Source organism: Capsicum annuum, chromosome 9 (genome assembly GCF_002878395.1).
Source record: "Capsicum annuum cultivar UCD-10X-F1 chromosome 9, UCD10Xv1.1, whole genome shotgun sequence".
NCBI lineage: Eukaryota > Viridiplantae > Streptophyta > Magnoliopsida > Solanales > Solanaceae > Capsicum > Capsicum annuum.
The window spans coordinates 1,602,321-1,674,409 of NC_061119.1; the positions used below are offsets into that span (position 1 = coordinate 1,602,321).

Consider the following 72,089-nt stretch of genomic DNA (forward strand, 5'->3'; position numbering starts at 1 on the left):
TCTCCCTTGTCCATCATTTTTTCCTTCACAAACTTTCATTGTTGAAGAATTCATTTTCTTCACCATTAATTTCAATTTTTGATATTAATGCATTCTCTCTTCAATAAAACCACCAAAACTACCATTAGCAACTTTTTCTTTATAAAACCACCGGAAGATTACTCTTTTTTCCATACTTTACCTTGCCTTTTTAAGCTTAACCTCCATTAATGGAGGTTGAATTTTCCAAAAAAGTAAATCCGCATTAAAAGTTTCACGAATTCCAATCATTTAATGATCGAGGAGGCCAATGTTCAGTTAATAGCTTTCCGAATTTCAGATATAAAATAAAAAAAATATGAAAGAGACTTAAAAAAAAATAGAGGAGAAGGAGGAGAATAAAAGGACAACTTTTAAACACTAGCTGATTATGAAAGTTTATTGGTGATAGAAAGCATGAAATTGAGGGGTGAGAGAGCGGGCAGATGGTGAAGGGGGGGGGGGGGTTGAAGAAGACGATGAGGATGGGTGGGGTGGGGAAAATTAAATTTTATAATTTTTTTATAATTATTTAAGTTAAAAATTGCCAAATGGCAATATTTGATTGTTTTTTTTTATTTTAATTAAAAATAGATATTTAACATTTAATTTGGAGAATAATGACAAATGTCATGATAGTATTGGTCAATTTAAACGTCATCGGCGCGTGTAATACACACACTGTATAATATTGCTGATTCAGCAGAAAGTGTCAAAATAACATCCGCGTATGCTACTTGAGGTGTCGAAAGTGAACAATGTCCACTTGGGGTGCCTAAGCGAAAGATCGTGCCGAGTTTAGGGAGTCACCGATGGGTTTGACCTATTTATTTTATTATCTAACGGTGTGTTATGCCATTTTGTTCTTTATTTTATGTTTTTCGTGGTTATATTGTCATCTGTCATTAGCCGGGGATTTATCGAAAATCGGCTCTCTTCTTTATCTGAGGTAGTGATATGGACCTCATACACTTTACCCTATCCAAATCTCACTTCGTGAGAATACACTAAATATGTTGTTGTAAATTATACTCTAGATCCGCATCTGTAATTCATCAAATTTATTTCAATGTTTTATATGTTATAGGAGACGGGGCAATTCGGATGATATTCAATATAGATCCAACTTTCGATTAACTCGTGAAATTCAGACGATCCACGGAACCACCGTGACTTTCAGAGGCAAAGTCAGTCTAGTAACAGAGGGTTCATCAGAATTTCATTCGATGAAAAATTATATTATTAATAAATGATTAAAATGATTTTTACGTATATGTTATAGATATTGAATCCTGTCCGTTGAGTTTTTCTTCAGATTTAAACCTTCTCAATAGAAATTCTGATTTCGCCTCTAACGACTCCTCTCTATGATTGCCACGTGTATAAATGACAGCCGTCCTAACTTATTATACAGCTTTGACATATAGCATTGAAATATAGAAACAGCCTATGAAGTTAGAAGTTTTTCCATACCAAAAGTTTGATTCATAAATACGTTCACATTGATGGATATAGTTATTTGATATTTATATTATTTAAATAAATAAATATTCAATCAAAATTGATAGAAGATGAATAAAGTTACGAGATATTTATTTAATTAAAAGATATATAATAAAAATATTTAATAGCATAATTGAGAAATATCATGTAAAATCATGAATTAACGGAATAATCATAGGCTTGATTAATTCAAATTCGAAATATTTATAACTCAGCAAGGAAAAAACGCCTTTTAATAATAAAATTTTCATATTTCAAGTGTTGAAAATTAAAATTAAAGAGAAAAGTAGCTAGAATTTTAATTATAGATTCAACAAAATCAAATAATGTTGAGTGTTGACAGTAACTTTGAATTTACATTAAGAGATTCATTTAATACATATAAATATTTAATCCTAATTCAATAAATTACCTTTTATGAAATTCAGAATCTATAAATAAAATTTGAATCTGATTTCATAGTCTAAATTTCTTCTTAAGGATCCAAAAGTTTCATCCATTCTATCACATTCCTAACATCCTTAATAACTATTCTTTTCATTTCAAAATAGTTTGACATGTATCATCAATTTGCACAGTTATTAAGAAAAAATTAATTAGGTATGATTTGACTAATATATCCCTTATTAATTCTTTAATTTTCATCTATTCACGCGCCTCTCAATTCTAGAATAATTATTACTAAAAGTAGAGTTGGAAAATAAAGGTTAATTGCCTCTTGATCTTTTAAATATATCAAATATTTTGAGACAAATTTTTTTATTACTCCCTCCATTTTTTTTGAGTTGGCACACCTATTAAAAAATATTATTTTATCATAGTATACCTATTAAATGATGCTTACATTGTATTTTGAAATTAATTTGAAAAATAAGTAATCAATATTAAGGGTAAAATAGAAAAAATGAAGTCGTTTTCTCCTGCTATGTCAAAAATAACAAGTAAAAATAGAAATTTAATTAGAAAATTAGCGATAAGTAAAAGCAAACGAAGAAAATAACAAATATATATGTCAGCTATTTTGAGAGGGAGAAACGACACAACATGTCAACATAAATTTTTTTCTAATCTTAAAAATCATAAAATCCTCCTTCCCTCCCCCACCCCACCCCCACCCCAAACAATATAAATTACACCATGCCTTGTTCAAATTAATTATATATCATCAAATAGATTTCCATATATAACTCTTCACCATCTTCCTCTTTATTTCTATCACCATGGCTACTATTAAACTTCATGCTTTTCTATTTTTATCATCAATAATTTTATCCATTGATTTATCATTTTCATATGAAAGACCACCACCAAGAAAATCAATTTTTTTATCTTTATCTCAGCATCTTCATTCCTCTTCTCCTCAACAGGTAATTATAATTTAATTTATATTGTCTGTTCATGTATATAAGTTAAACTCGACATATCTTTCAAATTAATTTCATTAAGAATTGCTATTTTTGATCCTTCTTATATGTTGTTTAAGGTTTTGTTATACTCATTATGAGAAACATTTGATAGCATTTATCATAAGCATGGGAAGAATTAGGATATAACGAGCGGGTTCATCTGAACTCCCTTCATATATAAATGTTTAAATTTTTTTTTAATGTATAGATAGAGGCATTGAATTATATTTCCGTAGCTTTTTCATATGTTTACTTCTTTATTTATAAATAATAATTAACGTAGATTATGCAGATTTCTTCCTTAAATGAGTGATTAATTACGAGAGAATGTAGTATAATGATAAACATTTGGAAATAATTTATTTTACTTAACGAATAAAAAGGACCAAATTTGTACCCTTCTTAAAAGAAGAAAAACTTATGAAAATTTTGATACGAGTGTTTTTGTTTGTATCTACGCCTATGGTTGTTTGCTCGTGGTGTTTCGAAGATATTTTTTATTTCAAATAGATGATTTATAATATTATCGTATGGGTGTCTTGTTTTTCTTTATTATCTAATGGCGTGTCTCTCATTTTTGTTGTATACTTTGATGTTTCTCGATTGTTTGTTTGATATATTGTTATCTGTTCTGAGCCAAGAGTCTATCGAAAACAGCCTCTCTACTTCATCTGAAATAGTGGATGAACTACGTACATTTTATTCTTCCTAAATCCCGCTTTATAAAAATACACTGAATATATTATTGTTATTATTATAAATATATTATTTTAAATAAATATTATCACATAAATCGAGACGAAACTCGAAAAGGTTGTTGTATGTACATACATGAACATTGTATGAAAATAATAAAGTGTCTCGTGTGAGCTACTTAATAAAACAAGAAATAACAGAAAGTGTTGCAATAGTTGTCAGACTTTATACATAGAAATCATCGAAAATTACAAGAATTTGTTGTGACTATACTTTTAATAATTTATCAAAAATAAATAAATAAATGACTATACTTTTAATAATTAATATAACTAATTGTGTTCACAACTTTCAAGTCATCAACGTGGGCGGTGTGACTTCAAGATGTTGATCTAACATGTTGACAATTTGATACGATACTTGTTTTGAAATTTGATTAAATAAAATTTGCTTCAAAAAAATGTATTTTCGAAGATAAAACATGCATATATCAAAAAAAGATTGCATGATAATATTTGAATCGAGATCTCAGATGAAGATGATAAGTTCATTTTAGGATTTTTCTTGTCCTTCGAGTTCATAATCGAGGATTCCTTCAAGTTCATAGTTGAGGATTTTTTGAAAATAATTTTTTTACCTCCTCAAAGTAGTGGTTAAGTTGTGTAACTTGTGAGATTTAACTGGGTATGTTATTGTTGTTGCTGCTTATCCTAGGAGTTCACGATTTTAATATGTTGTTTTAATTTCAACTTGATGTTTGATATTTATTTTCGAATCTTATCAATTTAGATTTGCAGAATAATATTTGAATCGAGGTCTCAGATTAAGCTGATAACTCCATTTTAGGATTCGTCTTGTCCTTGAAGTTCTTAGTCGAGGGTTTTTTGAAAACAACTTTCTATCTTCCTGAGGTAGTAGTTAAGCTGCGGAATTTGTGAGATTTAACTGAATATGTTATTGTTGTTGATGCCTATCCTTGGAGTTCACTGCTTTGATACGTTGTTTTAGTTTCCACTTGATATTTGATATTTATTTTCGAATCTTATCAATTTAAATTTGCATACACAAAATTTCATTTTGAGCTTATCAAAGACACTTTTATTCTCGAAGCTTAAACTCAAAATCTTTAATTGAAAATTTCAATGACTTCACTCTACACATGATGTGGGATTCTATTCACATTCATATCATCACTTGGAGATGAATTTATACAAGTAATATTTAAGTTTGGTCAACTAGATAGTAGGCCACCACTATGTATATTTTAAAATGAACAAAATCAAAACAAATTAGAAAAGTTAAATTCAATATAGACATGAGTTGCGCGTATCTTAAACCTAATATAACTGAAATAAAGTCATCTGATACGTTATCTAATAGTTTAAATTTTTATATCCGACGTCTTTTTCAGGTACACATTTCGATGGTGGGTAGTGACAAGATGAGGATTTCGTGGATAACGGAAGATTCCGGTACACCGGCTACGGTGAAATACGGTACATCTCCGGGGATATACCCATTTTCAGCAAATGGAGATACAACAAAATACAAGTATATTTTGTTTAAGTCTGGTGATATACATAATGTTGTTATTGGGCCATTAAAGCCCAATACTGTTTATTACTATATTTGTGGCCCATTTTCAAGCCCAGAATTCAGTTTCAAAACTCCTCCAGCTGGATTTCCTATCAAATTTGCAGTTGTAGGTAAGAGCCCTATCTGAATTAAATAATTATTTGTTCAAATATATACTTATTTTACACTATTAGTATAATTTGACTCGTCGAAGGGAGACTTGGAGCAATGGTAAAATATTTTCGTGTGACCGATAGATTACGGGTTCAATTAGTGGAATCGGTCACTGATGTTTGTGTTAGGATAGACTGTCTATGTATATCATACCACCTTATGTTGCGACTCTTCCCCTAACGTTGCATAAATATGCGGAATACTTTGTGTACCAAGCTGCTCTTAGTATAATTTGACTTGTCGAAGGAGACTTGGAGCAAGGGTAAAATGTTTTTGTGTGACCGATAGATCGCGGGTTCAATCCGTGGAAGCAGTCGCCGATGCTTGTGTTAGGATACGCTGCCTATGTATATCATACCACCTTATGGTGCGACTCTTCCCCTAACGCTGCATAAATGTGGAATACTTTGTGTACCAAGCTGCTCTTAGTATAATATGACTTATCGTAACAAGTACCATATTATCCAAATTACTTGAATTAGCGACAATATTTTTTTGTTTAGCTACATAATTTGTCTGTCGCTAATTTCTATTTTTTCAGTAGTGGCATGACCGCGTTTTAATGCATTCAAACATTGAGTGTATTGAGTTTTTAAGACTACCCTAACAAGTATACATGAATTATACAGGTGATTTAGGGCAAACGGATTGGACAAAATCAACCCTCGATCACATCTCAAAATCAAATTACGATGTCATGTTGTTGCCCGGGGACTTGTCGTACGCAGACACTCTACAAACCCTGTGGGACTCGTTCGGGCGATTGGTGGAGCCACTGGCGAGCCGACGCCCGTGGATGGTGACTCAGGGCAACCATGAGATTGAGAAAATACCAATTCTTCATAGACAATCCTTTACATCATACAATGCTAGATGGCTCATGCCATTTGAACAAAGTGGATCCACTTCAAATTTGTACTATTCCTTTGAAGTTAGTGGGCTTCATATCATTATGTTGGGCTCATACGCTGATTTTGGGCCTAGTTCAGCCCAATACAAATGGCTTAATAATGATTTGAAGAAAGTTGATAGAAAAAAAACACCATGGGTTATTGTTCTTGTACATGCACCATGGTACAATTCTAATAATGCTCATCAAGGTGAATATGAATCTTATGGTATGAAATCATCTATGGAGGATTTACTCTTCAAGGCTCGGGTCGATATAGTCTTCGCGGGACATGTTCATGCCTACGAGAGATTCGTAAGCTTCCTTTTTTCTGATAATTCGTCATTTATCTGTCTTTTCTCGATCATTGATAATCTGTCGTTGAGTAGGATTAACGATGAATTTTAATGTGCGATGATTTCTTGACAAATTAATTATTTTTTGTGTTTTAATTTTTGATATTAGACTAGAGTATACAAAGACAAAGCTAACAATTGTGGTCCAATATACATCACAATTGGAGATGGTGGTAATAAAGAAGGCCTAGCCACTAAGTAAGTTTGTTTCAACTTATTTATTTACTTTTTTTTTTTTTATATCGAAATAGCCTCTTGCAGAAATGTAAAGTAAAGTGCGTACGACAAACCCTTCTGGTACGGCTTTTACTCGGACCCCACACATGGCGAAAGCTTCAGTGGATCAGTCTGTCCTCTTTTCTTTTTAGAAATATGTATATCGATTTTCTGATTGATCGAATATTACAGGTATATAGATCCAAAACCCGAAATTTCGATTTTTCGAGAGGCAAGTTTTGGACATGGAGAATTAGATGTGGTAAACGCAACTCATGCACAATGGTCATGGCATAGAAATGATGATGATGAAGCTGTTATTGCTGATTCTATTTGGATAACAAATCCTTCATGTAAATAATAATAATAAAGAATATATTATACGATTTTAAAAAAGAGTTACAAATTAAATAGTTAATAATGTTCAACTTATAATATTCTACCATGTTTAATTTCTACATTGTAATGTACAAGTTGGTTTATTAAATGGTAGCTTAATTTTCATTTTATTGCATTATAGTTATTAAAATATTTTTGTAACATAAAGTCACTCGATTTAAAAGACAAGTTGGATATAATAGAGTTACAAGTCAGGTCAATTCGCAGCTTTGGGTGTGGTTGAGTTGGTTTGAGGGGTGACTTCCAAAGCAGAGGTTGCGGTACCCTAATGCCTCCTCAATCTAGCTCGTCGCACTAAGTTTACCTAGTGCAGTTTACATCTCCTGTGTGGTTTACGAGCGATTGCACAGTTGCACAGTGAGGGGTTTACCCAATGCTCACCACTAAGTGCTCACCCGAAGGGCAGAGGTTGCAGCGGTTGCGAGGTTTACGAGCGATTATATAGTGAGGGGTTACCCAGTGCGCACAAAGTGCCCACCCAAAGGGCAGAGGCTGTGGCAGAGATTGTAGCGGCTGCAAGTTTTCCTGGAGTTTCAAAAAAAAAAATTAAAAAAATCAGGTCAATTCAATGGCCAAATAAAGGCTCGTATCACAAGTAAATGTGCTTTATGCAGCCTATTCTAACGCAAACGTCAATAATTAATTCTATGCTTTGAATTCGCGCTACTTGAAAATAACTTTATCGACGCTCCGAAAATCTCCTCCCCCTCTTTTAAATTATTTGAGAAAGCTCTTTCCCTTTTAGATGAATTAATTTTCAATTCATCATTGTAATTTGTGGGTCAAAATTTGGTGCAAAATATTATCGACACATCTTACCTCCAATTCCAAAAACAATAAAAACAAAAATAGTAACTTAAATTGAAAAAAAAAAATTAATTGTTTATTGAACTAAATACATATCCTACACTTTTACTAGTGATACCAATAATGTATTTTTTTTGTTCCAATCGAATGTTCGGTATATTTACATTGAAATCTGATTAATCAACATGTACATATTGCAATACATTTTTTAAGAACAATACTCTCAATAAAAAAATAATTAAAGAGGAATCAATTCGATTCAACGATCCCACCACGATCCATATTAATTCCAATAATATAATCTAGCAATGCTGTAAAAATAATTAAACATGATGAGAAATGTTGGAGAAAAGGTTGACATAAGACAGACAAAAAGTTCATTAAAATAAATATTTAATTAGGGTTTGACACCAATAGCATCTCTATCTAATTAATTTCCCTTCTAATCAAGCATTGTCAATCGAGATTAAGTGGACCAAACTTTAATTTATTTTTATTTGAAAAAAAAAAATTGTAACTACCTCAATAGATTTGTGGTCCATCAATTGTTAAATTATTATTTTTCTTTTTTTAATATGTAACTACCTAATAGATTTGTGGTCCATCAATTTTCTAAAAAGAAATTCTCAATAATTTTAGTTTAATATATATATATGGAAAATTAATTGGTATCATCACTAATCATGAATCCTTTAAACCCTGAGTATGAAAAAAATCTTTAGCGCTTCCCTCGAATGGACCCTACGCGGCACGAATCTAAATTAGTCGAGTTCCAATGTGGATATCGAACACCGAATGGAAAACAAAACAACTTATAACATTAACTTGTTTTCATGTTGATAATCTCTTTATTCATTACTTAATATATTTGTTGAAATAGTCTTTAAACTTATTGAAAATGCAATCAAGAGGGTTTAAAATACGAAAAATATAAACACACGAAGAAATAGCATGGAATCAATATCTATTATATATACACACAATTTTTTTTTTTATTATTATTACATATATGAGTATAGTGTCCCAATATGATAGGTCGAAAATAACTTGTTATAGGAAACTATTCATGATAATAACATAGGTAATTATTAATTATGTGGAGCTGTTAAACAAATCAATTACTTAGTAGTATAATTAATATATTTAACATAATTACCAATGTTTTATTTTGTCTTCCATACCCAAATTTCAACTTTTGCAGTCTTCGAGATTCTCTTCTCATCATTATCACTCTCTTGGGGACCAAATTTAATTAAAAAAATGAAAAGGCAACTCGGTGCACCAAAGTTTTTGTATGTATAGGGTTCGAGAAAGAGTCAGATTACAAGAATATATTATTCGCGTCTCACTTTGTGTATTTTTCAGAGGCTGTTTTCATGACTTGAACTCAGGGGCAGAACCATCTTATGGCTAGGGTTCCTCCGAATTTTCTTCGATAAAAAATTATATTATTTATACATCGTTAAAATTATTTTGTATGAATATATAGTTGATGTTGAACCCCCTTCGACTAGTGCGTATGCTTACTCCTTTCAATTGTAAATCCCCTTGGTGAAAATTTTGACTTCATCACTACCTGAATTTGTGACCTTCTGCTCATGTTATAATAACTTTATCAGTTATCAAATTTAATTAATTCCCATAAATATTTGGAAAAGGGAAATGAAAAAACAAAAAAGCAATTTTATGATCTTTCCATGTTGCAATCTAAGCCATCAGATCAAAGATCTAGTTTTGAATTTGATGGCTTATGTGTGTACCACTCGTCCAAAAAATACAACTTCTAAATTTTTCGATTTAACTTATATGCACTGATAGTATAATAAAAATTTCGTATTATTAATCAATTTAACTTGCTATACATATCATGTATTTTTGGAGACACCTTTTTATTCAGATTGTTTTCGGAGATTGCTATGCTTTTTTTTTTAAGTAGGCCGAAGCTTATTCAAAAACGAATTTCATTATATCTCAAAACTGTTATAATAATTACAGTCACCACTTACTGAGACTCGATGGGTTTCTATTATTAGGTCATTAACTTTCTTGGTCTTTTGATATTGAGTCGATCTCAATCTTATACACAATCTTACAACTTTGTAATATCACTCTATTATTATCAATATATAAATATACTACAAACCTCATACGTGATCTTACTACTCTGCAATGTCACTCAACTACTATTGACATGTAAAACTGTAAACCTCATACGTGATCTTACGACTTTACAATATTACTCGATTATTATTGATATGCATAATTATAAACCTTATACATATGCAATCTTACGACTTTACAATGTCACTCGATTATAAACCTCATACGCGATCTTACGACTTTGCAATATCACTCGATTATTATTGATATGCATAATTAAAATCCTTATATATATGTAGTCTTACGACTTTACAATGTCACTCAATTATAAACCTCATACGTAATGTTAAGATTTTGCAATATCACTCGATTATTTTTGGTGTATGGAATTAAAACTCTAGATTTTAATAATGATAGGTCCACAAAAATGAGTAGCAAATATAAACACTCACGTGTAGGGTTCAATGCATCACACCAAATAAACAAATAATGGCAAAAAAGAATTCATCATTAGAGTTGCAGGGTAATGGTATTATGTGAAATCATTAGGAATTACCTCAGAAAAATATTGAAAAGTAAAACTTTATAGTAAAATTTATTAGGTGCAATATAATGTTGATGAGGTCATTGCAATGGGGTTGAAGTTTTTCAATTGACATTAAAAGTGTTCACATGTATTTGTACCCCAAAATATGAGAACTCTTCACATGTATCAATAATGTCCCAATAGGATTACACACGAGTTAGCCCCCACCTCTACCCACCCACCCCTACTCAATCTGATTCGACTAATTTAAATTTGTGTTATGTGAAGTCTATTGAAAAAGAAAGAACGCTCCTTATAAGGATTATCTAAATTCTTAAGATTCAAAATCGGGATTTCTAATATATTACTTTTAGGAGGAGGAGATTTCGACTTATACCGGATGAAGCATCTAAACAATGGGTTTCGTCGAAGGTTCTAACATTTCGATAAGATATACATAAAAATACTAAAATTGTAATTTTATAATAAATTGCTAACGAATATTTAAATATTGAACTCGCCGAATTAAAATTCGTTATTTGTCCTAGATGAGGGTGGAGGGGGTGTAGGAGGGGTGCTTGCATTTTTGCTTTTCTATCTGTGTTGATATTCGTTTTGTGGATTTGATTAATCTGAATTCTCGATTGGAGGTCTCATTTTGAAGGGTAAAACTCCTTATTATCGATATCAACTTCATTCTCAAGACTTGAATTACCTCAAATCTCTAATTATCGATAGAAGTTTACTTATCGACTACCCGATGGTGCGGGAGGGTGCTTTCATTTGGATTTCCTATTGGTGTTTGATATTTATTTTGAATTTCGATTAATATGCATTCTCACTGAAAACTCCATTTCAAGAGTTTAGAGATTCAACAACAACATATCCAGTGTAATCTCACAGAGTGAAATTTGGAGAGGATAGAATGCAACAGACCGTGCCACTACCTCAGAGGCAGAGAGACCATTTCCTATAGAGCCTCAGCTCAAGAATAAACAATCTAAAGCGCAATAACTCAAATTTCAAGATTCAAACTCGAAATATCAGATGAAAAATGAGCATATACTTATCACCCGATTACAACTTTTGCTGAGGAGAGATGGGTGGGTGGGGGGTTACCCCTTTTGTGTGTTGGTGTTGAATGAGTAAAGTTAACTTAATTTTCAAGATTCAGCAACAACATATCCAGTGTAACCTCACAAAGTGAAATTTGGAGAAAGTAGAATGCAACATACCGTACCACTACCTCAAAGGTAAACCATCTAAAGCACAATAACTCAAATTTCAAGATTCAAACTCGAAACATCAGATGAAAAATAAGCATATACTTATCACTCGATCACAACTTTTAACGACAAGGGGTGGGTGGGGTGGGGGGTTACCCCTTTTGTATGTGTTGGTGTTGAATGGGTAAAAAGAAGGGGCTAAGTGAATAATTGTAGTTAATAGGCAAATGTAGGAAAGTGATGATGAATATGGATGGGGGAGTACTCAATTGTATTAGAATGAATGCCCTTTGACATCTAAGGCCATGCAAATCTTTTTTTCATGAATGCTACCATTACCATTCATTTATGAAACCAAAATCATTATTATAAAGAAAAAAAATAATATATGAGTGTAAAATTAATTTCAATGGCTGCAAAAAGCAGAAGGGTTTATTTATTATCTTAATTAAGAAAGAATAAACAGTAAGTCTAGATGCCATTATTATTTATTTTTAGCTATATAGGTTTTGCCATCATTAGTATTTTCAGAACAAATACACTTTGCCATAAATAAGGGCAGAAGCCCAAAAAAAAAAAAAAATTAAAAAAAATACATAATTATTTATGGTTAACTTCAAAATCCTATATGGTGATGAAGTTTTTATTTCAATGGATATTTCACTTATCTCTTGGTTTTGAAATAATATCATTTTGTGATATATCATTCAACTTATTTAGTTTTTAATTAACTGATATATATATATATGGTCTAATCTCCTAAATGAGATTTGGAGAGGGTAAAATGTATGTAGATATTATTTCTACCTTTATGCAGTAAAAGTAAAATGTTGTTTTCGATAGACTCTTGACTCAAAAAGAGAGGTTATTCTGAGAAAAAAAACGACAACAAAATTTTAAGATAAATCAAAATGAAGTAACAGATAGCAAAAACATAATAAAAAATAAGAAACTATGCGATTACTAAATACTACTATTAATCTTTTGCCTCTTCTAGCTATCGAGCGACCATACTCGATTATCTGACTACTAACCTTCTACCTTAATTCTGAACTTTCAATACCTTCATTTTTTTATCTCTTTACATAGAAAATAAATTATATTTCACTATTTATAAAATTACATTACCCTCAAATATGAAAAGATGGTCTAGACTTATAACATAAAATTAGAGTAATTAAGTAGATGAATATTTAGTAATAATGATAAGTTTGTAAATATTCAGAGGTGATAAGGAATGTGATTAAATAATATCATAGATCATAAATAAATTAAATCCATGATTAATCTTCATCAAAATACACGAGAAAAAAAACATATGATAATTACAAAATATTCTACTAAAACATTATTAACATGAATATAAGAAAAAAAATTAAAAAAATTATGATGCTTCCATCCAAAAAACAAAAAAACATTAATTGACTAGGCCAATTTATGGTTATCATTTTTTCACGTTAAATGCACTCATAACCCATGAGGTTAGTCCATCTGTCAAAAAAAAATCTCATAATTGTTTCAAATTAATCACACTTAATATGGCTAAAAGAATGCTTTATCTTATGATACTTTGCAGAAATAATAATTATGATTATTAATTATTAGCATTTACCTAACTAAAAAACAAAATACTATCATGCTTAATATTAATTCATTCACGAAACTTAGCTTAATTATTCGTCTAATTTGATTTCTAAAGTTTAAAAGATGTGAACACACATGAATACATATTTCCTATTTTATTTTATTTTATTTTGCATTTTTCTGAATATAATATGTGAAATTCACTGATCGGTCTTATTCAAATTTGCACTTGGTATATAAGAGATATAAAAAGGTAATAAGGTAAAATTATTCATTGTCAAATGTGAAGGAGTCTCAACTATCTCACTACAACGTTTCTATATTTGCATTATTTAATCTAAATTTATTACAATTAGTTTCAAGATTTATCCTATTTTATTGTCTTTTTTTTATTTGCTATCTGAAATTCACCAATCGATTAGATTTGCACTAAATATAATATGTATAAAGGGATACAGAAGTAAAACATTCTCTATTAAACGTGAAGAGATCTCAACTATCTTACTACGTTCTTTTATATTTGCGTTATTTTTTCCAAATCGAGTATAATCAGCTCCAAAATGTTCCAATACATGAAATAAAAGAATAGACAAACAACCTCTTTTTAGCTCCAATAATAAGGTTCGAAATTCCAAATTTGCCCCTTAATACCACTATTTTTAATCTAGAATCCAAAAGAGTTTCAACCAACGAAGATCGTAGTAGAGTGATAAATACTTTATCATATTTAATAAAAGGTTTTAAGTTTAAATCTTGAATATAAAATTGTCTTAGATGACATCGTTTTACCCAAATATAATACTTGTCAATACAAATTCAGACGTACTCAAGACTCCTTTGCGAGTATCAAATACCAAAACAACACTCAAATGGGCAAATGAGTCAAGTTAATACAATAGATGTTAAGATAAGACACTATTACCCCTTAACTATAGTCAAAATTACTGTGACACACCTAACCTCACGGGGGTCCTATTATCCCCCAAAACTCAAATTTTCTGTATTATTGTCCATCTTTCGTGCTTATGTGACATGTTTTGCGGAGATTAACATACAATATTCCTGAACTATGGATAAAGTTGCTACGACATACTCCTACTTCACAGGAGGTTCTATTACCCCGTGAACTTAATTTTAGCATATTTTTGTCATCCTTTTATGCTGATATGACACCTTTATTACATAAAAATGAGGTCCACGCCAAAGGTGTCACGTCAGCTAAAAAGATTGACAAAATAATGCTAAAATTTAGTTCAGAGGGGGTAATAAAACCCTCGTAAAATTAGAATATGTCGTAGCAAATTTGGTCATCTAAGGAGACTGCCGTAACAAATTTGGTCATTCAAAGGGGTATATGCTTTACTTTATTTTGTGTTTACGTGATACCTTTTATGACACACCTTAATTGCAAAATTTTTTTAATCATGTAAGTATAAAAGGTGGATAATAATACAGTAAAATATAATTTAATGGGATAATAGAACCTCCATAAAGTTAAAATGTCTCGTAACAACTTTGATTATAATTCGAGAGGATAATAGTCCATTATCTCATTCTAAGAAGTTTTTTTTTTTTTTTCATAGAGAGGACAAAAGATTTATTATGCAAAATGGATAAACATAAAAAGAAATTAATTATGGTAAGGGGTGGGGGGTGGGAGTGGGGGTGGGGTGGGATGTGATGATGGGCCTGCCTTGGTTCAAACCAATCCAAAACATCATTGCGAATCTTTGGAAGGCCAAACCCCTATCATCATTGGACACACTTTTGAATTGCCCAAAATGCCCATCTTAAGGCCCAAATCTCTATAGTAAATGACAATATTACCCTTGGGTCTCTTTATTAAAATAACTTCAATACCCTTTTATTATAATCATTCACATGACCTCATTACATTGGTCTAAAAAAAAAACACTATAATCATTATATTAAAATGAAAAAATGAGGTTAAATCCTTTCCCTTGAATAAAGAATACTGAATTTTAAGTTTTATATGCTGACAGTCTAATTGAACTTTAAAGTTCGATAATAAGTTAGTGATTATTTCTATTTAATTACTAATTAACATTATATAACTATTCTTTCTTTTGTACATTCAATTTAAACTGAAAAATGATGATTAATACGGAATTTTAAATTTTACAAATAAAATTACAAAAACGTCATTGAATTTTACGGTCGGACTTTGAAACTCTATGATAATAGTTAATTTTTGACGACATATGTTAAGAAATATTTATTAGTAAATCTACGAAATTGAATAAGTTTTAATCAGATTCATAAATTTCAAATTCTGAATCTGTGTGCGAGCCTATAGATACAACAACTATACACAATTATACACAAGCCGCCTTCCATGCTTACACATGCATGATTGTTGTGCAGATAGAAAGGAAGATACAAAAAGCCTTGTCCCCCCTTACTACCTACCCCACTACCCCACCACCACGCACCCCCTACTCCCTACTTTTTTCCACTATATATATCTCTTTTTTTACTGCCCAAGAAGTATTAGTTGTTGTTTGTTGTATGAGAAAAACTCACCAAACAAAATCTTCTTTCTTCTTCTACTATTACTTCTTGTTCTATAACTAACCAAAAGGTAATCTTTTTTGAAAAGATCAAGAACCCCGCCACCCACCCCTCCCCTCCACCCCCAAACACACACACACACACAACATACTGTGTTTGTCTCTCTTGTTTCTTTATTTTTCATTAGACAAAAAGATTTTTGCATTGCTACATTCTTTTTTATTGTTTACAACTTTGCAACTTTCTTATTCCTTTTGTCTCCTCACATAAAACTAAAATTGTCAAAAAGGTTATGTTTTTATGTCACTTCTTTTCTTCTACAACATTATAATGTTTCTTGAAAATCTTCAAACTTAATTTTTTTTGCACAATTTTCATGCATGTTCATCTTGGAATATTACAAATTTCTCCCTTTTCTTGATTTCCATTTTTTTTTTTTTTTTTTGGTATGTGTGTAAATAAGAAGTTTGTCTCTTGCTATGTACTTTATTCTTGTCTTCCAAGTGAGGAAAACATTAAACTAAAAAAGAACCATTTCTTGAAAGTGTGAAGATTTAAAGATTTTGGAGATTTTGCTTTCTATCTTTACCTAAGAAAAATTCAACATTTATATCCCACTTTTTTTTTTTTCCAATTCTTGATCATTTGTTTTCTCTGAATTGTAATGATTTCTACCTATTACTTTTCCTTACACCTAACACAAAGTTAGGCAAAATTCTCGTTAATTTCCCTCTCATATCATCATTTCATTTTCTCCCTTTTCCATTTTTCTCAAAAATCAAAAATCTTCTCTTCACATTTTTATCATCTTAATATCTTCTTCTATCTATCTATCTATGTGAAATTCAATAGGTACATGGTGTAGTTTAATATGTTACAATAACACTTACTTCAAAGTTAGTTATCATATTCTTACATTACTCAGACTCTTCAGATATGCTGTCACACTCGTGTCATGTCGAATCCTTCAGAAATACACACAGCGTTTTAGAGGATTTGACCCACTCGCCAACATATTTAAAGAGTCCGAGCAATGTAGCTTGATTTTGTATATATTTTGTATATCTTCAGTGTATATAACTTAAATTTCATCATTTTTATTGATTATTATTTTTTTGTTTTTTTTTGCAGGAAATGGAAAGAATCAACTCAAAGCTCTACTTACAAAACTGCTACATAATGGCTGAAAATGAAAGGCTAAGGAAGAAAGCAGAACTATTGAATCAAGAAAATCAACAACTTTTAAGTGAACTCAAACATAGGTTATCGCAAGCTGGTCCTAGTAACATCAACAACAACAACAATGGAGGTGGAAAAAACAATACAATTCTTGATCTCAATCTCTCCAACACATCCAAGAATGTGTCATCAAAATCCAAGAAGAAATGAAGTCAAAAAAAAAGAAAAAAAAAATCAAGAAAATTGTGGGTCCCACCTAAGTCATTTGAACTAGTAGTATGTTTTTTTTTTTTTTAAATGTTATTTTTGGGGGTTGTTAAATATTATTGTTAGTATTATATTAAGTGGTTAAATAGTATAGGAAGTTATGGTTGTTATGGTCAATAGTTATATTGTAGGAGAATAGGTAGGAGGAAGAATATATGTTTTTCTAAGGGTGGGGTGGTGGGGTTAGTTATGTTTTGGAGCTAAAAAAGGTTGTAATCAAATCTATATTATCTACAAGGAAATATAACATGCATCCCTTATTAAATTTATCTCCTTTTTTATTTTCTTTTTTTGATCATTTTCCCGCTTTTTTTATGCTTGAATTAGTCTAGAATGTTTCATCAAAATTCAAGCGAAGCAAAAAAAAAAAAGAATGAATAAAGAATAAATTGTGGGTCTCACCTAAGTTATTTAACTAATACTATGGTTTTTATATTTTATAATATTTATTTTGGGGGTGTTGAATATTATTAGTATATTAGTATAGGAAGTTATAGCTGTTATAGTTAAATAGTTATATGGTAGGAGAATAGGTAGGAGGAATTAAGGAATATATATGTTTTTTCAATTTTAAATCTTTTGTTTTTCTGTTTTTAGTATGGGAAGGAAGTATAAAATGCATTCTTTATTAAATTTCTCAAAGTTTTATATTTTCTTTGTTGATCATTTTTTTTCTTTTATTGGTGGTTGAATTAATGGAGAATATATACTGCCGATATAAAAAATATTTATTTTATTGGTTATGTAGAATAAAAATGGCATAAGTCTATATATTTCATTTAACTCATTATCATGCAATTTCTTTATTGTTTTTGGAAAGTTCAATAAGATTAAACTCAATAATGTAGAATGAGTTGATAGAACAATTATTGATGCAAATATTTGGTATCATAGTAAACTATTTTGGCATAATTTACTTGAAAACAGAACAAACACAAGTTGTGGTGGATGGTTGACACTTCTTTATTCTTAATTAAATATCTCGAATTTAAATTGTGGGATAAAAATAATTTTATTAAAAGTGTCGCTCTTAAAATTAAACCTTGCATTGTGCGAGTCCAAATTTAATCAAACACCAAATTTGATTACCATACTATAAGAGAACTTCGTGCGAAGGGTCGCTCGTAGGGTAAACACCCTTCACTTTTAATTTTGAAATTATAAATTCGAGTCATCAAGAAAGCGAAAAAGTAAAGTTCTGGGAAGAGGTTAAAAAAAGCTTCGGAATTTAATCCCTGAAATATCAATAAATGATGATTCTAGTCCCTATATGGTTAGTTAGGCACACATTTAATCTTGAATTATTTAAAATATTCTCTTTGATCCCTCTTCTTGTGAAGTATCACAAATATTTAAAATTTATTTTCTTTGGATTCTATTTGTAGAGTTTCACTGTGTATATTTAATGAAGACAACAAGATTAAAGAGTATTTTGATAGTATATTCTATACATTTTCAAGTTTAAAATCATAAGATTCAAAAATCTCCTCTCTTTTCTTTAATTTCGTATCAAATGAATACCACTACAACAACTATAGCATACCTAGTATAATCACATAAAATAGGGTATATAGAGAATAAAGTTAACTCAAACCTTATCCTCCGTCGGAGGTAGAGTTATTTTTGGTAGACCTTTGCAACTAACGAAAAAATAGTTAAATCAATACCAAACAAATAAATTGATATGGAGCGAGTACTTTTTAAAAAATGAAAAAATAAAGAGCAATTCGATCCACTAAAGCTTCCTCTATGCATGAGTCCCGAGAAGGACCAAACTACAAGAGTTTATTGTACTAAATTTCACCTTATATTCTATCATGGGTTGTTTCTACGACTTAAATCCATGATTTCCTAGTCACAAAATACCTAAGTTGAGGATCTATCGGAAACAATCTCTATACTTCATCTGAGATTGTGATATAGGCGGCGTGCACTTTATTCTTTTCAAATCCCACTTTGTGAGATTATACTGAGTATGTCATTGTTATTGTTCTTCTTGTCCGAGTTACATGATAATAATTTACCAGTTACTTTAAAGCTCCGAAATAAAACATAAATATAAGAAAAAAGAATGTTGGCAAATCAAAGAGATTCTGTGAGTTGAAATAGGATATAATCAGAGGAAACGTCATACAAAAGATTTATTTTGTATACCATTTGTTATAAAACTATACAAGTCAATGAGGATTTTAGTACCTTCTTACTATTAGTAACTAGGACAGAGAGGACCCCACCATATCACTTTTGTATATGACATGGCGTCTTGTCATTTGTTGATGATACCCACGTCATATTGACCTTTATTCACTAGTACATATCTTAGGAGACATTGGAATATTAATAATAATACATTGTCACATATATTGAAACGGAGAAAGTATATACTAAATTGGGATCCCTTAATAAAAATGTTATCGCAACTTTAGTTGATCATAGTTAGTATGATCTAAAGGCAACCCGATGTACTAAAACTCCCGTTATGTGCAGGGTTCGAAAAATGGTCTCACCACAGGGGTGTATTGTATGCAAACTTATCTTGTATTTCTGCTGGAGACTATTTTCGAGGCTTGAATCCGTGACTTTTTGGTCACATGACAATAATGCTCCCCTTCCAAAAACTAGTTGAGATCTAATTATTTGATTTTTGCACTTGATGTCTAGTAAGTAAAACTTATCATAATGTGTACTAAATTAGTCAAGATTCAATTATTTGATTTTTACACTCAGCAGTATTCTATTAAACATTACCGAGGTAATTGTAAGATATGCGTACACTCCACCCTCCTCATATCGTACTTGTGGGATTTTACTAGGTATGTTGTTATTGTTGTTGTTGCCGGTGGAATACTATTTTACATCGAGAGAGTTTTTCAACGCGAATTAAGATAAGTCTAACTTTTTTCTTTTTATTTTTTACTTAGTGTTTTATATCAATTTTACTTTCAAATGTAAAACTTCTCGATGCGAATATGGATTATAATCGATATCAAGTAAATATTGAATACAAGATGTGAAAAAGGAAGAAGAACAGAGTATTTATTAAACAATTATAATTAGTGCACATTGATAACCTAAGTTGAACATAAGGGATTATATTAACAAATAATTAGTTTCAAATATTTATTTATAATTTTTTTTTGAAGATATATGATTATTTTAATTTTCTTTTTAATTTAACAACACCATTTCCCCATACAAATAATTACAATATGAAATCACAGGAAATGATTTCTTTTGGAAATACATAATATTACATATCTTTGACCTTTTATCCCCAAGTCAATTTTCTTCATTTCCTATCCAAGAGATTTTCAAATTATGTTGATACTGTTCATCATTATCATCTTTTTCTGAATATATCTAGGGTGCACACAAAATAAATATCGCTTCAGTATAATAGCCCGCAAATTATATGAGAAATAAATCGTATCATGTGAAGGATTAATCGCACTAGCAAGTATTGTGCATCGAGCTCGATCGAGAATCGAAAATGATTTTTTGGAAGTATTTAATATGCACGTGCTTGACCTTTTGATCTCCCCTAGTCAATGGAACGTGTGTATATATCGACTAATTTCACGAGATATTTATCACTTCTCACCAATAACAGGTATCAAAAAACTCTGTCTACCAAAGCTAGAAAAAATAATTTGGTGCACTAAAGCTTCTGTTATGCACGTGATTTGAGAAAAGGCTGAAGCACAAATACCAGATGACTCTTGTCTACCAAAGCTAGCTAGGATCGATGAAAAAACCGCAGTTAATCTTTTTTTTAATAACCATAGAGTCCCTTCAACTCGCTTGCACCTCAGCTAATGTCTTGGGATACATATCACTTTCCATCAATAACTTATATCAATAGATATCAGATAATTCTGTTCACCAAGACTAGAAATTTAGAGCAGGTGGAAAGAAATGGCTAGTTAGCAGAGGCGGAGCCGCCAGCCTTCGTTACATATGAAAATGATTTTTATGTATATATTACAGATGTTGAACCACATCGGTGAGTTTTTCTTCAAATTTTGAACCCCTCAGCTGAAATCCTAGCTTTGGCTCTGCCTCTCTGCTGGTCAATTTTCTTCATTTCTTATCCAAGAGATTTCAAATAATGTTGATTTTATTCATCATCATTTTCTGAATATATATCAAATGGTTTTGCAGGTCACTTCATTGAAATATATCACAATTTTTTTTTCCCACAACACAAGTCAAACTAGAAGCTATAATAAATACAGAAGAAGCACATAGGCTATGATGACTGAAAAAAATTGTCCTTATTAATTATATATACAGACATACAATTGGCCAAAATCTTTCAATAAATAATTAATTATCCATTCCCATCACTCAGAATTCAGAAATGATGACAATTTTCAATTTCTTCTAGTACTATATATTTTTTTTCATATTCAATATATTTTAATTTATATATATATATGTATATTTTTTTACAAAAATAAGTTGTGAAGACTTAGGTCATCTTTTGGTGGAGAAGATCTTGGTCATCAGAAAGTATATCTAAAAGGCATCATTTCTTTCTTCTAAAACCATCTTTTCAAACAATCAAGAAAATGAAACAATTACAGTAATATTATATAATATATAGTACATTTATACAAAGAGTTTTACACGCAATACACATATATTCTTTCCGATTTAATTTGTTTGACGGAGTACGAAAGTTAAATTAACGAATGTTCGATGTGAATTTACTTTGAAAAAAAGAGAGAGAGATTGAGTCAGTAAGCGGAGAATTACATTCGAGAGCGAAAGATATAATGAAAGTTCTCGTATGAGGCATGTGATCGAATCAATATATTATTCGAACCCTCAGAGACTCACATCTTAATAGTTAACTATGACAAGTAAATTGAAACGGAGGAAGTAATAATTAATCAGATGAAAACATTTTTGTTTCTTTGAATGTATGAGTAGTCATTGATTATTTTGTTGAATGGATTCTACATTGGTATGGGACGATCTAGTTAAAAAAAGTCAAGCTTGGAATTAAGTACGTATTTCTCCATCACTTCAACATCTCCTCTTACTCATTCTCTTCCAAAAATTGCCAATATAATAATTGTTTTTCTTATAATTATGATATCCGAATTAGCTTTGCATGCACCTCAATTAATCTCAGATGATATCTAGTCCTTTCTATAAGCGGTATTGAATAACTCTATTCAACCAAGCTAGAACAATCACTATGCACAAGGTCTGGAGTAGGACCAGACGTTAAGGGTCTATTTTATAGAGCTTTATTCTGTATCTTTGCAAGAGATTGTTTCTCTTATAATTATGATATCTGAATTAGCTTTGCACGCACCTCAATTAATTTCACATGATACTTGGTCCCTTCTATTAGCGGTATTGAATAATTCTATCCAACCGAGCTAAAACAAATGAGACGAGCTAAAGGATAGCTCGATGTACTAAGCTCTCACTACGCACAATGTTTGGAGTAGTACCGGACATTAATGGTCTATTTTATACAACCTTACCCTGTATCTCTGTAAGAGGTTGTCACCACATCTCAAGCCTGTGTCTTCGCAGGCAACTTCACCAATTACGCCAAAACATTATATATATAGTCAGTAAGATCAGGGTTAATTAGATTTTATTTCCTATTATCATATCATTAAGCCAAATCTCTATTCGAATGATAACCAAAACAAAGATATCACTTGGTTTTTTGTAAACGCAAATTTCCCCTAGTCTTTCATGTATTTGTGTAATTGTATTATCTTCATTTAGGTGCCATTGGCACACATAATAAATAGTGTTTGTGGAGAGAAAACCCCCATTAAATTTGAATTCGTGTCAAAAAATTCCATGGAGCTACAATACTCTTTAGAAGTGGCAACTACGTATTCAGTAAGGCTTGGCCCTATATGGCGACTAGGTATTAAGGCTTGGCCCAAGACGGTGACTAGGTATTCAGTAAGGCTTGACCCGAGACCTGTAATTAAAAATGAAATACTTACCACTTTTGAGATCGCATTGGGCCAGTCTTTTTCTACTAATATTTGAAAAGTCTTGAACTAAAATTTGATGGCACCGGGGGTGGGGGTGGGGGGGTTTCATCTTGGAGCAACAATAAAGCTGTTGTTGTTTGACCTAAAAGTCACAGGTTTGAGCTAGGAAACCTGCCGTCAATGCTTGAATTAGGATAAGTTATCTATATCATACTCCTCGGAATGTGACCCTTCCCTCGACCTTGCACCAGACATACCTTTTTTACGGCGCATACATGCACCTCAACTATTCCATTAGATACATGTTACCTCCCACTAGCACAAATTCGGAACAACTCTGCCCTTCTTTAACTAAATTTAAAAAGAACTATTATGTACATCAAACAAATGTCTCTGAACTAATTGATGATGAACTTCAATTCAGATTTTTAGAGGACAAGACAATGCTTGCCAAATACAAAATACAAAATACAATCGAAAATGAAAATAAATTTCCATATTTTTCATGTTACAGTATCAAGAACGAGAATGGGAAGTGGCGTCGCAACTCCAGACTAAAGCACGACAGGAATGGCAAGCGCGTAAACACAGGTTTACTGATTTAGAGGAGTTGTTTTAGTGTTGACAAATTTTCTAGCTCCAACTACAATATCTATGCCAACACATGCAATTATCCGTTGTGGCGTTGTACAAATGAGGACTGGTGAGTGGAAAAAGAAGCCAGATGAAACCTAGCAACCCAGCTACAGATGCCACTGTTATCATCCCTAACAACCATAAGAAGAGGAAAAACAAGAGTTTTCATTAATAATGTTTACGATAAGAACATATTACCTAAGTGAGTTTCCATAGTGTAAAAATGGTTATCTGATTGAGGGACGTTGGTGTCTGGATCAGTTTGCGTGCATGTCAACTATTCCACTAGGTATTTGCTACCTCCTACCAACACATATATCGGGTAATTCTGCCTACCAAGGTTTAGGCATATGGGGAAAAAGCACCTAGCGCTGTGTTATCTATGTGGGGATTTAAACCTTGATATCCTATGATTTTCACTCACTTCATTGAGCGCTAGACCATACCCTTGGGTGCAGAGACTGAAATGTAACTTAACATGCTTGGTTCAGTGATAGATGCTAGACCTAGAAGGACATCGGCCTGAAGCTCTACCGCTTGAGGGCGCAAGTACATGTGACATGTGACGAAGGGTGGTCAACTGAGCATTGTATATATAGGTCAAATATTGCTTGTAAATAAATACTATAGTAATGTTTAACATTCTCAGAGAAATTCCTAGCCTTGCCACTTGTAACACCTACAGAAGGAATGGTAGGAATGAGGTGGCGTCTATGCATATTCATGCATTTACGTTCTTGTTAAAGATTATTCTTCTTCCATTAGTACACAATCTATTATATTTTCTCTAAGCCTGCATAAAACTACTTCTTAAGAAAGACAACCTATTGTATTTGTATGAATGAGGCCGTATGCCTAATCATACAATCTTACGAGTGCAAACCTAATTTAAAAGTTGTACTTGTGACCTTACCAAACACACTCGGACGAAGAAAAGGAATTGGAACATAGTGCAACTCCAGAACTGATTGACATGTACATGGACGTTTCTAACCTGATCTACTATAGAGTCCACACATTATTTAAAATTAGCATCAGGCACGCGCACCTTCTACCCTTTCCTAAGTTGTGCGAACTCTTCACTTGCAATGCTGCACCCGTTCTCCAGAAGTACACTACTTTTGGAGAATCTGACACACACCTGTTGACTTGTTTGAAGAGTCGGAGCAACATAGAGTCCCTCTCTAATCGCTTACAGACAGTTGAATTCAGCTAATGGAAGTATAACATACCTGTCCTCCGTGAAATTATTACAGGTAAGCCCATACAGTTACAAAAAATATGAGCAACTAGTGGAGCGGTAAGATGTCCTGCAGTTAACATATGTATAGTGTATTAAACAAAAGCATCAAATAGTATCAACATTGTATAAAACATAGACCAATACTAGTACGAGGAAAATCATTAACAATGGCTGCTAGTGGGACAAAATAGAGGATTCACCTCACGCGCTAACTTTATACTTCCAAACTTGGTACAGTGAAGATCCAATTAAGACGTCGACTACGAGGAAACAAACTTGGTACAGTAGAAAATTTTACATTCACAAGGAAACAAACCCGAAAATTTGTAAAGCTAGAGTTAAGGACTTCAATGAAATAATTCTTCAAACATTAGCAGCTCTTACTGGAAGGAAGATGTGAAGTGTTTTTGTGTTTAGCAAATTTTAAGCCTTAAAATTTCAGATTGTGCACATAAGCCTCTACTCGTATAAACGGAAAATTTGCAAACGCTTGCCGAGGAGGGGGTCACTTCACCCTCAAGCAAAAGATGTAATAAGCTAGACCTCATTCTTAAAACTTAAAAAAGTCACAAAAACAGAAAAAGAAAAAGAAGAACAGCTGTCTCCACACCCAAGCAGTGTAAGTATCGCTGACCTGTCCGAACAAAGAGAAATGAAGCGTATGATCCAAAGATGACTGTGTAGCCGACCTGGAAGCCTGAAAACATAAAAGCTATGTCTGAATGCAAACTAAATATCACTGACAGGCTTTATTAACTCTAACTTGGATATTACTTCTATATATTCTGAACTTTTAGGGGTGCCATGACATGTATACATGCAAGCTGAATGTCAACTTTGCCTCATGCGGTAGAAATGAAAAATTGCTTGATCTGTCAAAATATATGCAGAAAGAAGGATGTAGAGAACTGATAGGCTCTATCGATGATTAAGAATTGATGCAATTGCTCCCATTACAATATACTACTTTTCCAGGAGTGCCTCACTCTAATAGAAACTCAAACTAAAATCACATTTAGACTTAAATCACGACACTCTTCCCAATCAAAGCATTATATAATGGTCGTCCATTCATATTAGACTTCTGATATATAAAGATTTAATGTGGATACAAAAGATCATACCTACAGTGATAAGAGCTTTGAGCCAGCTGCCGCTTCGTTGAGCATATTCTAACAAATGGTTTAAATGAGCTGCAAGAACATAACATAATAGTTGCTTCTGATTAGGTAATGATAAACTATCCATAGTTGAAATCAAAGAATACATTTCATCTTTAAGTCAAAAAGTTAGCAAATATAACACAAACAATGAATAACATCTCATTTTTCACTTGACTATTCAAATACTTATTTCATGTGTATCTAAATATACTGGAGAACGGCAAAACCTGTGAATGGGGAGACTAATCCCTTTGCCAAATAGACATACTTAAAAAACATTTCTTTTTCACAGTTTTAATTAATGTATTAGAGTCGCTCTGCTTCATAGGACAAATGTATCTCAGCAATGTAGTGTCCTGATTTTATGAAAATATTTTCCATTGTCCTGTCGAATAGTGTCTGTGTGGTTGCAGTCTCAGTGCAAAAATAGGAGACTAGCTTAGCTTATGTTTGTTCCAATTATAGCATGTCACACATGAGTGAGTGAGTTAGTCATTATGGAGATCAGAACACAGGAGACTAACAACTACGATGCAAAAAAATTGAGTTCGTTCTCAGTAGGACTATTAAGTATAAAAATTGACTAGACATGTGGTATATTATAAAGAAAATTCAATCTTACTTCCCCAAAAGCATACACCTAAAATCTTAAATCCTAAAAGTATATGCAAGTAACATCTCATGCTTCTTCAAAGTTAAATTTGAAAAACGAAATCCTTGTAGCTCGTACTTACCTAAACTGAAAAATATAGGACAAAGAAACACCACCTTATAGGTGCCGAATCCTCCACAAAGAAGCAAAGGTATCATACAAGCTCTAAAAACCAGCTCTTCTGTAAGTGGAGCCTGTTAAAAAGGACATCATCCAAACAAGAATTTTAAGTACAAGATAAATTTTCATGTTTATAAATTGTAGCTAATTGGAATTTCGTTTTGACATGAATAAGGAGAAAATGCATATCATGTTATTTGTTTTCTTTTTTTCCTTGAAAGAAAGATAAGGTAAAATACACACCGTGCATCAATAACTTCAAAAAGACACTCACACGCTAGAATCACTTCTCACACACGTTGGAGTATTTGGTTGCATCTAAGTAATGGAGATTGTCTAAGGTTATTTCCAGGATCACTTTCCCGCAAAGTATATATTCATGATAGCTTTTAGGGGACTTTTCAGGAAGACTGATTCATTGTAACTATCCATAAAGACCCGTGAATCAATACCACATATTTAGTTCTTGCGCATTCCCGCAATTAAAATTACAACCCCATTACTTGATACATCCTCCAAAAAGTTAAAGCTTAACTCTCACAATAAAAGTTATTGAAGCGGGAGACTTGGACATACAAGGTATTTTAGTAAATACTAAATATTATTGATTTAATACTAAATATTATTGTAAATCTGTAATGTATGAAATTGGTTAAACTCTAACAAAGTATTGCCATAATTTATCGTGCAGTACCACTTTTTGATATTCTTTTGGTCCTAAGCAGGTCAGCTTCTATGTATGTTGTTTATGCGACAGGAGAATATGCAAGATAATACATTAAAGGAGTTCGATACCAAACAAGCAAACACCTTGGGCAGCATGTCACGCATCTACCCTTTTGAAAGGACTTGAAAAATATGCATTCCGGAAACAGATGTTTAGTTTATTTGAAAAGGATGCAACAAAAGAGAAACTCTTCAGAGAGATCCTTACGTATCTTCAACTCGCAAATAAGAGGATTTAGCTTATGCAGATGGTGTTGTGCAAAGGAAAACTGTTTTGCCATGTTTATGAATGAAACTACATTTACTTGATCAAAAAAATCATGGCAAGAAAGAAAATTATCTTCTCTCACACTGCAATTTTGCATGGCATATTTGGTGTATGTTTCTTAACTTGTATGGAATTCAATGTTTCATGCCAGCAAATGCAGAACAAGTGCTAAGCAGTTGGAAAAGTCAAAGAATCAAGAAATTGAAGAAAAAGTTCTGAAGGACCATTACATTTGGCATATTCTGGGATGTTTGGCTCGGGAGGAACAAAAAGACGTTTTATTGAGGGGAAGGAAAAGAACTCTTTGCTGTTGAAGTATAGATCCATTCAAGTTTAAAAAACTGGTGTAATGCTGATTTTTCAAATAATCTTGACATAATGCTAGATTTTATGGATTCCGTACAACCTTAGAGGATTCCTACCAAGCTTTGTTGTACTCTAGCTGCAAGGCGAGGTGCAACTTGTCTGGTCTTGCGGTGTACTCATTTCCATTACGAGAATGAAATGACGCCCCAGCTTGACTCTAAGTACTTTCTTGGTACCGAGTTTATTATCAACAATACCTTTACTTACCAAAAAATAAAATAAAGAATTGATCTTTCAGTCCGACCAAAAAGTAAGAAACTTGATTTGATATATTTCTAGTTTGATGCAATCATAAAATCTAAAACGAAAACGCATCTGCATATATACCAAATATGCAGGGAGATGATGGCATGAAAGCTATTTCAAAGTGAGTTAGTGATAACAGAAGTTTGAGGGTAAACTTATTACTATTCTTGCAACCATGAAATAGAAATCCTAATACGAAGATCAGATAGCCCAGTGCATAACATAGTGAACAAAGAAGGTAACTAGCTTAATATTCCAGTAAAGTAACTGACCACAAAATAATTACGCCATGCTGAAATATTGGACGCCATTGAAGAGATCGATTCAATAAATTCATGGACAGCATTTTTAATAATGTCAAGTGACAGGCTTCTTCCATTCTCTCGATCTTCTTGGGCCAAGTCTAGCAACAATAACAGCTTGAGGATCAAGGTCCCAGCGTACATTAAGGAGGTCAATGTAAGAGGAAAGATGACAGCTTGCCACTGTTTTAAACATAAAATTGCATTTCAGCAATCAGTCATCCTTTCTCGATCTGCGAGTCATAAAAGAACAGAACTTGGTAACAACCACATGCAAAGCACTGTCTCATGAAAAATAATCAATCCAGTGAAGATATGATACTTACAATATGATCCAATCTGATGCCGTAAACATCGGAAAGGTGAGATTTACCCCATTGAATCTGAAAGATTGGAAAATTGTATCACACCAAGAATATAAGCGGAAGTTGCTGGTAAAAGAAGTTTGCAGGCAAGTTCCAAAACCAATAATTATTAATTCACGAATGAATTTCCCTGATTAGGTAAAACTAATGTATGTCCTGGCTTCCAGAAAAATACAAGTATCTAGTATAAGAACTGCAAAAGAGATGATACATAGCCTAATTGAGGAAAAGGATCAGAGGAGACATCATGCTCTCACTTTAGCATATTAACATTTGTCTTTGGTACAACCCTCACAGTATTTTAAATGATAGAAGTTCCCCCTGATACTTCTTTTCAGCTGTTGCTACTATGAGTTAAATACCCTTTCTTTCTTCAGTCTATATTTAAATGTAAGACTTAGGTAGATCAACAAGTAAAATATGTTATGGAGAGCATTTTCATATTCAAGGGTAAGATATTCCACAAATATAAGCCTATGAATATGTGGGCTTTCCTCACGGTTCATGTTTAGTATGTTGTCAAATAATGGCACTTCTAGGAAATCATGAACTAAAAGATGACCTAGACTTTGAACTTAGTATCAAATTGTCACTTAAATTTGCATCCACGTTAATACAAGGCCCTGACCATCCATATACCAAACACCTCTTACTTTTAGGGAGTCAGAGATGATAGAAGAGGAGTTGCAAGAAGATCTTTTAGTAATAATAAATGGTTGTCCCCAAGGTTACTTATCTTCCACAAGATATCTTAGACAAGTGAGACCCACTTTCACCATTTTTATTTATCGCAGACATGGCATGCAGTGCTAGAAAGTTCCAAACTGCAGAATCAAAAAGATGATTAACTGCTTAGTATAAGGGAAACAAATAATTTGGCATCTATTAGACATGTTCTATGCTGACGACACTTCAGTTTTTTTTAACTTGAGCAAGAAAGGTTGAGAAATCTGAAATATATCCTACTGGTGTTTGAGTCAGTGTTAGGACTGGACATCAATTTGGCCAAAATCTCAATGTCTCCGGGTGAATGATGTTGCAAATGTCCAATCAAAGGCAGGACCATTCCCTGCAAATTACTTGGGGCTTCCCCTATGGGCAAGAAACAAAGAGAAGGCGATCTGGCATAAGGTAATAAATAATATTTGAGCAAAAAATTAGCCATATGGAGAAGACAAGATTTGTCCCTATGTGATAGAGTCGCAAAGATCAACAGTGTGCTGGATAGCATCCCATCATATACTATGTCACCATTCCATTACTAGTTTGCTTAGAAAGACAATTAAATAAGGTAAGGAGATATTTTATGTGGGAAGGAAACTTAGAAGCAAAAGGGTTCCACTTGGTTAAATGGTATAACGTGAGAAGTTTCAAACAAGAAGGGGCACTTGGGATAAAAATTTAAGAATGAATAACAAGAGCCTTCTTGCTAAATGGCTTTAACTGTCCTATGGGGAACAAGACATAATGTGGATTAAAATTATCATGCCCTAGCAATCTGATGGACACATTTACCGCTTGGAGAAATCAGAAGATAGAGCAGAGTCTCAAGGCAACAATGAACAGTGACCTTTGTGCTTAATGTGGACAATACAGATGGAAAGGAATTCTAAATGTTTTGAAAAAAAAAAGTGGTTGCATTTCATTGTATATATTATTTTGGTGTAAGAATAAAGATGTTAATCAAGTTGATACTTTGCTGAACTATATCGATTCATTGACTCCTTACAATAGGTAGGAAGAATAGTCCTGCTTTTGTACAAATGCTAATGTCCCATTGCTGTTGCTTTTATAATAGTTCTTATTTTTTTCTTCCCTAACTAAACCTCAACCTTTATTCCTTTTAGTCTGGATTATAACCCCGCCCATACACATGACATTAGTTGTCAACTCTTTGTATCATCTAAGTCATCACCCCAAATGAACATACTAATTCTGTAGCATATCCAGGACAAAAGATCCACTAAAGTATAGTGATATATCAACAAGAATACTATGAGGACTTAATGTATATGACATATGAACGGAAAAAGAAAAGTAGCTGCTTTTGCTAATACACTAAATTGCTTATAATACTGAACAGCTGCTAAAAATTGACCTAAAGGTGAATTTCAAGTTTTCAACTTTAGACAACCATAGTAAAGTAACTAACTTCAGGCAAGCAGGAAGTTCATCTGTTGAAGTTGAATTAGATTTAGTACTTCATGATGGCATACTCTGATTCTATGTAACACATCAGCACAGAAAATCATATTTTCATTTGCTAGCTTTAGTGGACAGAGTAAGGTGACAAGTATCTTGTGGAATTAGCCAAGTCGCCCGATAAGACTGATCATGCCTAGCTGCGTCAACGATCATAACTTTACGAATTTCATACATCAACCATCACATTTTTACCTAAGTTGCTCGGATTCTTCAAAAATGTCTTCGGATGCGTGTCGGATCCTCCAAAAAAAGTGTATTTTTGAAGGATTCGACACGGGTGCGGCAACATTTTTGGAGAGTCCGAGCAACTTAGATTTTTACGAATTTCATACCTCAACGATCATATCTTTACGAATTTCATACCTCAACGATCATATCTTTACAAATTTCATACCTCAATGATCATATCTTTATGAATTTCATACCTCAACTATTACATTTTTACGAATTTCATACCTCAACTATCACATTTTTATAAACCTCATACCTCAACTATCACGTTTTTCACGAATTTCATACCTCAACTATCACATTTTTCACAAATTTCATACCTCAACTATCACATTTTTACAAATTTCATACCTCAACTATCACATTTTTCGCGAATTTCAAACCTCAACTATCATGTTTTCACATATTTCATACCTCAACTATCATATTTTTACAAATTTCATATCTCAACTATCACATTTTTACGAATTTCATACCTCAACTATCACGTTTTCACGAACTTCATACCTTAACTATCACGTTTATACGAATTTCATACCTCAACTATTCAAAAATAGACTTGAACTATCACATTTTTACAAACTTCATACCTCAACTATCACGTTTATACGAATTTCATAAGTCAACTATTCAAAAATACACTTGAATTATCACGTTTTTACGAACTTCATACCTCAACTATCACATTTATGCGAATTTCATACCTCAACTATTCAAAAATACACTTGAATTATCATGTTTTTACGAACTTCATACCTCAACTATCACATTTATACGAACTTCATACCTCAACTATTCAAAAATACACTTGAACTATCACGTTTATACGAACTTCAAAACTCAACTATTCAAAAATACACTTGAACTATCACGTTTATACGAATTTCATATCTCAACTATTCAAAAATACACTTGAATTATCACGTTTTTACAAATTTCATACCTCAACTATCACATTTATACGAATTTCATACCTCAACTATTCAAAAATACACTTGAACTATAACGTTTTTACGAATTTCATATCTCAACTATTCAAAAATACACTTGAACTATCACGTTTTTACAAATTTCATACCTCAACTATCACGTTTATACGGATTTCATACCTCAACTATTCAAAAATACACTTGAACTATCATGTTTTTACGAATTTCATATCTCAGCTATTCAAAAATACACTTGAATTATCACGTTTTTACAAATTTCATAACTCAACTATCACGGTTATACGAAATTCATACCTCAACTATTCAAAAATACACTTGAACTATCACGTTTTTACGAATTTCATACCTCACCTATCATCGTTTATATGAATTTCATACCTCAACTATTCAATTATACACTTGAATTATCACGTTTTTACAAATTTCACACCTCAACTATTCCAAAAATAGACTTGAACTATCACATTTTTACGAATTTCATACCTCAACAGCTATCATCAGAAAAAGGAGAACTTACAGGGAGGATAAGTGAGCAAGCAATGAGTGAGAAAACCGAGGAAACACCGGCGCATATGAACCGTCGGATCATATATGATTGAAACGAATCTGACGGAGGTAATCGGAGAATCAACGTCGGAGCATATAAGATCGCTACATACAATATTGCCATAACAGTACACGCAATCACTGCAACCGATTTCGACATCTCGCCGGCGCCGCCGTATGATACGGTGGAGATCACGGCGTCGCCGGTGAATTTTGCTTCCATTTTCGCCGGAGATATTAAAAAATAATTATGGTACATAACAATACAATACAGATTTGTTAAGCAAATTCTGTAAAGTAATAGTACTACTGTAAGTAGTTTTTATAGTTTTTTTTTTTCGCTTCGGAGTTTTGGCAGGGGTAGTTTCGTCATTTCGTAAAGATAAGGAGGAGTTTTATTAAACTCTATATTGGACCTATGAGTTTTTGATTTGTGCAATTTGGTACAACATACTTTCGATCCATCAATTTTTGCGAGCATTTGTTTTGATTTCCGATTATCATATTTATACAAATTTCTATTCTTACAAAATAATTATAAAAATTCTAACTATGGATATATCGGGAGCTAATTATATATCTCGACAGACTCAAAAATTGAAAAAAGTACATCGGGAGGTAATTATGTATCTTTACAAAGGAAAAAATATATCTTTGTTAGATGTATTATGTATCTCGACAGACTCAAAATCGAAAAAATGTATCGAGAGCTAATTATGTATCTTTACATAGGTAAAAAATGTATCTCCGTTGGATGTATTATATATCTCGATAGATCGAAAATCAAAAAAATAATATCGGTAGCTAAGTATCTATCTTTACCAAGGAAAAAATGTATTTTTTTGTTGGATGTATTATGTTTTCGACAGATTCAAAATTGGAAGAAATGTATTGGAAGTTAATTATGTATATTTACCCAAAAAAAATGTAACTTCTTTGTATGTATTTGGAGCTAATTATGTATTTCGACAGACGTTATATACAAAATGTAGGAATTTTCTATAATTAAAGTATTAAACTATAAACTGTCGCGATTTATGTTGTTTGTCCGAGTATAATTCTCAAGCCCATTAGGCCCATAAGTAGGTAAAGCCCAAATATAAAAATACCCGACCCAATCAATTTACACACTAGCTACTACTCTCATTAGAAAATAACTAGGGTTCTTCCTCTATATTCCTGTAATTATTCTCACCGGAGCTTAACATTTTATACAAGGTAAACTTTTTTATAATATTTTTTCATTTTTATCTAATTTTTTTTTTTTTTTCGATATTGTAATATTGTTTGCCTTTGAAGTTTTGATTTTTATTATGATTTATGATCTTAATATGCTTTATTTACTTTAATTTTGGCTTAGTTGTTTAATTATGTGTTTGTTGCTGTAATTTTTTTGGTCCTTGTAGTCCGGTCCTTCCTCGGGACCCGTGCATAAGTAGGAGCTTTAGTGTATCGAGCTTTTTTTTGTGTGTGTGTGTAATGGATTTAATTAATTGTGTAGCTTTAGGTTTAATTATTCATGCTATTGTTACTGTATCGTAATGGAATTTTTTGTTTTTTTTTCTCTTAGCTTGTTTAATTATTTAATTAATTGTGTGCTATTTAGTTCTTTCTGTTTAATCAAAAAATAAAAAATAAAAAAATCTTTGATTCTGCTGTGCTATTTGCGCGCTTGCTTGGGTTACATAGAGGATTGTTTTTTCGCTTTCATGATTTTATGGAGAAGTAAAAAGTTCTGCTGGAAATTGTTGCCATTTTTAGTTTGCTTTAGGTTTTGAATAGAGGTGACAAAATTAGCACATGAAAATCATAACTTGCTCTGATCCGTCCATTTATTGGCTCATCTCATTTTCAGCTGATACGTATATCCCGAATTGATTCATGGGAAATCTTGTCGAAATATTTTAAGAAAGACATTTTTAATGTTTGATATGTTAAATGTTATAATAATGAAAAATAATAATTTTATAAGGCACTAAAAATTTATATAAGAACAAATAAATCTATTAAAACTTCGTAAGAGTTGAGCGGGTTGGGTTGTGATCCGTATTTCAGCACATCTCAGCCCGAATAACGTTTGGACGGGTCAGCAACCCGCTCATTTGTCAACTCACCCCATCTTGGCCTGCCCAAATTTAGCCTAACCCCGCCCATTTGCCACCTATAGTTATAAAGGATACTATAAAATAAATTACAAATTTTTGAAGAATAAGAGCGGGATTCAGAGAGTGAAACAATGTAACTTACTCTGTTTGAACAGCTCATATGTATATATATATAGCGTTTCTTTATTTTAGCTACTTGAGCCGAGGGTCTTCCGGAAACAGCCTCTCTACTTCCTCGAGGTGGAGGTATGGTGTACGTCAACTCTACCTTCCCAATCTTCTGCTTTTGGGGGACTACACTGGGCTTTCTTATTGTTGTTCCTCAATCTTCTGTGTAGCCGTTATTCATTCCTTCCTTATTTGACTCCTTAACATTGTTTGCTTTCCTAAGCCGGGGGTCTATCGGAAAGAGCCTCTCTACTTCAAACAGCCTCTCTACTTCATCTGAGGTAGTGGTATGGTCTGCGTACGCTCTACCCTCCCCAGACCCCACTATGTGGGAATACATTGGGTATGTTGTTGTTGTTAACTGTAGCTTGCTTGCAACTTCAAGTTTGAAAATGTTCTGACTTCCTTTATTTCCATAAATTCTGGACTGTCTCCTTTGTACATTTCTGCAGATATGAATTTAACTTATCCTTGACTGCATGTGAATCAAATTCGAAACGTTGAATTCTGCTACACCTTGGGAGTTTCTTCAGTTTTGACTTCTTATACAAACTTCATTCCTTGTGCATTACTTTATACCTGTTCTTGTTCCTGGACGTCTTCTTCTTTGTTGTAGTCTTGTACCTTAGTTAACTTCGTTCTGTCTTCAGGCCAACACCTCTCCCACTTATCGATTCGCTGATTCTTATCCTTCTTTAGTTTTGACTTTGACAGCTTATACTCCTTTCATGGTCCTCCACTTTACTGGATACCTGATTGACAGCTTGACTGATCTATCCGTTTTTATTCTGTATAGTTTGTTTCTTTTCCTTCCCTTTTGTGATATGATCATCTTGTTTTGCATTTGATTTCTTCGTGCAATCAACAGTACTAGTAAGATCTTGACTGTAATGTGTTTTGTCATCATTAAATAAGAGGGTTACAATTATTAGAAAGTATCTGTATGTACACTCCACAAACAAGTTTGCTGGACTGTCTGCTCATTTTTTCTACTTTTTGGTTTTCTATTGCAGAAGATATACACTCTGTTTTAGCAAATTTTGGATTAGTTCGATAAAGAAAGCTCTTTAGATATATATATACAGAAGAATGGTAAGTTCTCACTTGCACCATAGTCAGTTTCCTTCTTCCTAAGTTGATTTCAGGTATAGATAAACCCCCCGCCCCCTCCCCAGCCCCCACCCCCACCCCCACCCCCACCCCCAAACCAACCAACCAAAAAAAAAAGGAGGTGGGGATGGGGGGTTCGAAACTGTCTAGATTTTGTGAGTTGGGATAAAAAGAGAGAGAGAAATAATTCTTTAGGTATTTAGTTGATGATGCGGAGGTTAAAGGTTAAAGGAGGAAGTGTGTAAATTCTTTTACCGATTTCTTATTGTCATAGTTGCCTCACACACTTTCTCGTTACACTTTTCAGTCAGGCAGAAAAGAAACAGTTTTAGACTTGGCAAAATTTGTTGACAAGGGTGTGCAGGTCAAGCTTACTGGTGGAAGACAAGGTATGTCCTACAAACTCTTTATTTGAGTGATTCATTTCAATCTAGTCATTTACGGGATGCACCGAAACTCCATACTAAGTATGTATGTTAGGTTAGTTGTGCTTATGTTTTAAACCCTGTTTCAGCTAGTATAAGGAACATCCCAGTTTGTTCAGTTATTGACAAAGGTGCTCGGACTCTGAAAAAATGTTGCCGCGCCCATGTCGGATCCTCCAAGATTGCACTACTTTTGAATGATCCGACACACACCTATGACATTTTTGAAGAGTCCAAGCAACATCGGTTATTGATGGCTGGAATATATGCAATCCAAGTAGCAATATGTTTCTCTGAAGGATAGGGGATGCTGGTCTGGTCATACCAAGTTTAATCATTTAAGACTAGTCGAGTCCCTGGATGATTGGGAGTATGGATGTCTCTCTTTATAGCATCTTGGATGATTCTCACCTTATAAGCTAGCTTTGAGGGTTTAGTTAGGTGTAAGGTCAAGTTTACTTTACAAGACATGCATTCTATCAATTTGACGTTGTTTACTTAAGAATTCTACCTTTGCTGTTTAGGGAATGGCATAGTTAAGGCATTAACCTATGCTGTTTGAACTCTTCAAGATGATGTCATACCCGTGTTGGATTCTTCAAAGTACACTACTTTTGGAGAATCCAACACAACCCCTTGACATTTTCAAGAGTCCGAGCAACGTAGCTACCAGTTTGAGATATTTTTTACCTCTCTGTTATCATGTTCTCTTGCTGTAGCTTATGGGGTTATGTTGTTGATAACACGCCATATAGGGGGTCAGGATTGTGAGTTGCACAAGTTACAATCCTTTTTCTTGCTGATTTATTCGCTCTTCACAGTGGTAGGAACACTTAAAGGCTATGATCAGCTTCTTAATCTTGTCTTGGATGAAGCGGTGGAGCACCTTAGAGGTAACACAATTACAAATAGCAGTCTTCCGGAGACTTTTTTTCGGTTTTATGTATCTTCTCTAGCAAATTCTATTTGCATATCACTATGTAACTTTTGAAAATTCTAATTTTATTATCATTGGTGGTCAGTCGAGGAAATGTATTGTTTGTCAAATAGTTACATGTTCTGTGTCGTGTTAGGTAAGGAATAGTCTGCGCACAAGTAGATGATAATCTGCACGTTCCAATGCCGCTGCAGTTTTGAACCACATTTTATTGTTAGATCTCCTTTCATATGAGAAATGAATGCTTGTTTTTCGTTGTATACTGTCTGGAGCTATGTTGCTCGCACTCGTCAAAAATGTTAACGGGTGTGTGTCGGATTCGCCAAAAATAGTGTATTTTTGAAGAATCCGACACGGGTGCGGCACTGAAAGTGAAGAGTCTGCGCAACTTAGGTGTGGAGGCAGATCTGGCTGGCTTCACAGATTGTCCTCCCTTTCTTCAGATTCGTTATTTCAGTAGAATGGAGCAGCAAATTGCTTACGTAGATGCTAGCGAGCTATTCATCATCGATAATTCTATTGCTTCTGAAAAAACTACTGTTACTTTTCGTGAAAGGAATTTGGTCGTTTTCTTTTGTGAATCTCATTTGTTGTACAGTTGATGATTTTATACTTTTTTCACCATAGATGCAGACGATCCCCTGAAGACTACCGATCAGAAACGAAGTCTCGGCTTAATAGTATGTGTTCATTTATCTTTCATCTATAGCATTTTTCTGCTCTGCACTAAGCTTCTGAATGCTGCTTATGTCCAACTAATGGAACTATCACGAAACACATCTAAATTTCTCACGTTCTTTTACCATTTGCTTCTTTTTTACCCTTTTTATGGTGTTGGGGTGGACAAAATTTCCTTAACATCTAAGTTGCTCGGACTCTTCAAAATGTCATGGGGTGCGGGTCGGATCCTTCAAAAGTAGTACAATTTCGGAGGATCGGACGCGGGTACGGCAACATCTTTGGAGACTCCGAGCAACTTAGCTTAACATGAATAGTCATGGCATCGCTTTCCAAAATTGTTTCGTCAAGTGTTTAAACTGTAATAAAACGATTTCTTTCAAAAAGTTCATATATTTCATCACGTTGGCATCAAAACAATCCTAGGTTACAAATTTTATGAGTAAGCGGTTGCAAACTGAAGAAACTATCATTGGCTATAAAAAAAATGTTTCAAACTTTGTGTAGGCATTAAAAACACATTTGATAGTTTCAAGCATATTTTACCGAGGAGTTTTATGCTATGTTGCTCGGACTCTCCAATCCGCACCCATTTCAGATCCTTCAAAAATGTATTGTTTTTGAAGGATCCGACATGCACCTAGCGACTATTTTGAAGAATCCGAGCAACATAGATTATATTATATGTCTGAATAGTAGTATTCATTTGAATTTTGAAGCATATACTTAGTACTATATGTCTCTAAAAGAAGTGCCTTAACTTTGATTGAAGAATTTACTACGACCTATCTTGCTTGAACTCTCCGAAAAATGTCACAGCACCCATGTCGACATGCGCCCATTGGCAATTTTGAAGAGTCCAAGCAACATAGATTACGACGATAGTTAGTGAATGTCGAAGTTAACATAATTTTGACCACTTTCCGCTGCTTCTCAAAACCTTCCTTTCGTGCACAGGTCTGCAGGGGTACTGCAGTAATGCTCGTTGCTCCAACCGATGGTACAGATGAGATATCGAATCCTTTTCTCCAGCCAGACGGGGCTTAGAAGGATCAACCTTGTCATTTTCAATTTAGCGTAACTGTAATGCTATATCGAAGCAAAGCTGTAACTAGTGAAAATTGTCGTCACAATCTGAGATTCTGAGTTCCTGCTTTCAACGAGACCTTCTTAGCTTATCGTTCATTTCGCATTGTCGATATATTTCCTTGATGTGAAATTTTATTTTCACCTTGTGACAATGTTGGATGGTATGTGTATCAAACATCAACTCTCTAGCTTTGCTATATCTCAATTTGTGGGTGTCATCCTTGATGAGGTCATGCGCGCCACTCTTCGGTTATTATCCGAAAGCATCTAAGTAGTAAGTCCACCCAAGATGAGTCTTCTCCTATTCCGACTTCCCCAGAGCTTTCAGTAGCACAACCAAGCCAAGACAGCGACGAGTTCTCTACCCTGCGATAATGGAGCGAAAGAAGTTTTTTTGAGAATTTAAGAGAAGGTCACGACGAAAGGAGCCGTTTATCATTGCGATAGGTGTCAAGTAGAAGTGCAGTGGCGCCCTTGTTTGGATATGAGTCCACCCAAGATGAGTGTGCTCCTATTTCGACTTCCCCAGGGCTTTCGGTAGCCACAACCAAGACAACGCTGAGTTCTCTACCCCTGTGAGAACGGAGCGACAAAAGTTTTTTCTTTGAGAATTCAAGAGAAGGTCACGGCGAGACGAGTCGTTTATCATTACGATAGGTGTCAAGTGGAAGTGCAGTGATGTATGCAGCTGACAACTCATGCGCCCTTTTTTGGATATGCCATGCACGAGCAGCAACAACTACATATCCAGTGAATTTCATAAGTAGGGTTTCGATAAGATAGAACATACACAGGCCACATCATTACCTACTCGTGAGGATACAAAGATGGTTTTCAAAAGATCCTCGACTCAAGTAACTAGTGTGACGCGGAACCCCAAAAAAAGACAATTCTTGTCTTATTTGTGTACAAATTTCCACAAATTTGGATTGTTAGAAAACTAACCTCACCTACTAGAGTACAAAGACATTGAATACATAATTAACCTCTTATACACAGGGACAGTTTCTATTTCCAGCTTTTATTTGTCAATAAGTCTTTAGGCTGACAAAAGTTAATTAATTAACTGTCAATAACTAAAAATAGAAAGATATTCATAGTTTCCCTTTAAGGTTTTATTGGAAGTAGGGGTGGGTCCACAAACAATAAAATTATTTTCTTCGAATCAAAATAAGTACTGTTTTAAGATTTTAATATTTTCGAGAAAAGAATAAGTTATATATAATTTGATTAAAAGTCGAGGGCCTATCGAAGAGTAAGGTATATTTAGTAGGATTACATTGGTATGTACTTGTTGTTAGCACGTTGGTCAAACTTTTGAAAAGTACGAAGTGTTAAAAGAAGGTATGTTTGACCAATCTTTTGATGAAAAAATACGTGTTTTTGCGTAGCAATATAAGTTTTTTCCGACTTTTAATCAGTCACTGAGAAAAAAACTTAAACATATTAGGGACAACGGTGAAATATACCCGTGCACTATGCAAACGACGATGACATATTTGATCCAAACTACGAACAAAACAGAAGATAAATTTCAATACATCATTTAAAAATACGGGCGAATCTAGCTCATTTTGATAACGATGACGATATATTTGACTCCAATGATTAAAGGAGGGCAAATTTATACTCATAGTTTATACTCATTTGATGACGAACTTAAACAACCACCTACCTACAGATGCTTTACGTCTAATCATTTCGAATCAAAAAGACAAATAATATTACCCCACCCCCACCCCACCACCTATGTAGGTACTTTTTTGCCTTCCAATACATGTTTTTTCAAACCAGGAATATGAATTTCTAAAAAATAATCTCCCCAATTTATTTTTGATGCATCAATCTCAAAGCTTCCTCTTTCTTCTTCAGACATTTCTTCCAATAAATTTTTCATATTGCCATTGTGAAACCTTGGAAAAAAATAAAAAATAAAGAGAAAAAATTTATGAGTACAAACAAAATTTATTGTAATTTATATGACGATATTTGACTGAAATCGTAGCTTTAAAGAAAATGATTTTTAAAACTTGTGATTATACATGCCATGATATTTACATGGTTATAAAAGCTTGTCATTAAATATAAAACATATTTAATTATTTTTTACATAGAAATGTAACCTTTTGTTATTCAAATAAACTATAAAAAAGAGTGTCACATAAAATAAAATAATAATTATGATATTGTAAATATGACATTCTATTATCTCTATATCTATCGATGGAGTACGTAATTTTTATACTATCAGTTAACTTTGTGCAACACGTGATATGTCTTACTTTTATTTTTATTTTTTTGAAAAAATGCTTTATTTTCACCTTGAACTATACGCGAAAATGCTGAGGCACACCCCAACTTAAAGGGGGTCCTATTACCCCATTGGACTAATTAAAATTGTATTTTTGGCAACCTTAGTGTCTATGTGACACATACGTGGACGTACAGTCTGTTGGTACACGTATGTGCCACATAGGCACTAAGGTTGCCAAAATTACGGTTTTAATTAGTTCAGGGGTAATAGGACCCTCCTAAAGTTCGGGTATGTCTCAACAATTTCGTGTATAGTTCAGGGTGACTGAGCATTTTCTTTTTTTTTTTTAAAGATATTTTTAGTGACCTAATAATAAAAAAAATATTTATATAATCAATGCATATAAATTAATGAATTAAAAAAAAAAAAAGTTACCATCCTTTGTAGGTAGAATATGGTTCATAGGTCTTGCTAAAGTTGTTGAGAAATTCCATTTTTCTTTTTAATCTCATTTGAATCTTCAATAATTCTTTTTCATCACTTAAATCTTGTACTCTATGCTGCTTGGATAGTACCTCCATAGTATAATTTGAAAATTCTGATAATTTGTCAAAATATTTCATTTCATTAACCTCAATTTTATCACCTTTTGAGTTAACAAAAGGTAAAGGAAATGAAGTGAAATATTCATAACAATTATCAAAAAGTTTATGTAGTGAAAATGGATTCACAAAACTTGTTGCTAAATGATAAACATTTAATTGTGGAATTTGTAAATATCCATGCTTTGCAATTGCAGCCATTGTTGCATTTACAGCCATATCAACTGGAATCTAAATCAAATTATAAAAAAAAAAAAAAAAAAAAAAAAAAAAAGTGGTTAGATAATGCAAAATAATAATGAAAAATGATAGTAATAATAATTCTTGGATTTGTAAGTGTGAGAGATCCAGCAGTGGCGAAGTCAGAATTTTCATTGAGTGATTCAGAAGTAAATATATAAACTAATCGAAGGGGGTTTAATATCTACTATATATACATAATAATATTTTTGACCATGTAAAAATAGTATAATTTTTCGACGACGGGGTTTTGGATGAACCCCTAAATTCAATGGTGGGGGTTTGGATGAACCCCCTAAATTTAATGGTGCTCCACCACTGGCATCCAGTATCCCCGAATTATGATCAAAGTTGCTACGACACACTCCAACTCCACAGAGGTCCTATTAACCCCTGAAGTCAACGTATTTTTGTCACTGTTATGTGCTGACGTGACATATTTATTACATAAAAACGGGGCACACGTCGAAGGTGTCATGCCAGTTAAAAAGGTGTCACGTCAACTAAAAATATTGACAAAAATATGTCAAAATTTAGTTCAGAGGGTAATAGAACCCCCGTGAAGTTGGAGGGTGTCGTAGCAAATTTGGTCACAATTCAGGGTACTAGATGTTTTACTCTAAATAATTCAGTATTCGGAATTATGGCTAAAGTTGCTACGACACGCTCCAACTTCACAGGGATCCTATTACCCTTCTGAAGTCAATTTTAGTGTATTTTTATCACCCTTTTGTGCTGAAGTGACACCTTTATTACATAAAAATGGGACACACGTCAAAGGTTTCACGTCAGCTAAAAAGAATGATGAAAATATGTCAAAATTTAGTTCAAAGAGTAATAAAATCCCCGTGAAGTTGGAGTATGTCGTAGCAAATTTGATCAGAGTTCGGAGGTACAAGATGTTTTACTCTAAATAAAAGTACATTTTCTTTTAAGCTAGCACAATTATATTCAACAATAACTAGTGCAACTATAAAATTAAAATCTATAAAAATTAAAAAAAAAAAAAAAAAACTTACCATATCAAGAAGATTATTTGGATCACCAAGAAATCCTGGAAGGTCCCCTTTTCCATATAAATAAATTAGAGGGTCAATTACCCTGAATGAAATAGACAACATAAAAAAATAACAAATATTATTTCTTTGTAAATATAAAATTTATGAACAAAGAAGAAATATTTTAATACTCTCTCCGTTCACTTTTACTTGTCGTTGTTTTCGTTCTCGAGGTCAAACCGCATGAATTACGACCAACATTTTAAAATGTATTTTTTCATCATATTAATATGAAAAGGATCGCGACTTATAGCATTTGTCGTATAGTTTTCGACTATCTAATTTAAGAGTAAAACATCTAGTACTCCTGAACTATGATCAAATTTGCTACGACACACCCCTACTTCACAAGGGTCCTATTACCACCTGAACTAAATTTTAACGTATTTTTGTCATCCTTTTCAGCTGACGTGATATTTTTGACTTGGGACCCATTTTTACTTAATAAAGTTGTCACGTCAGCACAAAAGGGTGACAAAAATATGCTAAAATTGAGTTCAAGGGGGTAATAGGACCATTGTAAAGTTGTAGTGTGTCGTAGCAACTTTGGCCATAGTTCGGGGAGGTACTGAATGCTTATCTCAAATTTTAAATATTAAATTGATCTACGTTAATTTAACTTTGAAGTTTAGTCAAACTGACCTCGAGAAGTGAAATTGTGACAGATAAAAGTGAACAGAGATACAGTATATAGAATATGATACCTGAATCCTTGTATCCATCCTGGAAAAGGTTCTTTATAACTACTTGTTATTGTTGAGGGTCTAAGAATAAGTATTGGTATTTCATCTCTCATATTATTTATCAACATTTCACCAATTGCCTTTGTGAATGTGTATGTATCTAGCCATCCATAAAACTTTGCTCTAATATCAATCAACAAGTATTAATTATTAAAAAGAAAAAAAAATCAACTTTTTTTTCTTTGAAAAAATACCCAATTATTCCCCTGAACTATACTCAAAAAGGTTATGACACACTTCAACTTAAAGGTACCCCCATGAACTAATTAAAAGTGTAATTTTGACACCCTTAATGGCTACGTTGTGCCTACATGGCACATACGTGGCACAACACACATGTGCCTGCGTGGCACATACGTGGCACACGCATGTGCCTGCGTAGACACTTCTGTGTGTTGTGCCACATATGTGCCACGTAGGCACTAAGGGTGTCAAAATTACACTTTTAATTAGTTCATGGGGGTAATAGGACCCCCTTTAAGTTGAAGTGTGTCATAACCTTTTTGGGTATAGTTCAAGGGGGTAATTGGGTATTATCTCTTTTTCTTTTGTAAACAACTATTGAAAAAACTCCAATTTTACACTATCAGAAAATTGCTAATTTTTGACAGATGATTAGTTGAAATTTTGCTCGTTTGTAAGGGATTTCTGACTGAAAAGCCATAGGAAATTGTTATACACGAGTCAAATTTCAACGAATTCAGTCAAAAGAACCATATTAGAAATTTTCGTTGGAATTTAAATTCGCGAGTTTATAGTAGTAATGTGTGTGTATACATACATACATACATACATACATAACACTCCAATTCTGTACTATCAGAAAATCACCAATTTTCGACAAATGTATCATCAAAATTTGGCTTATTTGTAAGGAATTTCTAACGAAAAAGCCATAGGAAATTGACACGAGTCAAATTTCAACGAATTCAGTTGAAAGAACCCTATCAGAAATTTTCGTTGGAATTTAAATTCGTAAGTTTTTAGTAGTAATGTACACACACACAAAACTAATTTTCGACTAATGTATCGCCGAAATTTGGCTCGTTTGTAAAGGGTTTCTGACTTAAAAGCCATAGGAAATTGTTATACACGAGTCAAATTTCAACGAATTCAGTCGAAAGAACCCTATCAGAAATTTTCATTGGAATTTAAATTCGCGATTTTTTAGTAGTAATATATATATATATAAAGAGGAAATACCTTTCAACTCCTAAATCCTTCACTATTTGCTCCAAGCCATTATTTGTAATATTTTTCAACTTTGAAATAAGATCCATTTCTTTTGCAGCATTTAGTGATGGAAATTCAGTAAATGGAGAAATTGAAGTGATTTTCTCCTTTGTTATACTTTCACCCATTGTAAAAGGCTTCTCCAATATTATTCCTTCTCTTTCTCCATTGGCATATGCTTTAAATGAAAAATAAAATAAAATATATCATTATGTGAAATAATTAAATTCATATTTTATCTAGAAAAAGTTTATGTTGCATGCATGCACTAATAACTTAAAATAATCTTTATATCATCATTTCAATTTAACTAGTTTTTTTTAGTTTCCATCCAGTGTCCGGTACCCGCATTGGAGCCCGACTAATTCGGATTCGCACCAGGTAGGGCCCCATTCGAGGGGTAGCGCTCTCAACAGAATTTTCTTCATGCCCAGAGTCAAACCCTTGACCTCTGATTAAGGGTGGAGCAGCCCTTAACCTCTAGTTATAACATGTTATTACTTTATTTTTCATGTCATCATATTAGCCTTGCTATGAAGATCATTAGTTTATATATAATATATATATCTATATCTATCTATCTATCTATCTATCTATATATATATATATATATATATATATATATATATACACACACATAGTGGCGGATCTAGCATATATTCATCCTACCCTCTTCGACGAAAAATTACACTATATATTTATATATGATCAAAATTATTTTTTTTATATATATATTGTATATTTTGAACCCCTTCGGCTGATTCGTGTGTGCACTTGAAACATATGTTCTTTATTAAATAATATTTAAATTAAATGCATACCTGTGGAATAATGCATAAGAAGTTTAAGTTTTTCGCATTTCTTGGCAAACATCATGAGTTGATATGGACCATTCACATTAGTATCAAGTGCTAAATCATACCTATGAATAAGAAAATTTCAAATGTGAATTATAAGCTAATTACACAAAATTATTACAAAAACAATTTTTTAAATTATATATCCTATAAAGGGGAGGCTCGGTGCACTAAGCTCCTGCTATACGTAGGGTCCGGGGAAGGATTGGACCCAAACATAAGAGTTTATTGTATGCAGTCGTATCTTGCATTTTACAAGAAATTGTTTTCAAGGCTTGAACCCGCGGTGTAACCTTCTGAAAGGGACGGAGCTAGCCGTTTGGTAGGGGGTTAATCCGAACTCTCTTCGATGAAAAAATATACCATTTATATACATAATTAAAATTATTTTTATGTATCTATAATGGGTGTTGAACCTCCTTCGGCTAGGTTTTCTTCAAATATTGAATCCCCTTAATTGAAATCTTGGCTCCGTCTCTGCCTTCTGGTCACATGACAACAACTTTAATTTACCAGTTACTCTAAGGCTCCCCTTCAAATTATATATCCTATATATAGTTGAATAAAAAATTGTAGAAAAACATTTATTTTAATTTAAAAAAAAAAACAATTACCTCTCATCAAATTTAGTGTTGGCTGCAGAATCAATGATCAAATCAATTTCTTCAGCAATTTGTTGAGAAGTAATAATATCCATACCAAGATTTGGCTCATATATATTTCCAACCACACCAACCAATTTGCTTAGTATAAATTGCTTGTAATATTCACCATGCATTTCTTCTAGGCATTTGAATAATTTTGATTCTATAATCTGGTAATAAGAGAAAATATATATATATATATATTAAAAAAAATTAGCTACAAAATTCATCATTAATCTGTCGCTAAATATCTTATTGCTTACATAATTGTGTTACTAATCCATTGTTAAATAGGATTAACGATGAATTTTTTATGTTGTTAATTCAACAAAGTTGTCCATCGTTAATTTGTCTTTTAGTGTTTATAAGGACATAATTTTATTTTATTTTAAATAAAACATAATGTATATATGTATACATACTTCACTTTTTAATCTGTCAAATGCAGCTTCTTTATCCTTTGCCCTAATGAGGATGTAGATTTTGTTTATTTTTGGTATTGTCCTCAACATCTTTTCAATCAGAGCTGCAAGAAAAATAAAAAATATTATTTCAAAAAGTAATTATAGACAATAAAATTTAAGTCGAGAAAACAATAATCGAGACAGAAAAATATAGCACAATCATAAAATTTTGTTGCCCACATTAAAAATTAATACAAGTAGGGTTCATAAGAAAACTTTAGTTAGTACTCGATATATAACAGTTCGAATACGTGACTTATAAGTAATACGAAGACTGTATTTATCGTTAATTAAATTAATGTACCTTTTGCAAGAAACCCTGTAGCACCAGTGACAAGAATATTTTTCCCTTCAAAAAACTCAATAATTCCTATACCATTATTGGATTTTTGAGATATAATTTCTTTTTCATTCTCCATAATTATGGCTTCAACATTAGTAATTGCTTTAAGTGAAAAATGTTGATCATTTGGAGAAGAAAAAAATGAAGACAAACATGTTATTTTCCTTTTTCTTTTTTCATATTTCTCAAAGGATGGAATTTTATATTGATCAAACTTAGGAGAAAAATAATTTTTAGAAAATAATTTAGTTTGTGATTCCATTTTATTAAAAGCAAAAATATTTTTGAAGAGAAGCATATTGGTAAAAAATAAAATAATAGAAAAGTTGTGTGAAAAAAGATGAAATAATATTCTTTATTTATAGACTTAGCTAGAGAATGTAAAGACAATAATAAAATCTTTTATTTGGTTGTGTACTTTTGTCTTTTACAATAAAAACTATAACAACTACCACATGATGACTTATGAGTATCAATAAAATTGTTGACCATATCTTTTTTATTTTTCTCTTGAAATTTGTTTAATTTAAATTCTTACATTCCTTATTAAAATTTTGTGTTCTCTATGTTTTTTTTTTGTTTTTGGTGGAGTCAGATTGTTGAAGTGTGTGATTATCTCGTGTAGTATTTAAAATGTTAGATAAAAATATAATATATAAATAGATATTTAACTTAGAAAAATTTTAGTAATTCAATTTAATTTAAGAGTGGCTAGATGAACTTTCACTTTATTAGTGTGGAACTATGCGTTATCATTTATACGCCTACAAAATCTAACTTGCCATATAACATAACTACAAAATGATCATTTATACGTCTTCAAATTTAGACACCTCAAATTATCTTCATTGTGATTTGACATGATATGAAGCAGTTACAGCTTACGGAGGGCATGATCTTTGATATGAAGGTTTGGAGGATTCGGACTAGAGTAGAGGGTTGAAGTTCGGTCGTAATAGTAGGGATGAGTGTTTGGTTTGTATCTACGCTTGAAGTTTCTTGTTCATGGTAGTTTCGGTGATGTATATGATTTTGAATAGATAACTTATAGTATTACCTTGTGGGTGCCTTGTTTTCCTTATTATCTAGCAGTGTGTTATCTAATTTTAATTTGTTGTGTGCTTTTACATTTTTTGTTTGTTATATTGTTCTCTGTTATGAGTCGAGGGTCTATCGAAAACAACTTTTTTACTTTATTTGAGGTAGTGGTATGGACTACGAACATTTTACCCTTCCCAAACTCCACTTTGTGGGAGTATACTGAGTATGTTGTTGTTAGAGATCAAATTTACTGTGTCAATTGAACACTTCACAACTAACAAAATAATCGTATAGACGTCTTCAAAATTTATATGTCACGTGATAGAATAAAGTTTATGACTAAATTAAATGCAAAATAAAATACTCATGAAAAATGTTTCTACAATTAATAAGGGATGTTGTTGGGTTGAGTAGCAAATGCACCTCACAAATATAAAAAATTAATAGATCATGCGGTAAAAGGACAGTTCGATGCATTAAAAGATTTCGCTATGTACAGGGTCGAGAAAAGGATCAGATCGCAAGAATGTATTATACCTTTGCATCTCTGTTAGATCGAGGTTGTTTTATGGTTTGAACTCGCGACTCCTGATCATATGACAATTATTTTATCAGTTACTCAAAAATTCCCTTAAACGAATATGCTATATACTAGTAATAATGTATTTCTCCAATAAAAAGGGGGTAAAATAAAGAAACATTTAAAAATATTAATCCAACCCCTAAAATGCAAGAAAACAAAAAATAAAGGAGGAGGAGAAAATTAATTTACATTGCACCTAATTTTAATGTATATAAATCAATATTTTAAATATAAAGACAAAAGATTTTTTTCCTCTTTAATTGCTATAAATTATTGTTCTTATTAAGTTTCAATATATTATTGCGATAATAATACAAAGGGCCCTTTAACAAGAATAATATTACATTGGAGAATGATTTTATTGAGGAAAATAAAAAAGTATAAAAAGAGTATATTTCAAATGAGAATTAATAAATAAAAGCAAGATTATTTCATTTAAAATTAAATTTATGAATATGGTTTGGTTCAATTTTGTTTGAAAAAAAAAACTTTGCAAGATGGGTAGCTTTTGATAGAAAGCGTTTTATCTTTCGAATCTAAATTTTTGGGCACAACTTTGAATCATTAGTCAGATCTCAAAGTAGATATCAGATACTAGGTGGAAAACAAAATAAAAAAGAAAAAATAACATAAAGATACATTTTAACTTACCATATTTATAAAAATCGCCAGCTTTACAAAGTAATTACAAGAATCCTAGTTAATTATATATCTTCGCTGGATGTATCGAGAGCAAATTATGTATCTCGATAGGTCCAAAATAAAAAAAAAAATATCTGGAGCTAATTATGTATCTTTACAAAGAAAAAAATGTATCTTCGTTGGATGTATTATCTATTTCGACAGACCTAAAATTAAAAAATATATACCGAAAGCTATTTATGTATTTTTACAAATAAAAAAATGTATATTCGTTGAATGTATCGGGAGCTAATTATGTATCTCGATATACCCAAAATCAAGATTTCAGTAATTATGCAAAATGTCAAAATTTTATGTAATTAAGCTCCAAGCTTTCGGGATTTATATTGTTTTTCCAACAAAAAGAAGCTACGTAAAATGAATCACCTTTAGTAGGAGGCGATATACAAAGTGGGACTTTCGGTACAAATTTGAATTAGTCAAACCCCAAAGTAGATACTAGACATCGAGTGAGAAACAATAGAACTACGCTAAATGGGGGAATCTACCCCATGAATCTCATGTTAGTTGAGCTTAGTTATCGCTTTTACTATGTCAAGATTAACTATTTATCCGATAAAAATATTATTTAATTTGTATATACAATATAATTTTCTCATAAAGAATGTTCGACTACACACCTTTCTATCTGTAGCCCTGCCTGTTAGAAAATGTATAATTTTTTGAATATTCTTTATTTGAATTTACATAATATTGGTATAAGACAGAATTTAAACGGAGCAACATTATTAGCGAGTATTTATATAGCTAACCCTAATTTATTAATTTGATACGCAACGTAAAATTATTTGTCTACAAACACGATATAGATTTTTAAAAGCTAGTTAAATGTCACGACCTGAGTCGAGGCCCTGTACGTCCGCGACGGGGCATCCCGAACCATCAAGGCTCAAGACACCCCTATAACTCCCAACCCACTAGTGATATTGTCCGCTTTGGGCACAGACCCGCACGGCTTTAAAACGCGTCACTAGGGAGTAAGGCTTTCTTACTTATATACCCAGCATCCTTCCCGTGTTTTGCCGATGTGAGACTCCTTCGTAAGTTGGGGTGTTACATTAAATGTAATTGTCCCTTCGAAGGGGGTTCAATTGGATCTCTTTCATTTCGATCTCTTTTAATCCAATGTGGTAGAATAATCGTATTGCAAAAATATAAGATAAAAATATTTTTTTCGCATATATATATAAACTTTTAAAATCGTTTTAATACAATAAAAAATTACTCTAGTTCACATTTTCTAATTTTTTGACTTCCTCTTACAAGAATTAATTAATTTTTTTCCCTTGAAGTACATATTTTTGTAAACCAGGAATATGAGTCTTTACAAAATAATTTCTCCAATTAATTTTTGTCACATCAATTTCAAAGCTTATTTTTTCTTCTTCAGACATATCTCCCATTAGCTTTTGCATGTTGCCATTGTGAAACCTAGCAAAAAAATAAAAAACCTTTATTAATACATAATTTTAAGAATAAATATTGTTTAGTATTCCTAAGAAAGAATAAAAGGACAAATTTTGTTACTTGAAGTATTTGACCAGATAAAATATAAGAAAGAATTAGACATTTAAAATTTATGACCTAAAGTAGATCATATATATTTTTGTATAGTTATAAAATATTTCATTAAGGATGATCTGAATGTTTATTAATATGGAAATGTGTATTCGTTCGAGAATAGACAGACAAAAAAAACCAAAGTATATCACATAAAGATAGGATAGAGGGGTCCAAGTATAATATACAATGTATTCTTTGAATCTAGTACCTCTGAAACATGTCAAGCGTAATGTCAAATTAAAAATATTACTGAACATATATAAAAAAAATAATAGTTTCTTTAAATAGATTACGAAAAAAAAAGTAAGACGTACCAGCCTTTGTAGAACATGTAGGGTTCATAGAGTTTGGTAATATGCTTCAAATATTTCACCTTCCTTTTAAATCGCATTTGAATCTTTGCAACCTCTTTTTCATCTTGTACTTCATGCTGCTTGGATAGTACCTCCCAAATATAATTTTCAAAATCTGATATTTTGTCGAAAAATCTCACTTTTTTAACCTCGATTGTATCTCCTTTTGAATTAACAAAAGGAAATAATTTGAAAAAATCATAAAAATAGTCAAAAATTTGAGAAAATGAGACTGGATTCGTAAATGTTGATGTCAAATGATAAATATTTAGTTCTGGATTTTGCAAATATCCATATTTTGCAATAGCAGCCATTGTTGCATTCACAACCATATCAACAGGAACCTGTATCAAGTCATGAACAAAGTTTAGAAAGTATGACGTACGATTGACTCAATACAAAATTTAAGAAAAATAAATTTGAAACTTTCTTAAATGCACTACAAAAAAGATACAAGAAATTAACAACAGACAAATTATGTTGCTAAATAGTAGAAATTTGTTGTAATGGATTATCAGAAAATACTATTAATTTATGTTGACTGGACACGAAATTAAAAAAAAAAAATGAAGTTTTTTGAAACCTTCTTAAATACACTACAAAAAAGATAGAAATTAACAACAGACAAATTATGTTGCTAAATACCAGAAATTTATTGTAATGAAATTATCAGAAACTTTTACTATTAATTAAAGTTATGACGTATGTTAATTAGACATGAAATTCAAGAAATAAAGGAGACGTGCGTGTTGAAGATATAACTAAACTAATAAAAAATTATTTTCTCTAATATCTTAAGAATTCAAATACGATGATCACACACTTCAACAATAACGTATGAGTGCAATTATAAATGTTAAATCTATTAAAAAAAATATACTTACTAAATCAACAAGACCATTAGGATCACCAAGAATGCAAGGGAGATCACCCTTTTGATAGAAATAGATTAATGGGTCAATTGTCCTACATTAAGACATAGAAATTGAAAAATAAAAAACATTATTATTCTTGGTAATTTAATTTATAAATAAGAAGAATTTATCACTAGTCTCTTAAAATCATCAGTAAATTTCATTTCGACACTCGATATACGTCTTATTATCATAGCATTTCGCGAATCATTGGTAAATCGATTTTGATTCTCTATTAACCAATAATGTATGATCGCACATACGAACACATGATAAAGCATTTCTATTAGCCATTTCTGGCCAGCTCAAACTTTTGAAAAAAGTTTTTGTATGTGTTTTCAAGTAACCATTACACAGATAAATTAACCATTTAAAATATATCTTATCTTTTATTATAGGCATTATCCTCAATAAATCATAAAAGCTCTTAACATGTTCCAATTAAAATTAAAGAGGAGACATATTTTATGCGATTAAATTATCTACATAATATGTACTTGAGAACATGCGTAGAAACTTTTTCGAAATGAGTTGAAAGTGTCTATTATATATATATATATATATATATATATAAACACTTTATCAAACATGTTTCAATTAAAAGAGGAGACATATTTTATGCGATTAAATTATCTACGTAATATATACTTGAGAACATGCGTAGAAACTTTTTCGGAATGAGTTAAAAGTGTCTAATATATATATATATATATATATATATATATATATATATATATATATATATATATATATATATATATATATATATATATATATCATGTGTTCAATTGAATCAGACTATATATCTCGAGTATCTAAATAAAACTTATTGACAAATTTAAAATGTTATCGATATATTCAGAATAAAAAAATATATATATAATACCTGAATCCTTGTATCCATCCTGGAAATGGCTCTTTATAGCTACTTATTATTATGGAGGGTCTAAGAATAAGTATTGGAATTTCATCTCTCATACTATTTATCAACATTTCACCAATTGCCTTTGTGAATGTATATGTATCTTGCCATCCATATAACTTTGCCCTAATTAATAAACAAGCACTAATTATAATAATTTAAAACAAAATTCTGTCAAAATATAATTAACTTTTAAAAACTCGTGAGTTTCTGACAAAATTATTTTAGAAAATTCCATCGAAAATTGGTCGTTAAAAGTTTTTTCAACAGACAATCATTCAAAAATCTCAATTTATGATGAATCTCCCTCTGTAGAAAATTTCCTAAAGAAATCCCTCTAAAATATTTTTTCGACCAATATTCAATTAGAAATCTCATGATTTCTGATGGATCATTCTAGAAAATATTTGTTAGAAATTTGCGAGTTTCTAATAGTAATATATATAATTTATATAAAGAGAGAAAAATACCTTTCAAGTCCTAAATCCTTCATTATTTGATCCAAGCAATTGTTTTTAATATTTTTCTTCAATTTTGAAATTAAGCCCATTTCATTTTCAACATCCAATGATGGAAATTCAATAAATGGAGAAATTGAAGTAATTTTCTCCTTTGTTATACTTTCTCCCATAGTAAAAGGCTTCTCCAATATTATCCCTTCTCTTTCTCCATTGGCATATGCTATAAATGAAAAAAAATAAAAAAAAGATAATTCATTATTGTAATTAAATTAAATGCATATTATACCTAGAAATAGTAGAGCTTATATTCTATCAATTTATCTAACAAGTAAATTTTCTATGTTATCGTATTAGATTGGCTATAAAGATCTATTTTTTACTGTAAGTCAACTTAATTCGATGATTTAAAATATATACATACAAAACATCGAAAATGCACACAAATCGAGGAAATCACCTGGAGGGTCATTACAATACCTGTAGAATAATGCATTAAAAGTTTAAGTTTCTTGCATTTCTTTGCAAACATCATGAGTTGATATGGACCATTCACATTAGCATCAAGAGCTAAATCATACCTACAAACATAAAATCAAAAATTAATTAATTAATTTTATTAATTAAATATGTACCCTAGTAGAATAACGTATTGGAAAAATGCGTTGTTTCCACTCTGAACGATACACGAAATTGCTGAGACACATTCAAACTTTAGGAGGGTCCTATTACCCCTGGACTAATTAAAATCGTATTTTTGGTAACCTTAGTGCCTACGTAGCACATACGTGACACATCAGTGAATCAACACATTAAAGGTCCACTTAGGCACTAAGGTTGTCAAAAATACGGTTTTAATTAGTCCAGGAGGGTAATAGGATTCTTCTAAAGTTCGAGTGTGTCTCAGCAATTTCGTGTATAAGGTGGAAACAGTGCATTTTTTTCTAACATATTTATTTGTTTATTTATAAAAGAAAAAAGAATATGAAATTAACCTCTCATCAAATGTAGTGATGGCTGCAGAATCAATAATCAAATCAATTTCTTGAGCAATTTTTTGAGAAATAATAATATCCATACCAAGATTTGGTTCATATATATTTCCAACTATAGGAACCAATTTATTTTTTATGAATAATCTGTAGGATTCACCGTGCATTTCTTCTAGGTTTTGAATAATTCTGACTCCATAATCTGAATTTCAAACAAAATAAAAAAAATTGTAAGTCATTTCACATCATCAACTTGCCACTGGCGAAGTCAGAATTTCAATAACAAAAATTAAAATTCTCTTTCAAATCAAGGTGTAAATAATCTTTTTACATTATCGACCAACGTAATCAAGTGACAGAGCTAAAATTTTCATTGCGTAAACGAAAAAATTATTAAACTTACTTCATTTTTTAATCTAAGAAATGCAGCTTCTTTGTCCTTTGCCCTGATGAGTAAATAAATTTTATTTACCTTTGGTGTTGTTCTCAACATTTTTTCAATTAAAGCTGCAAAAAAAAAATAAAAAAATATTGCTAAATGTGACAACCAAAAACTCTAAAATATAAGAAATATTAAAAAGAACAAGTATAACATTAGTAACCTATAAATTTGTTGATAACTATTAATTGAAAATTTTATAAGAATGATAATTATTAATAGGTTAAAATTCACTTTGAGGGTATATACCTTTTGCAAGAAACCCTGTGGCACCAGTAACAAGAATGTTTTTTCCTTCAAAAAAATTAACAATTCCTATACCATTATTGGATTTTTGAGATATAATTTCTTTTTCATTCTCCATAGTTATGGCTTCAACGTTAGTGACTACTTTGGGTTGATAATATTTTTTCTCAAAATTTTCATATTTCATGTAACATAAATTTTTTCTTGATTTTTTATGGTTTCCATGATTTTGAGAAAATAAATTATAAGTATGTTCCCTAGTATTAAGGGGGGAAATATTTTTGAAGAGAAGCATATTGGGAATTTGTAAAAAAACTATAAGAGAAATTTTGGTATATGAGTTAAAATAATCTTCTCTATTTATAGACCTAGCTAGGGAGTAATAAAGACATCAATTAATAAAATTTCATGTAAGGTGTACCACATAATGTGTATCAAAATATTGTTGAACCATATCTTTAATTTGTTTGAGACATATGTTGTCTAAGAGTTTTTTTTTTTTCGGATTTTTTGTTCGGTGTTCAGTATCCGTACTGAAGTCGAATTAATCTGTATTCGCACTGTGTAGGATTCATTCGAGGTAATCGCTTCATACCAAAGATTTTTACATACCCAGGGCTCGAACTCGAGACTTCTATTTAAGAGATGAGGTGTTCTGTATCCGTATTGGAGTCGGACTAATCTGGATTCGCATCGCGTAGGGTCCATTCATGGGAAACGCTTCCTTCCAGAGATTTTTACACTCAGGGCTCGAATCCGAGACTTCTGTTCAAGGGACGAGGTGTTCTGTATCCGTATTGGAGTCAGACTAATCTGGATTCGCGCCGCGTAGGGTCCATTTGTGGAAATTAAAATGCTTCCTACCAAAGATTTTTACATACCTAGGGTTCGAACCTGAGACTTCTATTTAAAGGACGAGGTGTTCTGTATCCGTATTGAAGTCAGACTAATCTGGATTCGCGCTGCGTAGGGTTCATTTGTGGAAAACGCTTCCTCCCAAAGATTTTTTCATACCCAAGACTCAAATCCGAGACCTCTGGTTAAGGGATGAGCAGTTCCATTCGCTGCACCACATCCTTTAGTGGTCAAGAGTTTCACTATTACTAAAAAACAAATAGAGAAAATGTTCTATTTCCATCTTGAACTATATGTGAAAAGGCTAAGACACACCCAAACTTTAGGAAGGTCCTATTACCCCTGGATTAATTAAAATCATATTTTTGACAACCTTAATGCCTACGTGGCACGCACGTGTGCCTCCATTATTTTAGTGATGTGTAAACTATTAACATGTTCAACAAGTTTCCCCTTTGTGAAAATCGAGTTTAAGTTTTATGTGCTAACGTCATATGAAAAAAAATTATTATCAAGTCACTCATAAGATATTACTAAAAATATGGTCAAAATTGAATATCAAAAATCGACGGATTGTGTCGATCCAAAAAATCGAGGGAAAATTGACTCGGTCTATGGACTTTATTTTTTAAAAAAATATTTTTATTTATAGGAAAAATAATTTTGAAGAGAAGTATTTTGGAAATTAGCAAAAAAAGGAAAGTTTTGGGATATGAACCAAAAATATTTTTCCATTTATAGAGCTATAGCTACTATCTGTTTTTTTTTACAATCAAAGCTATAACAACTACCACATGATGATATCAATAATATTGTTGACCATATCTTTTAATTTGTCTGACATTTGTTTAATTTAATTTTGGGCAGAGTGAAGATTGGTGAAGCATGTCACGATCTTATCTAAAAATTTTACTATTAGAAAAGTGAAATTAATCGAAAATTCATAACAATTTGAGTTGTAGGTATTTTTTTCGATTGATTTTATTGTAGATTTTTATTATTTTAGTAGTGTTTGAACGGTTTAAGTGCGGGTCTGATTCTCTTTTATGGATAAAGATAACAGCTGTTTGCAAGGCACGAATATTAAACGTTTGTCTGTTCTGATATCATATTGAAATATATAACATCTTATGATCTTAAAACTTGAACTTAGAGAGAGCATATTTACAGTGACGTCATAACATCTCAATATGTAAATAAATTTGTAGCTCCACCACTAATAATATAATAATGTACTTCTCCAGCAATCTAAACTCAGAGACAAACACGCCTTGACAATATAATAATATATTTTTTTAATTATCCAAATTTATATATATAACTTATAACTACGTCAATCAAAATTCGATAATGTGCTACTTCTCCAATAACCTAACTATATATATAAATTTCTAGTTTCGTCACTAATAATATAATAATATACTTGACCTCAATAACTCTACGAATTTATAGGCATTAAAAACATAGCAACCCCAAACTGTTTTTTCCCACATTTGTCTCTGTTCCTAATGTGCATTTCAATATCTTCTTGTTCATTTATAGAAGAGAATAAATGATCTATCATAAAGTTCATTAATTATTAGGCCAATAAAAATGTAATTTTTTAAAAGAGGTTTTATTCTTTAATTGACAAGTGTACTTGTGTTGATATTTTAATTTGGTACCCCTATTCTATTTTTCTTAAATTAAGAAATAAATAGATAAAGTACTAGCACTTGAAGTGCAACTCAAAATAAACTCGTAAGGATAGCTGAGTTGATGTAGGAGGTGATGTTCTATAAGGGAGATAAAGATGATTATTTTTGTCAATACTTTTTCGGTCGAACTGATCATATTGAATTAGTTTAATTAGTGTGATTTACAACTTGATATGATTTGTGAGTTATTGTCCAAGAGTAGATTTATCCTTTGTGTAATAGAAGCAGTTATGGATTTCTGGCGATTGTTTTCGAAAAAAGTACAACTGACTCTGCCGGTATCTTATGAGAAATATATCAAAGTTCTTGGATTTCGGAGAGTATAGTCGGAAGGCTGAAACTTAAAGAAATTAATGGAAGGACGCCACCAGGAGTGGATGCGCCTGAAGCTCGTGGCTGGCCTAGTTGCGAGTTCGTGTCAACAAACATCACGGCAAGTGGTGGTTGAAACTCAACTCTCGTATACCATCACAAAAAGTTGACATATGAAAATAATCATCTAAATACCTTTAAAATGTGTATATCACGTCAGCATCAAGTGTCTATGAAAATATCCTCAAACCTGAAATCAAGCGATCAAAATGTGGTTCGTCGGTCACATTTTGACAAATTTTGTCAGAAATTTCTATTATTTTAGCAGTGTTTAAGTTGTTAAAAAGAGATTCTTTTAATTAGTTAATCACATATTCAACAAGTTCCTGGAGGCGCAGGTCTGATTCTCTTTTATAGATCGTCCAGATCGATAGTGTGAATAGTTTATGTGTATAAATCAAATTTAAATTTTATGCACTAATGTCGTATGGCCCCATCCACCCCCCTCCCCCCCCATTCCCACCCCCACCCCCCCCCCCCCCCCCCCCCCCCCCCCCCCCCCCCCCCCGCCTTCCCCCTCCTCGATCCATTAGATTATGCATCATTCTGATGCTATTCATTCTCATTGTTTTGTGTTTAGATATATATAAATACTTTTAGGATAATATTTTCTACTTGTATATCGAATACTAGAAAATTAATAAAAAAAAATTTCTTGAAAATTACTTTTCATGAAAAATATTTTTCTCCGTACCGAACACACCACCCTAATAGGAAAAATATTTTTGAATGCAATTGGCAAAAAATGGAATGTTTAGGATATGATCTAGAATGATCTTTTCCATTTATAGAACTAGCTAGGGAGTGTAAATACACTAATAAAATCTGATGTTTGGTGGTGTAGTCTTTCACAATAAAAGCTATAACAACTACCTTTGAAGTGTATCTTTTGTTTTTTTCTTTTTTGTATATTTTTTAGTGTTGACCATATATTTTAATTTGTGTGAGACCTATTTAATTTAAAAGTTTAATGCATTTGAGAAATCATAATTTGAATTAATTAATGTCTTTAACATATTCTCTTATTATATAAGAGAGTTGGGGCGGCTGAAGCAGCTCTCCCTCCACATCTCTGCTTCAGCTGCTTGCTTCATAATTTTATTATATTACTTCTAATTAATTAATATAAATTATTTATATATTAAAAAATAATAATATTTAATAAAAAAAAGTAAAATAGATATAAAATGATAAGTTAACTCTTGATATTTTAAATTAACTTCACGTCTTATATGAGGTCCACTTAATTTTTTTCACATATAATTTTTATAGTAATTTTGTTATATCACTTCTAATTAGTTATTGTGAGTCATTTAAGACATATTTGATTTGCTGCTTCAATCGTGATTTTACTATATCACCTCTAATTAATTATTATCGTCTAAGCATTATGTCATTTAAATTGGAATATAATGAAAAGTTTTATAAATCACAATAATTAAAATCTTAGATTATTTTTAAAATGTAATTGACTATCAATGCCACAAAATTTTGAACAGGGAAAGTAACATATATTATTTAAAAATTACAAAAAAGTATTATAAATTACAATAGTTAATAGCTTAAAATATCTAAAAAAAATTAATCTGTTATATATTTCAAAAAAAATACGTACAAAGTATTATAAATCACAATAATTAACAGCTTAAAAAATTTTAAAGATATAAATATTTGATTGACTTTTTAAATTATATAAATGCCACTTAAATTGGAATAAAAGAAAAATATTATAAATCACAATAATTGCAAACTTAAATTATTTTTAAAATATAATTGACTATCAACGTCACAAAAGTTTGAAAAAAGAGAGTAACATATATTATTTAAAAAATAAAAAAAATTATAAATTACAATAGTTAACAGCTTAAAATATCTAAGAACATATTAAAAGTATGATTGATTATCTAAATTTTATTTATGTCACATAAATTGAGACAAAAAAATAACATATACTGAACCCGTGTTATCTAAAAAACAGTAATATAGGCCCATCGAATTTTATTTTTTGCACTTTTTATTAATTTATACATTTGTAGTGTTTAATTCTGATTGTGATTTAATTTTTTTAAATATAATTATATATTTGAATAATAAATCATGATTATTAATATAATTATTATTATAATATTAATTTAGAATAAATATTAGGCCCGTGCTTTACACGGGCTTCTTCTCAATAATTTTAGTATGTGTGGGTCTATTTCTTCTTTTTATGGGTCAAGAGCATATAATGAGTGGTGGTGAGATTCGATTACGCTAAAAGCAACTGAAATTAACTATAAATTTTGTTGCTATTCTATCATTAAATAGCTTATAGCTAACTAATTCTTCTTCTTTTTTTTTTCGTAAAGCATCTTGTACCTCTCTGAACGATGACTAAATTTACTACGACACACTTTAACTTTACGGGGGTACGGTCCTATTCGCGGGGGTCCTATTACTCCTTTGAACTAAATTTTAGCATACTTTTATCATTTTTTTTAAGCTGATGTGACATTTTTTGTCAACATTTTTAGCTGATGTGGCACATTTAACGTGGATCCCATTTTATGTAACAAAAGTGTCACGTCGGCACATCATGATATACCGACGTTGAACCAACATATTAAATTTAATTTTTCAATGTATTACAATTCTCTTGATATGCTGTTAAAACCGTGTTATATTTGAATTTCAATTATTTAAAAGTATTTAAATTAGTTTACGTGTTATTATAATAAAAATATATTAGAAATGCATTATGTATGGATTTGACTATATTTGATAAAAAAAAAATAGACTATAATTTGCAAAACAAAAAATGTATTATAATTGGGAAAATATGTGAAAAATACCTGTACTTAGGTGAAATTTGCAGTTACGCACCCTGAACTTTGTGGGGGTCCTATGACCCCCCTCTCTAGACTATTTTTTATCGTATTTAACTGGTATATATTTGCGTCTTATCAAACATTTTTTTCTTACGCGCTCAATATGCGTGAAATACACGCAGTGGTCCAAGTGTTAAATATATGCCAGTTAAATACGGTAAAAATGTGATCCCCGCAAAGTTGAGGATGCATAACTATAAATCTTGTAAAAATATAGGTATTTTTCGCACTTTTTTCCCTATTATAATTTGTAAATAAAGTTATATAATATACATCATTTATGTAAATCACCCTTTCATATTTGAACTGTCTGATGGGCTAATCATTTTGGTTGCGAATTTCATTCATCAATTATCCATGATTCTCTTAATTACCTATCTATACTATCTCGCTTTTTGTATTAAATCACCCCTCAATAGTGAGTCGGCCAAATATCAGAGGCAGAGCCAGAATTTCTGCTGAGAGGGTTCAAAATCTGAATAAAAACTCACTCGGGGAGGGGGGGTTCAACATCTAAAATATAAATATAAAAATTATTTTAATCATGTATTAATAATATAATTTTCTGTTGAAGGAGGTTTCAGACGAACCTTTATTACTAGGCTGGCTATGTCTTTACCAAATATTTTTCTCACTCGACAACAGCTGACCAACTCAACATCGAAGCGTGCTTTAATACAACGAGAGTGACAATGTAGATCAATTATCATTATCAACCGCCACGACCACTAGTCATTATATATAAGCAATATTTTAAGGCGTGCTTAATCACCATTATTTTTGACGATCACTATTATCTACCACAATTATCAAAATGACCCCTTAGTGTGTTGACGTTTATCTTTGTAATAATATTTCACTATAACGATTTAATTTTTCTTTTTTTTACTTGCATATCATGTTATATTGTATCTGTTATGAACGGACAAGAATAAGCAATATACCACAACAAAAGGAAAAAACAAAAAGAACACACACAGATTTACGTGAAAATCCCTGACGGAAAAAATCACGGGCAGAAGAGGAGGAATTTCACTATAATGAGAGGAGTACAAGACGGCGACAAAAGTCTCAATGACGTGTGTCGAAAAACCACAAAAAAAAACTCACTAAACGCACTTATATAATACATGCGTACAAATAAATTCTACCGGCCCGATCCCTCCGCTACCACCACAGACCCCACAAAAAATCACAAATATGAATCGCATCGCAAATTTTTCAAGACCGGATCAATAAAATTCGAGTTTTATGTAACATTATTGGGAAAAGCACTTCTTTTTATGAACTGTTTTCTTTGATGTCTTTTAGGGTTTTAATTTCAAGATTCAAATTTCAAATTCTGTCCACAAATAAATATATCATGTACTTAATAAATTTTCTTTAAATTGTTAATATCTCTTCTGTCAACAACGTAGAAATATGAGCGAATATACGATCAGGCCTCTTTATAACAATCATCTTCTGTAATACTATAATGAACTAGTTTTATTTCGATTAAACTTTCATGTCATGTTATATTATTGTATGTTTTAATTTGTATAACATCATCTCGCTATAACTAACAACCAAAATATATTCAAATCTTGAATATTGTTACAAAGAGATTTGATTATAGTATGTGATCGAATTCGACTAGATACAATGAACATGTAATCGATATATAATCTAGCCAAACACAATCAGGTGGAGGCGGGATGGGGCCGGTAGGTGTAGTAAGGAGACAATCGACGTGAAATATCACTAATGAAACTTATCTCTTTTTTCTCACCACTAGAATTATTTTCCCGAAAACAAAATCCTTTTCAACATAAAAGTCCAAACAAATATTAAAAATCAAAAAATAAACCCGTAAGGAATCGGCTTCTAAACAAAACATGTCATAAATATTTATGTAGCCATAACTCATCTCATTATAACTTAATTGAAAAGTTTATGATTAAATTATTTTAAAATATATAAAAATGTCATTCTTTTTTAAATGTACAAACAAGAAAATATATACACATAAACTGAGATTCAACGTGTAAAAGGCCAATAAAATGTAAAACTTACTAATCAAACAAATATTGAAATATATAACAACACTCAAAGGATAACAAATTCAAAGTTTCATAAGCATTAGATAAAAATAAAATAAAAAACCTTGACATTTTTTTTTTTTTTAATTGTGAGGTTTAATCGGATAGTCGTAGAGTAAAGTATCTAGTATCCCCTGAACTACTATCAAATTTGCTACGACACACACCAACTTCACAAGGTTCCTATAACCCCCCCCCCCCCCCCCCACCCGCCCCCGAACCCAATTTAACGTATTTTGTCACTCATTTTAGCGAACGTGGCACAGTAGACGTGGGCCCCATTTTTATGTAATAAAAGGTGTCATGTCAGCACAAAAGGTTTGACACAAACACGCTAAAATTGAGTTCCGGGGGTAATAGGACCCCTGTGAAGTTTGAGCGTGTCGTAGCAACTTTTGCCATAATTCGGAGGTACTGGATGCTTATCTCATAGTCGTAAGAAAAATAACTTCTAATTAGCGTCTACGCGCTGCGGTTTCTCTCTGAGCATTGAAGAAAACAGCAGCAACAGGTTGTTCAAGTTCATTTTCTTGGGCGAAATCTCGAGTATTGAAATGATCTCTGGCAGTTGGTTGACTAACTGAACTCCGACGTTTCTGCTTAAAAAGAACAAATACAAACCTATGTATCCCAATATTTGGCCTTGGAATTTCATAGCTCACTAATTCTCTTCCTGTTTTGATTAATTACAAAAAATAAATTAATTATTACAAGATTGATAAATTATTTGTAAATATTAGAATTAAATTTAAATGTATTAACATGACTAAAACCTAATGATCTCAACTAAGTGGTATCACCAATATAGAACTTTATATTTTTATTTTTGTTGCATCTAGTACCGTGTGAATTATGACCAAATTTGCTACGACATGCACTCCAACTTCACAGGGGTCGTATTACCCCTGAACCAAATTTTAGCGTATTTTTATCATCATTTTTAGCTGACGTGACACCTTTTGTCAAACCTTTTTAGCTGTCGTGACATCTTTTGTCAACCTTTTTAGCTGATGTGGCACATTTGACGTTGGCCCGATTTTACGTAATAAAGGTGCCACGTCAGCACAAAAGGGTGAAAAAAATAGGTTAAAATTAAGTTCAGGAAGGTAATACGACCCCTGTGAAGTTGGAGTGTGTCGTAGCAGTTTTGACATAGTTCGCCGGGTGGGGTGGGGGGAGGGTGTGTACTGAATATTTATCTCTTTATTTTTCGATGGGTCTAATGCATTTCAAGAAATTGTAATTCTTTCGAGACAACTTTCTTATATGTGATTTTAGGTCTATTTCGTCTTTTATTAATACCTTTACTCTCACCACACTTATCAAACAATGCATTTAGAGATGATCGATATATGACAAGACCAAACCATCTAAAGCGATCTATCATTTCATAATCTTGTATGCTATTTATATACCTTTTAGCGAACGCGATTACTCTCAGAATATGTTTAATACGACTGAAGTCATTTTTCGTATTTTTAAAAAAAAATATTTTCTTGCGATAGCTAGGTAGGACACTATAAGTGTTAGTTGAAAAAATTAATTCAAAATTTAAAGTTAAATATATTTATAAGAAAAATGACTTCCATCTATAGGTCACATTTTTTTTTTTTCTAGAAAAATAACTTCTGTCGAATCAAGCTATTTGAAAAAATTGATTTTCTCATAAAAATATTTTTCTAAATATTATTTTCACTCATACTTAACATACCCTTAATCTTTTCTAATCTTTATTATATAATCATCTCAACATCTGCATTTCTGCAACATTCATCTTATGATCTGCATGTTCTAACTTACATCGATCACCCTCATTTAATATTGTTGATCTTATAATTATTCTTTTTAAAACAGTCCAAAAAAGTACGTTATTTATTTATTTTTAAACGAAGAAAGTACTAAAAATAACTTCTGTCATATCAAATAATTTGAAAAAATTGATTTTCTCGTAAAAATATTTTTCTAAATATATTTTCACTCATACTTAACATACCCTTAATCTTTTCTAATCTTTATTATATAATCATCTCAACATCTGCATTTCCGCAACATTCATCTTATGATCTGCATGTTCTAACTTACATCGATCACCCTCATATAATATTGTTGATCTTATAATTATTCTTTTTAAAACAGTCCAAAAAAGTACTTCATTTTTATTTATTTTTTTAAACGAAGAAAGTACTAAAAATAAAAAATCATCTTATTTTATTTTTCATGCCATATTGTGGCAATAATATATATAATCTTGTGAAAGGTATTGAACTTACCAAAAGTAGCATCAGTTGTACCTGGAATGTCAGTTACTATCCTGTCAAAATAATCAGTAAAACTTTGTCAATATTTTCTTAAAAAAATATATTTTTAATTTTTTTCTTGATAATTTTTTAATTTTAAATTTTTCTGTAGCATATTTAAGACTACAAGAATTCTTACATTATCAAAATACTTTTAATCGGTAGAATTACAAATTTTATTTTTATGAAAAAAATATCGATAGATATCTTTTAAATAATATGATAAAAAATAAAAATAAAGATAAATTATATTGTCAATATATATAAGTTAAATTCGTTGGATTTTTTAGTTCATCATTAGGTTAATTTAGGGCATACCAGTGAAGATGCTCTCTCAGATAAGGATCACTAGGGCCAGGAACATCAGGATCTGTCATGACCTACATAAATGTAAAATAAATAAATAAATTTAAAAAAAAAAATCAACATGCATGAATAATAGTTTTGCATATATATTAAAAGAGTTTATTAAGTTACATATATCGTCAGTATAAAAAAATATTACACTGCTATAACGGGTAAAATGACTTGATAACTATGTTGTTGGGATTGTTCAAAAATGTCAACATGTACGTGGTTGAATCCTCCAAAGTATGGAGGATTTCAAGGATCTGACACAGATATGAAAATATTTCTGAAAACTCTGATCATCATATATAGCCTAATAGTGTAAAATTAGTTTATATATTGGTAGTGTATATAACTTAAAAAACAACAACGACAAACCTAGTGTAATCTGTACGCAACTTTATCTCTATCTTTGTGAAAGTAGAGAGCCTACTAGTGTAAAATTAGTTTATACTGATCGTGTATATAACTTAAACAACAACAACGGCAAACCTAATGTAATCTGTACGCAACATTTTCCCTATCTTTGTGAAAGTAGAGAGCCTAATAGTGTAAAATTAATTTATACCGATAGTGTACATAACTTAAACAACAACAACAATAACGACAAACCTAGTGTAATCTGTACGCAACCTTATCTCTACCTTTGTGAAAAGTGTAAAATTAGTTTATACTGATAGTGTATATAACTTAAACAACAGCAACAACAACAACAACAACGTCAAACCTAGTTTAATCTGTACGCGACCTTATCCCTACCTTTGTAAAAGTAGAGATCGATCGAGAAGCTGTTTCTAATAGACCCTCGGCTCAGGTAAAAGTGTATATAAAATAAAAATTACTAATAGAAATACCAGTGTGAAGAAAGTTCTCAAATCTCCACCATGAACTTCAACTTTAGGTCTAGCAGAAATAGCAGAAGGATAAAGTTCATGGCCATTGCAAACTAATTTATTATTAAAAGTGATTGTCATTTTTATTGTAGGATTGAATGAATCAAGAACATCACCAATTACTCTACCAACAATTAGAGGCTCTAAACTTCTTGCCATATTTTGATAAAAAGAAAGAGATTTTCAAAGATACGTTTGTGAAGAAATAAAAGACTTAGTTAATTAGAAGAATGGTTTGTATTGGACAAATAGATTAGAGGGACACCTTTATATATGTGTGTGTATTAAGTTAGCCATCATAGTGTAGGAGAATAAATTTTTAAAATAAGGTATAAAAATATGGGACCTTAGGAAACTTCAAAAAGTTATTACAAGAATTCTTTTTATCTTGGAAGAGGCGAAACCAAGATTTCAATTAAGGGGGTTCAATATTCGAAGAAAACCTAGCCGAAGAAGGTTCGACACCTACTATAAATACATAAAAATAATTTTAACCATGTATAAATGGTGTATTTTTCCGTCGAAGGGAGTTCGGCCGAACCCCCTAACAAGGCCTGGCTCCGCCCCTGTATCTTGGTCCTACTCAACCCATCCTACACACACACCACCCCACCAAACACCTATTCTACAACTTTTTTTTTGGGGGGGGGGAGGGGGTGTAATTTTATGTGACGCTCATGACGGACAGCAAGTTGAAGAGGGCGGGGCTTGGGGGGAGGGATTTTATGTGACGCTCATAACGGAGAGCAAGTTGATGGGGGGAGGGGGTCAAAAGACTAGTAGAAGTTTAGCTAGGCCGGTAAATTTCTAAAGAATGATGCATATAATATCTTAGACGAATCTCATATTAAAAAGAGAAGAATAAAGTGTTATAGAAGACGTAATACAAATCCACACAGTATGTCCATATTTTTGAACTCGATGACATTGTAATCCAACAAACAAATATGTGAGCTCTGTTAGGTCAAAACAGACGCAATCTAGATTTGGGGGGCGGGGGGCAAAAAAAAAAATAGACGTTTAGTTAGGCTGGTAAGCTTTTAAAGAATGATGTGTATCATATCTTAGACAAATCTCATATTAAAAAGAGAAGAATAAAATGTTGTATAAGATGTAACACTAATCCACACTGTATGTGCATTTCTTTGAACTCAATGATATTATAATCCAAAAAATAAATATGTGCACTCTATTAGGTCAATACAGACGCAGTCGAGATTTGAATTATGATATATATATCTATATAGTATCAGAGCCATACTCTCATAGTATCACACAAAATTTTAGTGAGGAAGCTGAGTTCTAAGGGGTTTTATGTGGCGCTCCATGACAGAGGGGGGCCGATCGATGAGAACGAATCAAAGAGAAAACCTGACAGTTTTCTAGACTGATAAATTTTTAAGAAGACGATCCACACCCCTTTTTAATTTTATGTAAGTATTTCTAATTAAAGGCACTATCCAATCAAAAAACTATCACATGATCAAATGAAATTGACCAATAATGTACCATATTGAACTTTGTCTTTGAACCATCTCATCATTGAGTCTTTTTTCTTTCTTTTTATGCCAACTTATTGTGTACTTTCTCTTCTAACTTAAGGGGGGCACATGTACCAAATAACTTACAACTTTGACAATTGTAAGTACCTAGTAAACTTACTTCTCTAAGTTTAAAAAACGTTTTTGGAAGTAAAAAATCAGTGACATATCCAAGAACTATTCTTTTACTTTCCGTTTGATATCTTCTTCTTTTTTCTACATTAAATTTGAATTCACACATTACGTTATTCATTTTTTATCTAACAAGATTTTTTTTTTGTAGAATTCGAATCTAAGGTCTCTAATTAAGAGTTAATGAATCTTAGGCCCCGTTTTGCCATGAAAATTATTTTTTTTTTGGAGTTGGAGTTAGAATTGAAGATGAAGTTGGAGTTGGAGTTGTGTTTGACCATGAATATAAATTAAAGTTGTTTTTGAAATTTTGTGAAAGAAGTACGAGTGAAAAAAGTGAAAACAAGTAAAACTTGTTTTCACTTTTCCAAATAATTTTTTGGAATTGGATTTGGAATATTCATGGTCAAACGCAACGTGTTTTCACTTTTTTCACTAAAGTGAAATAATTTTTCGAAAAAAAGAAAATAATTTCTATGGCCAAACGGCTACTTAATAAGCTTATCATAATCCATATTAATGAAATATCCCAGGGGCGGAGCTACACTTGGGATAGGGGATTCGTTCAACGAAAAATTAATTTTACTATATATATACATGGTTAAAATTATTTTTTATGTATATATAGTAGACGTCGAACTCCCTTCGATTAGTTCGTATGCTCCCTTGTGAACCCCTTTAGTGAAAATTCTAACTCCGTCACTGACATATCCTATTAGTACTATAAAGTTCCATTCACATCTCTTCTATCCTTCTATCAAATAAAGAAACCAAATGCAATTCCATAAAGTAAAATTTGAAAAAGATAAAATATACGCATTCTATATCACTATATTTAAGGGTCGGAGAAGCTATTTTCATATACTATCAGCATGGTAAAAATTAACGTGTATTCGGTGTATACATCAAATTAATATTTTTATCATGGTTAAGTAATAAATTAAGTAAAATACATATTAATTAATTATGATCAAGTAATATAAACTCTGAATTCAAAAACAAGTTTGTAATTCCCTCAAATAAAGCAAATAGTGATTTTAATACTATTGTTTTTTCAGTATTCTTTAACACCTAATTAAATGGGATTCTAGGAATTGGTTCTTGATTTGTGGTACAGATTATAAAAATAATAAATTAAGCAATACTTTTTTCTTCCCCTCCCATATAATAATTGTCAGATTAAATTCCTTAAATTAGTTTTTGGCATATAGTCCCAACTATTCAAGTTGTGACATTAAAACTTTTTGTTTTAAAAACTCCTCATTCTATTTATGTAAACCTTTTTCCTTTTTAGTTTGTTTCAATAAAAATTATATTATTTTAATTTTTGAAGTAATTTCATTTTAAACTTTTTTATTTTACTTTAATTAAATAACTTAATAATAGGATTAATAAAACTTCAAACTATCAGTAGTATCTGATACTTGTATTAAGATTTGTTAATTCAAATTTGTATCGTATAAGACCCTGAAAGTTCATATTCACTGGGCTCGAACATGAGATTTTTGTTTAAGGACAGAGTGATTTATCATATTCATTTCATCATGATCCTTGGTGGTAGGTTTCTGCTTAATTAAAAGCATTCTATATATAATTATTGCTAAAAGGAATCACTTGCTTTTTAATTTAGAGTAATGAGATTTGTCTTATTAATAGAGAACCTTTCCCAAATTACATTAGAAAAATTAAATATAATTGTGATTAATTTGGAAAAAAGTTGTTAATTCTTTTTAAGTAAGATTCTTTGATCAACAAAGTATGGGCACACTGTTCAGAGTATAAAGGGAACTCCACCATATATTATAAATAAAAAAATTATATAAATATAATATAAAAAGGACTGACAAGTCACTTCAAAATGTAAAGATGATTTGCCCATAATTCCTGTTTTGGAAAATTGCTTAGGTAGTGCTATTACCATAATTAGAAACTAAAGTACACTGTTAATTACCCTAGTCATCACTAATGTCAATGCACTAATTCAAACAACAATTAATTAATTAAAACCAGATGCATTATAATGGCCTCTTTATTATATTCTTGCACCTATCTAGAACAATTTTCAAAATTACTATTTCTTAGAAGGGAAAAAGATTCGAAATATATCTAAATTTTGACAAAATTTACTGTAATACGTCTCACCTTTGCGGGGTTCTGTGACCCACTAGACTATTTATTTTCATATTTCTATGACATATATTTGCCCAACTGAACCAATGCGTGAATACACACGTACTGACGCATAAGGATCTGAAGTGGACCAACTGGATAAATATATCTCACCAAAATATATTAATAAATAGTTGAGGGGGGTCGTATGACCCACGCGAAGTTGAGTCATGTTACAACATATTTCGTCAAAATTTAGTTATATTCCTGACTCTTTTCCCTTT

At 31.6% G+C, this 72,089-nt stretch overlaps 7 protein-coding genes across 9 annotated transcripts; 3 read left to right on the top strand and 4 right to left on the bottom strand.

The window, feature by feature from the left end:
• The first annotated feature begins 2,668 nt into the window (after positions 1-2,668).
• LOC107842268 (probable purple acid phosphatase 20) lies at positions 2,669-7,342 on the top strand. Its single transcript, XM_016686025.2, has 5 exons — positions 2,669-2,888; positions 5,035-5,329; positions 6,002-6,576; positions 6,727-6,815; positions 7,026-7,342. Exons 1-5 carry the CDS (start codon positions 2,742-2,744, stop codon positions 7,192-7,194), a joined length of 1,275 nt encoding a protein of 424 aa, XP_016541511.2. The 5' UTR covers positions 2,669-2,741; the 3' UTR covers positions 7,195-7,342.
• A 9,524-nt stretch (positions 7,343-16,866) lies between these two features.
• On the top strand, positions 16,867-17,719 carry LOC124886973 (protein LITTLE ZIPPER 4-like). The gene is made up of 2 exons (XM_047395933.1): positions 16,867-17,042; positions 17,139-17,719. The coding sequence occupies exons 1-2, from the start codon at positions 16,944-16,946 to the stop codon at positions 17,394-17,396; spliced, it is 357 nt and encodes a 118-aa protein (XP_047251889.1). The 5' UTR covers positions 16,867-16,943; the 3' UTR covers positions 17,397-17,719.
• A 2,957-nt stretch (positions 17,720-20,676) lies between these two features.
• On the bottom strand, positions 20,677-33,736 carry LOC107843222 (CAAX prenyl protease 2). Of its 2 annotated transcripts, none has more exons than XM_016687463.2 (8): positions 33,419-33,733; positions 29,477-29,533; positions 29,121-29,333; positions 27,205-27,316; positions 26,432-26,500; positions 25,942-26,004; positions 25,297-25,374; positions 20,677-21,587 (listed from the first exon to the last, which is right to left on the bottom strand). In XM_016687463.2, the coding sequence occupies exons 1-8, from the start codon at positions 33,704-33,706 to the stop codon at positions 21,571-21,573; spliced, it is 897 nt and encodes a 298-aa protein (XP_016542949.2). In that variant the 5' UTR covers positions 33,707-33,733; the 3' UTR covers positions 20,677-21,570. The 2 variants fall into 2 exon arrangements, with proteins under 2 accessions (XP_016542949.2, XP_016542948.2); XM_016687462.2 differs by lacking the exon at positions 20,677-21,587 and adding an exon at positions 23,806-24,195 and having other exon boundaries at positions 33,419-33,736.
• Positions 33,737-34,533: 797 nt separating this feature from the next.
• Positions 34,534-40,111, top strand: LOC107843221 (sm-like protein LSM7). Its single transcript, XM_016687461.2, has 6 exons — positions 34,534-34,665; positions 36,734-36,812; positions 37,138-37,219; positions 38,077-38,148; positions 38,820-38,872; positions 39,828-40,111. The coding sequence occupies exons 2-6, from the start codon at positions 36,810-36,812 to the stop codon at positions 39,915-39,917; spliced, it is 300 nt and encodes a 99-aa protein (XP_016542947.1). The 5' UTR covers positions 34,534-34,665; positions 36,734-36,809; the 3' UTR covers positions 39,918-40,111.
• A 1,401-nt stretch (positions 40,112-41,512) lies between these two features.
• LOC107843220 (fatty acyl-CoA reductase 2, chloroplastic-like) lies at positions 41,513-48,719 on the bottom strand. The gene is made up of 9 exons (XM_047395934.1): positions 48,359-48,719; positions 48,013-48,116; positions 47,561-47,760; positions 46,911-47,011; positions 46,060-46,267; positions 44,818-44,979; positions 44,075-44,156; positions 42,649-43,046; positions 41,513-41,872 (listed from the first exon to the last, which is right to left on the bottom strand). Exons 1-9 carry the CDS (start codon positions 48,693-48,695, stop codon positions 41,707-41,709), a joined length of 1,758 nt encoding a protein of 585 aa, XP_047251890.1. The 5' UTR covers positions 48,696-48,719; the 3' UTR covers positions 41,513-41,706.
• A 3,234-nt stretch (positions 48,720-51,953) lies between these two features.
• On the bottom strand, positions 51,954-56,940 carry LOC107843219 (fatty acyl-CoA reductase 2, chloroplastic). Its single transcript, XM_016687460.2, is given in 10 exon segments — positions 51,954-52,154; positions 52,601-52,983; positions 53,524-53,605; positions 54,440-54,601; positions 54,946-55,156; positions 55,414-55,514; positions 55,929-56,103; positions 56,106-56,127; positions 56,329-56,432; positions 56,614-56,940. Coding segments are annotated over 10 exon segments (1,695 nt in total). The 5' UTR covers positions 56,906-56,940; the 3' UTR covers positions 51,954-51,991.
• A 7,827-nt stretch (positions 56,941-64,767) lies between these two features.
• On the bottom strand, positions 64,768-68,228 carry LOC107842267 (CEN-like protein 2). 2 transcript variants are annotated; one of them, XM_016686024.2, is made up of 4 exons: positions 67,985-68,228; positions 67,101-67,162; positions 66,756-66,796; positions 64,768-65,158 (listed from the first exon to the last, which is right to left on the bottom strand). In XM_016686024.2, exons 1-4 carry the CDS (start codon positions 68,180-68,182, stop codon positions 64,941-64,943), a joined length of 519 nt encoding a protein of 172 aa, XP_016541510.1. In that variant the 5' UTR covers positions 68,183-68,228; the 3' UTR covers positions 64,768-64,940. The 2 variants fall into 2 exon arrangements, with proteins under 2 accessions (XP_016541510.1, XP_047251891.1); XM_047395935.1 differs by having other exon boundaries at positions 64,768-65,154; positions 66,752-66,796.
• Between the last annotated feature and the right edge of the window lie 3,861 nt (positions 68,229-72,089).

Excerpts from the sequence above, each read along its gene's own strand:
- LOC107842268 (XM_016686025.2), top strand. The coding sequence starts at position 2,742 with ATGGCTACTATTAAACTTCATGCTTTTCTATTTTTATCATCAATAATT. Across the intron at positions 2,889-5,034 it reads ATTCCTCTTCTCCTCAACAG|GTACACATTTCGATGGTGGG; the intron begins GTAATTATAATT and ends CGTCTTTTTCAG. Across the intron at positions 5,330-6,001 it reads TATCAAATTTGCAGTTGTAG|GTGATTTAGGGCAAACGGAT; the intron begins GTAAGAGCCCTA and ends TGAATTATACAG.
- LOC124886973 (XM_047395933.1), top strand. The coding sequence starts at position 16,944 with ATGCTGTCACACTCGTGTCATGTCGAATCCTTCAGAAATACACACAGC. Across the intron at positions 17,043-17,138 it reads ATTTAAAGAGTCCGAGCAAT|GAAATGGAAAGAATCAACTC; the intron begins GTAGCTTGATTT and ends TTTTTTTTGCAG.
- LOC107843222 (XM_016687462.2), bottom strand. The coding sequence starts at position 33,706 with ATGTACCATAATTATTTTTTAATATCTCCGGCGAAAATGGAAGCAAAA. Across the intron at positions 29,334-29,476 it reads GCATCAGATTGGATCATATT|TGGCAAGCTGTCATCTTTCC; the intron begins GTAAGTATCATA and ends TGTTTAAAACAG. Across the intron at positions 27,317-29,120 it reads CATGGCGTAATTATTTTGTG|GCTCCACTTACAGAAGAGCT; the intron begins GTCAGTTACTTT and ends CCTTTTTAACAG.
- LOC107843221 (XM_016687461.2), top strand. Across the intron at positions 37,220-38,076 it reads GCTTACTGGTGGAAGACAAG|TGGTAGGAACACTTAAAGGC; the intron begins GTATGTCCTACA and ends CGCTCTTCACAG. Across the intron at positions 38,149-38,819 it reads AGCGGTGGAGCACCTTAGAG|ATGCAGACGATCCCCTGAAG; the intron begins GTAACACAATTA and ends TTTTCACCATAG.
- LOC107843220 (XM_047395934.1), bottom strand. The coding sequence starts at position 48,695 with ATGCTTCTCTTCAAAAATATTTTTGCTTTTAATAAAATGGAATCACAA. Across the intron at positions 47,761-48,012 it reads TTGACAGATTAAAAAGTGAA|ATTATAGAATCAAAATTATT; the intron begins GTATGTATACAT and ends TCTTATTACCAG. Across the intron at positions 46,268-46,910 it reads TCTTATGCATTATTCCACAG|CATATGCCAATGGAGAAAGA; the intron begins GTATGCATTTAA and ends TTTCATTTAAAG.
- LOC107842267 (XM_016686024.2), bottom strand. The coding sequence starts at position 68,182 with ATGGCAAGAAGTTTAGAGCCTCTAATTGTTGGTAGAGTAATTGGTGAT. Across the intron at positions 67,163-67,984 it reads TGAGAACTTTCTTCACACTG|GTCATGACAGATCCTGATGT; the intron begins GTATTTCTATTA and ends ACATTTATGTAG. Across the intron at positions 65,159-66,755 it reads TACAACTGATGCTACTTTTG|GAAGAGAATTAGTGAGCTAT; the intron begins GTAAGTTCAATA and ends TAATCAAAACAG.